The sequence below is a fragment of the Halichoerus grypus genome, chromosome 1, assembly GCF_964656455.1.
Source record: "Halichoerus grypus chromosome 1, mHalGry1.hap1.1, whole genome shotgun sequence".
NCBI lineage: Eukaryota > Metazoa > Chordata > Mammalia > Carnivora > Phocidae > Halichoerus > Halichoerus grypus.
Window position 1 is genome coordinate 144,766,250 of NC_135712.1, and position 72,089 is coordinate 144,838,338.

The window sequence follows — 72,089 nt, forward strand, 5'->3', positions numbered from 1 at the left end:
TCTGGGATCCTTGAGCCAGGAAGACAATTTAAAAACAGATCTGAGAAGCCTTGTATGTGAATGTTTTTAGCATCTTTGTTTATAAGCCCCAAACTGGAAACAATCCAAATATTCATAAGAGGAAAATGGATAGAAAATTCATAGTATATATGCCCATTGTATGAATTGGGTCCTACCCAGTGATAAAAAAAAAGGACAAATTGGGGCACTTGGGTAGCTCAATCAGTTAAGCATCTGCCTCAGCTCACGTCATGATCCAGGGTCCTGGGATTGAGCCCCACGTTGGGCTCCTTGCTCAACAGGGAATCTACTTCTCCTTCTCCCTCTCCCTGCTGCTCCCCCAGCTTATGCTCGCTCTCTCTCTGTCAGATAAATAAAATCTTTTAAAAAATGGGACTTATATAAAAACACATGGATGAATCCCCCAAATATTATTTTTTTCCAAAAATATGTTAAATGAAAGATTCCAAACATTAAAAATATATACTATATTAAAAAGTACATACTATATATGATTTCATTTATGGGAATTTCTAGAATAGACAGACCTAGTCTCTAGTGATATAAATCAAAGCAGTGACTTCCTGCCTGTTGGTGGGGGTGTGGGATTGACTGGAAAGTTGCACAAAAGCATTCTTTGGGGTGATATAAATGTTCCATATCTTCATTGGGGTGGTGGCTACATGGGTGTACAGATGGGCCCAAACTTACTGAATTCTATATTTTAAATGGATATATCACATTGATATAAATGATATATTTCTAAAAAATTATGACAATATAAAAAGTTGATTTAACAAGACAGAAATAAAATGGATTCTAAGCTGGTACAGCTCAGTGGGGAAGAGACAACTGAAAAACTTGTTGGAGTTGGCACTACTGGTTGTGAACCCACCTGCTTTGTTCAGACCCAGCCCCCTGCATTTGAATTCATCACCAACTCTAGGCTTGGCCCCGACGGTCTAAGTGTGAGTTCATTCCTTTGGTGATTGGTTCACAAAAGGACATGTTATACAATTTGGGCCAAAGGGAAATAAGAAGTCTGATGGGAGTTCTTCCTGGAACAATTTCCATACTTCTGTAAAAGGAAATATAATGGGACTTTTTTTTCCTGTCTCAGTTTCATCTGAGGACCTAAGGCATTCAAATTTTCACACTCTCATCCATAGCTAGGTGCCTCAGCCTTCTCATCTTTGAAGTGGGGATGACAACAGCGGCTTTGCCTGGCATTGTGGAGATTTATTCATTTAATTACAAAAAAGTTTTTGAGCACTTGCTACATGCCAGGGACGGTTCTAGGAGCTGAGGTATATTTTAAGTGAACAAAACTCATGACGTCTCCACTATAAATGAAACACTGAAAGTATAACCCATAGTGTGTAGTTCATGGTAGCCATTATTACGAGAATTATAAACAAGAGACCCTGATGTTCTGTTAAAGGGTAATTTTCCAAAACTGGTAGAATCATCACTCTTATACATATATAAACATGAACACGTTAAAGATTTTATTTAGCTTACTAATGAGAAAACAGGTAAAAATTTCACAACCAGATCAAAGGAGAATCCAAAGAACAGATCCATTTATAGAAGGATTGGGAATATTGAAATGAATGTACAAGTGGATGCAAGACTGGCTTTTCCACAGAAGGGAAGGTCACCCCTCCCTTGCACAGAATTTATTTATATGTCTCTAAGCAAGAATGATTTTGCATTGCCATCCATTGTCTATGATTTACAGAGTTGCAGTGCCCTGGAATGACCAGGAAGCCAGGACTTGGGTGCTAGCAATGCTTGTCCCCATTTCCCACCCCTACTCCACATTGGATAGTTGCTTCATTTCTCTTGTCAAAGATAAAGCTGGATACTGGTTAATGGGGTAAGGATAGACTTAATTAAGGCATAAGCATTGTGATGGGGAGGAGGGTCCAGTGTGAATTGAACTCAACTTCGGTTTGTACAGAGATGACTGGGGGTTTTGAAAGAAGAGTTGGGGGGAGCTAAAGCAGAGACTGGGTTTGTTCATTGGTGCTCATCTGATGGAGAAGCGAACTTCTCACTTCTTTCTGACAGGAGGGAGTGCAAATTAAAGCAAGGAGCCCAAGGACTGAGAGGGAGAATTGGCTAAGAGAGAGGCAGGAATTATCCCCTAAGTGTTTGCATTTCAAAGAGATAGCACTCGGGTCCTTGAGAAGACAGTTCTGGTGGTGGAAGATCTCCATCTCAAGGGGGAGAGAAAGGATTCACAACTGCAAGCTTTCTAAAGTAACTGCACTAAGGGTGGGGGGGCTAGGTTTCGGGGACCTGTTTGTCTATTACCAGGTTTTGGCTGAAACAAGCAGTGATTCTCCTGGCAGCCTTGAGATTCCTCAGGCAGGTGCTTTAAGGGGGGCATCCAAGGGATGCAGCCTTGAGCTGTTGGAAACTACATTAGTGTTTGTTCTTTCAGTGTGGGGATGGACAAAATCATTTGTGCTGAGAGTCTGCAGTTTTTACAGGCCTAGTCAAAAAGCCATACAAAGTTTGGTCAAGAAGAGAATCTTTGCACTCTCTCCCCACACACTGGCTCCCTTGGCTTCTAGTCCATGTGGTAGAACATGGTCGCCTTTGGTGGGTTCCCTAGAAGAAGAGCCTTAGATGGATTTGGGTGATCTGTTGGGGGTAGTGTTCTCAAGTGAAGCCTATAACACAGGGAAGACGCAGGAGTGGGAAGCAGAGGGCCAAGCAGGGTTGGTGGAGGGGCCTCTGGGATGCAAATCCACTGCAGAGTTCTTGTGCTTTGAGGCTGGCCTTTTGTATTTCTGTGGCTATTGGCTGGGGGACAGGTGAGCTCTATGCTGATTTTCCAGAGAAAAAGTAGCCGTGAAATATTGGCAGCTCACACAGCACCAAGCAGATGGGTGCACCCACCCTGGCAAAGGAGATCTGGTTAGGGCACCATAACATGCTGTTTAGGGCTACTACACACACTTTCTTTATTTGACATCCCTGCCAATCTGATTTTGAAATCTCATATCAGTTTCATATTTGGGGGTTGGGAGCTGTCTGACTAGCTCCATTAGATTTTGGAGCCCACACCAGACCAATCAACTATGGCCTGGAGGTCAGGTCATATTTGTGAAGATACTGCCCACTACAATTGCATGGATGATAATGGCAATGGTAGGCACTCTGCAAGGTGCACGAGCTCCCGGGGGCACCCCTCATCTTGTAATCTATGGAGTTGTGCCCCAGGGATGCTACCCACATAGAATACAGTGTGGAAGTTACTCTTGGAGTATGTAGCATTGGGACTTTAGTGCTAGGGGTTGAGGGCTTCCAGAAGATGCCACCCCAAAATGTGCCTTTTGGGCATATGGATTATTTTGAGGCCATTGAGAACCAACAGGTGCAGGAAAAGCTCTAGAAACAGGGAACACATTTTCATTTATTATTAAGGAAATTTCTATTTGTAGAGAAGTCTCCCTCTCCTGTACCAGGAAGAAGAGGACTCTTAACTACACTTATCAGTGGAGAAGGCACAACTTAAGTCTGCATAACAAACTTACTAAAGAACCCTCCTTTATCATACTTCTGATCACCTTCCCATAACTTGCCTCCCCCACCCAGAAACCCCAAACCCCTTTTCCTTTAGCCTAAGATGGCACATAAGCTCTAAACATCCCTTTGATTTACTCATCTCTGGATGCTCCCATGTGTTACATGCATGAGGGATGTGTTAATAAACTTCAGCTCCTTTTTTTCTCTTGTTAAGCTCTCTTTTGTTACAGAGCCCCAGCCAAGAACCTAGAAGAGTAAAAATAAAAAGGCATCTTTATCTCTTCTACAGGGATGAAAGGCATTTCCCAGCAAGTGGGTTTGCAGGGAGCAGCCCAAGCAGCCACCCACCAAGTGTGGAAATGTCCAAGGGTGTGAAGTGGGTCAAGGGACAGGAGGCTGGACAGAGCACACGATACGGAGCTCAGAGGGCTTTGTATTCCTCATTAAGAATTTTTATCCACCTTCTTCTGCTTAACTGGGGGAGTTGACAAAGAAAAGCCAAATGGGGACAAGAATTATAAAAAGGGCTCTGAGTTCAGTCCACCCCGCCCCCCGCCCCAAATCCAACCTCTCTGGGTGAGGCCCATGCTTGAAGCCCTACTTCTGGATTGCATCTTCCCCATCAAAACTTATGTGAGTCCTGTGTCCCATCCCTTGATCCTTCTGTCTCCTTCGTAAGTCCTAGCTGACTGAGTTAACACCTAAGACATTACACATACAAACTTTGGCAAACATTTATCTCAAAATGCCTTTTCTAGAAGGAGAGATTCTAATGGTGAGAATCCTGAGCCCTCTGGGGACAAAGCTTCCAGAGAGGCTTTGGGAACCTGTTGTATTCCATTGGTTAGGCTGCCCTGGGGTGGTCCTTTATTCTGTAGACTTCATCTCTCCCCTTGACTTCAGTGGGAGCCCCAGCCACTGGTCATGTGGTCACATTACCACCAGGTGGCAGTGGCACCACGTTCCTAAGTCCTCAGGCCACCACTCAGCCCAGTGGGTTTACAGGATATAAAGAAGAGGAGTAGAGGTGTAAAGCATGGAGCCCCAGCTTTGGAACCACCCAGATAAATGGCGAACTAGTGCTTTGCTACTTAGAGACTCCAGGCCTTGGGGGAGGGGCTGGATTTGCGCCTCAGTTTCCTTACTCAGAGTCAGAGCTAATGTTCTGTGTTGAGAAGGTAGTAAAATCAGAAGAAATACAGAGAGAGAGAGAGGGAGAGAGAGATGTTTCTTGATCAAGTCACCCAGAATCCTTGTTGATTTTCCAGAGTTCCTGAACTGTGGACCTAAGACCATTGGGAGAGTCTTCCACAAGACAATAGTGTCTTTTGCGTCTGGGAGCAAAAGCTTCCACCACCTACACATTCCTTGTACTTCAGGTCAGAGGGGTCCTTGCATCCGGGCTTCTTAGAGTATGTGGGGGGTTTGTGGTAGAGACATCACAGGCTCTTTTCTGGGGCCATTACTCCTTTCAGTGTCCACCCTGAGTGTCTAAAGCTCATCACCTACCCCCTTCATCTATCCTGCTGTATCCCTGCATTCCTGACAGGCCAGTGCTGATATGAAGGATGGCAGGAGCGCCTCTGTGAGGGGCTCACTGCAAGGTCCCAGGATTGTCTTCGCCCAAATCGCCCTCACATCACAGGGCCTGTGGCAGTGGCCTTCTGCTCTGGACTTCCTCAGCCCAAGCCTCCCTGGGGCCATCGGGTAGAAGAACCCCTACCATGGCTTCCCAGGCTGGAGCTTCACCTGGGGATCTTGCCAGGCCCTTGAGGTCCAGTGAGGACAATGTGTCACCCCTGGGTCTCCTCCCTGGAACTCGCTATGTGGAGCAATTGGAACACTCATGCATTGTCTGGGGGTAGGGAGGTGTAAAATGCTTCAACCACTTTGGAAAATTGCTCGGCAATTATGTAAAAAGTTAAATGCCCATCTGTCCTATAACTCAGGCCTATCTATCCTAGAGTTCTAATCCTAGGTATTTAACTGAGAGCAATGAAGAGCAATGTTCCACAAAAAGCCTTGTGCAAGAATGCTCACACAAGCTTTATTTATAGTATCTCAAAACTGGAGACAGACCAGATGTCCCTCAGTAGGTGCATGGCTAAACACATTGGGACATCATTCACATAGGAAGCACTACACAGCACTGATGCACACCACGGGAATGAATCTCAGACACAAGCCTGGGTGAAAGAGCCCAGACACCAAAGGTTCACGCTCTGTGATTCTGGTTTATATGAAGTTCTAGAAAATGCAAAACTAACCTGTGGTGATAGGCATCAGAATGGTGGTTGCTTCAAAGTGGGGGTGCAGGGGATAGAGACAATCCCTGGGAACGTTTCTGTACCTTGGCTTCCAGCCTCGTGAGCTCTTCACGGACTCCTGGAGAAGCCACTCACACCGCTTTGTGGAATCTAATCCACGGCAGAGCTGAGGAGAGGGACTGGGGGAAATCTAGTAGAGGTCAATAGTTCTGGGGACTTTAACACTTCAGAGATAGTGTAACAGGGACTGCTTAGTAGTCATTTTCTTCTTTTATTCCCAATATTCCCATCCCAGTGGGCATGTTGCCAACCAGCCAAAAGTCTAGCCTCTCTTACAGCAAGATGAGGCCACATTAAGTAGGAGGTGGTATGTGTGACTTCTTGAAAGAGTTTAGATGGCGGGGGCCGGGAAGGGACCCCACCCTTTCCCCTCTTTCCTTCTGTTTGGAACACAGATGTGATGACTGGGGCTCCCACAGCCATCTTGGACCACAAGTTTGAAAGCCACCTAGTAAGGGCAGAGGGAAGTCTGGGAGGAGCTTTGCGGAGCTGTCACCAGTCTTGGCCTGTCTACTTCTGGATTTGTGTCTCAGACACTGCTAATCGGGTTTCTCCATAACTTGCTGTCACACCCAAGCCCAAGTGATACGGGCTATAGAGACCATTGAAGGGAGGTTAAGAGTGTGGGCTCTAGGGGCGCCTGGGTGGCTCAGTTGGTTCAGCGACTGCCTTCGGCTCAGGTCATGATCCTGGAGTCCCTGGATCGAGTCCCGCATCGGGCTCCCTGCTCGGCAGGGAGCCTGCTTCTCCCTCTGACCCTCCCCCCTCTCATGTGCTCTCTCTCTCTCTCTCATTCTGTCTCAAATAAATAAATAAAATCTTTAAAAAAAAAAAAAGAGTGTGGGCTCTGGACCCAAACAGCTGGCCTCACACCTGGGTTGTCCCTTGCCAGCCAGATGACTCTGGAGTGTCCACCTAACTTCTTTGTCTCTGCTTCCTCATCAGGAAAATGGAGATAAAACTACCTACCTTGTAGGGTTGTTGCAAGGATTAGAGGAGTAGACAAAGTATAGTGTATTTAGAAAGTATTAAGCGTAAGTTATGCAAATAGTCCCTAGTACATAGCAAGTGCTCTGTAAAGTGTGGGCTTTTATTGTTTTGGCACAGAGGAACACACACAGCGTGTGTGTGTGTGTGTGTGTGAGAGAGAGAGAGAGAGAGAGAGAGAGAGAGAGAGAAATCTGGTCTGGGTGATGCTATCAAGCCATACTGGCGCTGTCTGAGGAGAGGGCTTCCAGCAGGTGGTGGCTGTGTCCTCCTCATTTGACTTTTGGAACCTTACCCAGCAGCTGGCTCTGGGCCTTCCTCAGAATCAGAGCCAACGTTTTCCTTCTGGGACTGGTCATGGGGCGGCGACGTTCCCAAGGCTGTCCCTGACCATGTGTCCTGCAGCTTTTCCTTGCCTTGGTCTTTCTCATCATACTTACGGTGAGGGGGCTTTTTAGGTTCTCCCCTGGTGGGGGGGTGAGGAGCAAGTAGGGCTGCCAGATCTAGTAAATAAAAATACAGGCCACCTGGTTACATTTGAATTTCAGGTAAATAATGAGTGGTTTTTAGTATAAATATGTCCCAATATTGCATTTTATCTGGCAACCCTAAGTGTGGGACCCTCTCCCCTAGGCCCCCCACCCCTGCCTGAGGTCTCTGTCCTAGTCTTCATTCCCCTGAAGGTTCTGGTGGTGGATGGAGGAGCAGGGCCATTTCCAGGGAAACCCGCAGTGTCCACGTCCCTTGCAGCCTGCACCACTTCCCAGACTCTCTTTCTTCTACCATCCTGGCAACGTCCTCTCCTCTGGAGCTTGGAAAACTGGCTCTGACCCGTCACAGGTCTTCCAAGCTTCTAGATGATCTGTGAACTATGCTCTGAGTCCTTCAGTTCCTTACAACACAAAGGTGACTTTTGACATTTAAAAGCCGAGCCATGGTTTTGAGTCTTGTTCTCCCATCCTGTCCCTGTGGGAGGTGGTAGCTGCTGGGGCTGAGAAAGAAGCCAGTCACGTGAGGAAATGCAGCTAATATTTCCAGGTATTCTCCAGCAACCCACAGAGGGTTTCAAGTAAACGTCCCCGCGGTCTTGTCATTACTCCTGTCCCAACCCTGTTCTTTGTTCACATGGCCGCTGGGGTCGTCATCGTTACAGTTGTCAGGATATTAAAGGACAGGTGTACCTGTCCCGTTCACATCCTCCTCCCCCTGGCATCTGTCAGAAAATACAGCAATCAGCTCCTGGTGCTGCTTCCCAGAGGGGACTGTCATTGTGTCTGTCCTGTCAGTTGATGCCAGGTGCAACATGTGAGAGATAAGAGCTCATCTCAGGACCGAGGAGAGAAGACAGAGGAGGCTGCTGGGACTTTGGAGAACTGAGAAGTGTTTAATGGCAGCCAAGCATACCTTCTGGCAGACACCGTGCAATGTCCTCGTGTCCTCCTACCTGAGCATTGTTGATGAACCAGCCTGGTCCCTGTAGACACGTCCAGGAGACTGAGGAGCCCCGCACACAATGTTACTTACCTTCACGGCACAACAAACCTGGGAGGGAAGTGGGAATTTAATTCTGGCCAGTGCTCTTCCTCAGCCATCAGGCTAAAAATGTACCCATTTGTGTTAAGACATAGGCCTTAGTCACCGAGGAGAGTGAACGTGTGACGGAGAGAAGCGTCCTACACTTGGCAAACGTGCTGAGAATTCACACTTCCTGAATCAAAGCCCCTGACATTTTCAGAAGAGCCAAATTTAATCAAGGCGTTTTTGAAAGATCCAAACTGAATCAGAGAGACAGGAGGCCCTATTAGCAGCATGAATCTTGATGACTGCTTGGAATTACATTTGCTCGGAAGTCTAGCTTTCACGAGACGTGATGAGAAATTCAATTCTGTATGGCTTGGGAAGAGGGCCTATTTCAAGCCATGGCATTGGGATAAAATTTGGAAAGAACATCTATGCCTGAGACACCATGCTTGCCCCAAGGTGCTCTGAGGGTCTTGGGAAAAAAGTGGGCAGAAGTTTTGCCCATGTGAGGATTGTAGGTTCTTTAGCCTTGAGGATTGTACATTCAAATAAAACCTCATTTAAAGGCCAATAATCAAAACCTAATAGTGATGGGGCGCCTGGGTGGTTCAGTCTGTTGAGCATTGGACTCTTGATTTTGGCTCAAGTCATGATCTCAGGGTCCTGGGATCCAGCCCTGCAATGGGCATGGAGCCTGCTTGGGATGCTCTCTCTCCTCCCTACACCCCCTTCTGCTCACATACTCTCTCTCCCTCTAAAAACAAACAAACAAAAAAACCTAATAGTGAACTGCTCTGAGGAGGAGGCCCGGAGGCCCATCTGTCCCTACCTGGTATTTGCCATGTCTGTCTGTCTGTCTGTCTTATCTCTCCCCCAACTGGAATGTGAGCTTCACACGTGCAGGATTTTTTCTTCTGATCTGCTCACTGCTGTATCCCCAGTGCTTTGAACATTATCAGACCCAGGGCAGCCCTGGATATGTATTCACTGAATGAACAAATGAGCGCAAAGACCTCTGAGGGTTTGCGAGGCACATCATTTATTACTATTCTTAGAACTATTAGCATCCCACTTAGTGTGCATTATCCTGTGTTCCAACAGCGTATTGAGGAGTTTGCACACATGATCTTATTCAATCCTCACAATAAGCCTGTGAGTATGTATTTATGTCCCTGTTTTATAGAGAAGGAAACAGAGGCTTTAAGATGTGAAATAACTTACCCAAAGCCACATGGCCAAGAAGTGGTAGATATTCAACATGGGCCTGCTTGGCTCAAAGACTGAAGTACCCCACTGGTCTTCTCTCTCTTTTTCTCTCTATTAAAAAAAAATCACAGCTTTATTGAGCTATTATTCATGGGCCGTATAATTCACTTATTTAAAATACACAACTCAATGGCTTTTATAGAGTCACAGAGTTGGGCAGCTATCACCACAATCCATTGTAGGACATTTTCTTCACTCCAAAAAGAAACCCTGTACCCATCATTAATCACCCCCAGTTTCACCCCAAGTTCTCCCAGCCCTAGGCCACCACTAATCTGCTTTCTGTCTCTATAGATTTGCCTATCCCGTACATTCCATATAAATGGAATCGTACAATATGAGATCTTTTGTATCTGGCTTCTTTCACTTAGTATGTGTTCAAGGATCGTCCATGTGGTAGCCTGAATCACCATTCATTCCTTTGTATTACTGAATGATGTTCCATTGCATTCCATCCAGTGTGTATGGATAGGTCACATGTGGTTTATCCCTTCATCAGTTGATGGGCATTTGGGTTGTTTTCACCTCTTGGCTAATATAATGATGCTGCTATGAACCCTCATGTACAAGATTTTGCATGGATCTGTGTTTTCTTTCTCTTGGGTACATACTTAGAGGTGGAATTACTGGGTCATATGATAGCTCTATGTTTAGCTTTTTGAGGAACTGCTAGACTGTTTTTCAAAGTAGTTGTACCATTCTTTCCAATAGCAATGTATGACGGTTCCAAATTCTCCAAAGCTTTGTCAACACTAGTTCTTATCTGACTTTGAATCTAGTCATCCTAGTGTGTATGGCATGGTGTCTCCTTGTGCCTTTGACATGCATTTTCCCATGGTCCACTGGCATCCCTATGCACTCATACCTATGCACTCACCGTGACTTTGGGTCTCCTGGCATTGGCTGTCAGTTCTGTCTGGCTGCTTCTCCACTGGTGTCCTTATCAGAGGTGAGCCCCATCCTCGCTGTGGCTACTGGGAAAAAGCTTCCTTCTAAAGGGTGGGATGCGGATCCTAGTAGCTGGAGGACATTTTGTTTGCAAAGTATGAGTACTCGAAGTTGGCAGAGTGTGTGGAGTTAAATTTGGCAGAGTTGGAGCACGTGAGGGAGAGCCAGGGGAATGTAGAGCAGTTGGGGAAACATCAGGAGGGAGAGATTGAGCATGGCTGGTGCCCAAGAAGAGAGACCGGGCAGGTGATGTCCAAAGGGGAAGTCTGTAATGAAATGGTGAGTGTCCTACAGCATCACCTCCCTCTGAACCTTCTTGTGACATCCTAAGTAAATATTCACTGCTCAGGGTGGTCTTGTGGAGTTTTCTTTCTGGGGTGTGTGTGTGTGTCTATGTAGTGACAGAAGGGAGGATATGAGACAGTGTTGAATCAGGCATGAGGGTTGGTGTGGAGTAAAATCAGGGGTTTTGTGGGGATGGTCTACATGTGAATGAAAGGTCTGTCACCCTAATTGAAAGTGTTCCTTATGTGCTTGATAAATGCTCGATCCTGGGCCTCCTCTCAGACCTGCTGAATCAGCATCACTTGGTGCAGAACATGGGAAGCAGCATTTTAATTAATTAATTAATTAATTAATTAATTTTTTATTATTTATGTAGGCTCCATGCCCAGCATGGAGCCCAACGTGGGACATAAACTCACAACCCTGAGGATCAAGACCTGAGCTGAGATCAAGAGATAGACGCTTAACCAACTGAGCCACCCAGGCGCCCCTGAGAAGCAGCATTTTAAAGAGCTACCCAGTTCATTCTTGTACTTCTAACATTTGAGAACCATCAAAGGGACTCTAGGAGCCTCCATCAGCTCATAGTCTGTTGGGCTTCTAGCCATTCTATTTACAGTGGTGGAGGATGGGGGGCTCATGCAGCCCCAGGTCTTTCAGATGTTCTTCTCATGAGACCAGTAGTTTTTGAGCAGTAAGTTCCACCTGGTGGCCTTGTTCAGTTTGGCTTCCTCTGCATGTTTGTTGCAGACACTGCTCCTCATTTCTGACCTCTGGTGGGCACCTGACCAAGTTTCCCTTAGTTTCACACTTGGGTGATTTCAGGGAGTAGACAGGAGATGCTCACAGTCCTCATCAGGATGCCTCTCCATCCATCAGGGCTCCCATCTCCCTGGGGTCCTTCCTCACAGCCCTAGTGACAATACCAGGCACAAGTTAACATCTGCCCTTGGATTTGACTGCTATTATTTTTCTCAAAATATTCAGGTTGAATAGGCTGACCCCTTTCCTCATACCCAACCCTCATATTCCTTTTCTACCAACCCTCATATTCCTTTTCTACCAACACCTGCACATTCAAGTGAGCACAGAACAGCAAGAGTGTGATGGGTATGATGAAGGTTGCAGGGTCCCTTTTCCGAAGCCCATGGAGGGCTCTAATCTGTAGAATACCTTTTCTCCCCCATGGTACAGTAATATTCCAATCTGTGAACAATGATAATGATTTAAATATAGCTGAAAGTGGTCTACTGAGTAAATACAACTCATGTCATAATCAAAATGTAAATTTATTTTTTGTCTCAGACGGTCCTTTTACAATTTTTCAGGGGAATGACTTTCCCCAGCCTCTGAACATGAGTACAACTTGTTTCCCATTCAGCCCTATGTCATAGACAGTCTTTCAGTCACTTTTCATTAATAATGAGGATGCATCCAGTCGAGGCTATTAATCAAAGTCTCAGTCTTCACTTGTTCTAAACTGTAGGTTTTGTTATCATTCAGATGTGGTGAGGCCAACAAAGCAGGAGACTGCCATTGAAAAGACAGTTGTGACACTCACAGATCCCAAGAGAAGGGGACACATCATGCCACAGGGAACCACATGTGGAAGCACAGGGGTCAGGCAGAGGGAGTGAGGAAAAGTGTGAGCAAGAGCCTTTACGGTAGTTTCTGTGAGGCTGGGTAAGCAAGTTTAGGATTGGTTTGGATAATTTCAGCAGGCTCTGGGGCATAGGAGCTGTCCCTAGTTGCCTGGTACCGGCCCTATGGTGATCAGGCTGGTGGATAGTGGCCCAGTGTGAGAGTCTGACCGAGGAGGTGGGTGTGGGGTATGGGCTCTGGATTGGTTGGTTTGCATAGGAAAGGTGCTCTTTCGAAGTCAAGTCTTTTTTTTTTTTTTTTTTTTTTAACTATCTCTAAGAATTGGCTAGCCCTGGCATTCCCTCCAGGGTCAGCAAGGTCCCAAGATGTCCAAGCACAAAAAAACACAGAATAGAAAGACACGACTAACACATCACTCAAACGTAAGACTTCTCTTCATGCTGAGACCTGTGGTTGGCAGCTTTCTCCCACTGGGAAGGAGAAGTGACTTCTGCTCTTCTCTTACCCACCTCTCTCCCACATGCAAGCTGCTGTTTGAGACCCCACCAAGGTGTAGTGCATGGAGGTAGGATAGCAAAGTTGATTCCAAGTGCCACTGTCAGCGTGCCCCCTTTTCACAGCTCTCATCCTGGGAGGCCCTTGTCCTCCCCGCTGAACCCTTGAGTGAGACTTAACATGGCTCACATCTGGTACACATCTGGTACACACAGCCTTGATTGCCTGGGCGGGAGTACAATTCTAGGCCATGTTGCCCCCATTGCAGAGAACCCAGAAGAAGCCCTCTGGATGTTCCCATTGAAGCCCACTCTTTACAGACCGGAAGCAATGGAAATAGCATTCCATCCAACCCCTCAAGGCCCCAGCACAGTTTTCTGCAAAGAATTTCTCCTCAAATCCTGTCTCCTCCCACGCTCTGATCTTGTTTTCACATCCCTCATCTAGCTGAGGGTTCCCACTTCCTTGGCACCTCTCCATATGGGGAGACTGTGGCTCAGATTTCCCTGCCTATCTGGTTGGCATAGTGGAGCATCCTCTAAAGCTGAGGCCAGAGGAGCCCTGCCTTCACATCCCACTGAAGAGGCATCAAGATCATGCAACTGCTCAGGTTTCCTTTCCTTCCTTTCCTCCTGTGTGGATACTGGAGCTTCAAGATTCATAGAACCAAATTCCACTTCTTTAGAGAGGAATAGAATCACAAGTAGCAAGATGCCGTTTCCCATGAATGTATGGAGAGATGTTACTTCAGGTCCTGTGAACACTTTTGTCTGCCCAGAGCTTTCTGGAGAGGGCCAAAGCTGCTCAGAGGACAATTAGCTCCATCCAACCTTCTTTATCCTCCTCCTTCAACTTTTTTTACTAAAAATACTTCCTACATTGAAGGAAAGCCCCAGAAGGTTGGGGGCAGTGGCAAGAGGACAGACGCATTGGAGAGATTTCTGGGGTCACAAATCTTGGGTAGAACTGAGGTTTTTACTCAGATATTTTATCTGTTTAAATCCAGGAATCACTCATGTCCACTGATTGCTAGGTTGGAAGCCTGTATTTAAATTTACAAAAGCAGGAGACCTGGGTGGCTCAGTCAGTTAAGCGACTGACTCTTGATTTTAGCTCAGGTCATGATCTCAGGGTTATGGGATTGAGCCCTCAGGTCATGATCTCAGGGTTATGGGATTGAGCCCTACGTCAGGCTCCACACTCACTGTGGAGTCTGCTTGGGATTCTCTCTCCCTCTCCCTCTGCACCACCCAATAAATAAATAAATCTTAAAAAATAAATAAATAAATTCACAAAAGCAGTTCTTCCTGTGTCTTCCTACCCAGGAGTTATAGGGAGGAAAGCAAGTGGGGGTTTGGAACAGAGGTGTCAAAGGCCTGCCATCCCTGATAAGATGTATGTCCAGATAGTTTTCTAGTCTTTCAAAGCTTCTGTGACTTCTGTCTACACACACACACACACACACACACACACACACTCTGGCATTTGTTGTTTCTGAAACCCATCCCGAGGCAGAACCTTAAACACATCTCAAGTTGTGATTACAGAAGCATTGGGCTCCCCTTGGGGTTGAAGTTCTGTAGGGCATTTCATGATAAATTTATCAAGGCCACAGGAGCCAAAGCTTTATATATAATTGTGGCATCCTTCATTACTCATTATTTGCCGTTAGCCTGTTGGGGGCAATTAGTCTCCATAGAAAGGAGAGACTTCCCGTTTACACAGTTGCATTCACAGCACTTCTATTTTTATGAACATTTCATTTCCCCAATCTCCAGATGAATTTTTGCAATGTTGGAACCTTGTTTATTTATGAAAACTGAAACAGCTGTGTTGCAATGGAACCTGAGGATTTATGCATCCATTTCGGAGTCACCTCCAAACAAATTGCACCCCCAGTGTTTGCTGGGCACTGTGCCAGGAAGGGGGTGCAAAGCCCATGCAGACGTGTCCCCGGACAAGAGCTGGGGAAATTCACAGAGGTGAAATAGACAGAGTCCAGTGGGAAGAGAGCTGACACCTAGGCCAAGAAAAGCAGATAAAGTTAAGGGGAGGATATCAAGGATGGTTGGGTTTTGAAGCCTGTATATAAGTCAGACAGATACAGAAGGAAAGGTTTTCCAGGCATAGGGAACAGCATGTGTGAAGGCATGTAGGTCTGAGAGCCGAGAGGACCTTTCTGGCTTCTGGTGGATCCTGGGGAGGCAGTAAGATCTCTGAAAGAGGAAGGTCGTGTAGTGTGTTCAGACAGAAGGGGCTTGTTCCCTGGTGTTTTTGAGAGTAGAACTATAGGACCCCTGATGGGCCAGCCATTTAGAAAATATTAAAAGCTTAAAATGTATTTTTGTCAATAATATAGTCATAGCAATAAAAAATTTAAAGTGAAGAAAAGGAGACTGATGTTGAGGAAAATGAAAATCAAAACCATGCCAGGAGGTAAAAGAACAGTAGCCAGAAGAATAAGTTCTTGAATTAGATTTGGAAATGGTAATATGTATGCGCTCTATAATAGATAGTTAAAAATACATACGGACGTGCATATATATTATATATATATAAGATGCATACATATATGGTATGTATGTGTATTTATAGTGATTGGGTATGTGTGTGTGTGTATATATATATGCCATATACATATATATTAGTGTTTTTTAAAGTTGAGGTATAAGTTACACACAGTAAAATTTAAAAATCTTAAGTTTGATGAACTCTTACATAGGCTTACGCCAAGACAGAGAACATTTCCTTTTTTTTTTTTTTGAGAACATTTCCATCACAAGAGAATGTTCCCTCATGCCTCTTTCTAGCCAATCTTCCCAGTCCAGAGAGCCCTTACCCCATAGATTACTTTTGCCGGTCCTTCAGCTTCATATAAATAGAATTATACAGTATGTGATCTTTTGTGTCTTGTTTGTTTTGCTCAACACAACGCTCGTGAGGTTCCATGATCTTGCTGCATTCTTGGTGGTTTGTTCTTTTTTTATTGTTGGGTAGTATTCCATTGTATGAGTATACCACAGTCTGTTTATCCCTTCTCCTGCTGATGGACATTTGGGTTGTTTCCAGTTTTGGGTTGTTGTGAATAAACATGCTACGAACATTTCTGTATACGTTTTTGGAAATGCGCTCATTTCTTTTAGGTGTGTGCCTAGTTGTGGAGTGGTAGTCTGAAGTCATTACACCAGTTTATATTTCCACCAGCATTGAACGGGAGTGAACTATATTTTTAAGATGGATAATTCAACTTCAAATAAGTATGCTTGGACACTCGTATTTTGGAAGACTTGCTAAAGGACCATAGGGCTGGAAGTCAGTGTCCCTAGGTCTGAAGTTCTCACCCTGCCACCCAGCCTTGTATATTGTGCTGATCACTTCATTTTCCTGTGTCTTCATTTCTTTGTTTGTAACAGAAGTGGTTTGGACCTTGATCTCCAAAGTCACTAGAATTCTGTGGGTGGCAGTATAATATTTAAATGTTTTCTCAGGTTTCTCTCTGTATTTCCTCCCCTGATCTCCCACCACTATGCCAGTTTGGCCAGCAAGGCCCTTCACTGTTCCTTGCCTTCAAAGAAAGGAAGGCACAGCAGAAAGTAGGTAAGAAAGTAGCTAAGAGACTCCTGACTTTTGAGATCCAAAAGCCAAATCTTTGGCAGGGAGATGGATGAGCTCAGACCTGAGTAATTTGAGAGACTACATGACACATAGAAGTAGAGATTCTAGGTCCCTGCTCTGTACAGTCTCGCCCCTCAACCAGCAAAGATTCACAGATTCATAGAGATAGATGGAGAGGCATAAAGAAGTCAGTGATGTTGCCGAGAAAGGGTAGCATCAGCTTAAAACAACAACCATTTTATTATATCTTAATTTCATAGGCTAGGAATCCAGGCAGGGCTCAGCTGGGCAATTCTTTTGTTCCATGTGAGGTTAACTGGGGTCACTCAGTAGTATTCAGCCAGTGGCTGGCTGGTCCAGAGGGTTCCAGATGACTTCACTCACATGATGGTGTGTCTGGCAGGCTGGGCTCAACTGGGACTGATGACTGGTGCACTTCCATATGGGGTACTTGGGGTGGTTGCACTTCTTACATGATGGCCTAGAGCTTCCAGAAAGAGTGTTTCAAGAGGCAGGAAACTGCTAGATTCATAAGGCCTGGGCCCAACAATGGATAAAGTCACAATGTTACTTTTGCTGTGATGGATTGTTGAAAAAAATCACAAAAGCCCACCCACATTCAAGAATAGGGGACATAAATCTTACTTTTAAGGAGAGGAACATCAAAGAATTGGTAGCCATCTGAAATCTGCCATTGAGGGGCTCTGAGTCCTGTTCCCTTCCCCAGGCTAAGCCCAGGGAGGAGGAAGGACCCAGAAATTTCTAAATAGGTTTGTAGGATCTGAAAGCAAATTGGTACCACTTCTGAGGTTGAGCCTGGGGAAATAGCAAGACCTGGAAAAGAGATGGCTGTGTGGTGTGCACATAAGGATGGGGTTTTAGATAGAGTTCCCCGAGTCCCAGCATGGTGTGGGAGCAGAGGAGTGGACTCCTTTATGTCCAGGAGCATGGAAGGACACACATAAAAAGAGTTGATTCCCAAAGGCTGGCAGAGACCCTTGGGGCTTGACTCTGCAGGGACTAGAGTGAAAAGACATCTGAGGACCAGATGGAATGTTGGGCATCTTAGTGATGCAGTGTAGGTAGATGATAATGAAAAACTGTATCATCATTTCCCCTACCCTCACCTGATGCCTTGGGTTTATGATGATCCCTGGAAATCAGGTATTGCCTGAAGATAGCACAACGGGGCCTTTCACAGGTTGGGTCTCCTGGGCAGAGGATCCTAGGATGGAGCTTAGCCTGCAGGATGTTTATTAGGGTGTGCCCTCGAGATCAACTCCTGTGGACAGGAGGGGCTGGAAGCAGGGCTGGGCAAAGGGAGAAGCTGGGTTGCAGTGCAGTCCCCTTGGAGATCTCAGCCTACTCCATGGGCAGCTCTGGAGTTGGGATGGGCTTTTAGAGTTATTCTGAGTTGGGGTAAAGGGGCTGGACCTGTACACCCCTGCACTGATCAGGCATTGGATGCAGCCACAGGGGAAGGGAGCATAACCTTGGGCGAGGCGGCTGCCTTCGGCTGGGCCAATCCCCAAAGGGGTTGACTGCTGAGGCCGTCAGCCAACAGCACTGCCAACAGCTGGAAGAAAGCTTTCTTCATTCCTGCAGGGAGATCTGGAAGGCACATAGCATCCATCACAGGACTTACCATAGAAATGATCATGATGTATACAGTGATCAAGAAAATTACATTGCTTACCATCTGAATTTGTGTGATTATGCCCCAACACGTGAATTCCATGATTTTAAGAACAAGGGCCATATGATGTGTTACTCTGATATAAGACTAGGTGGTCTCCTATGTGCTTTTAGAAAGAGGGAAAGCCCCTCATCTTCTTTCCCTACAGACAAGAACATAAAACTAGGACCCAAGGAGCTGTTTGCCTGAACATTGCCACATGTCACGTGCAAACCAGAGGTTGTTCTTATTTTGTGTTCCCCACTGAAAGGCTAGAGAGGCCCTTAAAACAAGAACTCCAGGGCGCCTGGGTGGCTCAGTCATTAAGCGTCTGCCTTCGGCTTGGGTCATGATCCCAGGGTCCTGGGATGGAGCCCCGCATCGGGCTCTCTGCTCTGTGGGGGGCCTGCTTCCCCCTCTCCCACTCCTCCTGCTTGTGTTCCCTCTCTCGCTGTGTCTCTCTCTGTCAAATAAATAAAATCTTTAAAAAAATAAAAATAAAAATAAAATAAAAAAAACAAGAACTCCTTATTTATTTCCAAGAGCCATGAATCAGACGGGGCAAGGGTGGAGCCTTTGACAACGGCATTCCGTAGTAAATGGGCCCTTTGCCACGTTGTCCTGAGTTGTGAGATGTTGATCTGTTGCCGGTGGCTATTTAGAACTAAATAATATGCTGTGTCTTGGACCCCTTTACATCTTCAAAGTGGGGAGACTGGCAGCCACTTCAAAGCGGCAGCCAAGACAGAAAATAAGCTGGGTGTGAGGATCAGATCAGCTGAATCCAGCCAGCAACATATTGTGGGAATGAGAACTCTCAGATCGCATAGGCAGAAATACTGGGGATCTGTGTCCAGCAAGGAAGAAAAAGGGTTTCTTCCTGAGGAGGTCATTGGTCTATTGGTGCTGCTTTCTGTGATGGTGACAACATTTTGTTCTGCTCTGTGCAATATGGTGGCTATGGAAATATGGCTGGTTCGACCAAGAAAGTGAATTTTGAATTGCATTTGATTTGGCTGGTGGCTACTGCACTGGACAGTGAGGCCCAAAGTCTTGCTCTCCAAATATGGTCTGGGAAGCAGTAGCACCAACATCACTTCGGAGATTGAGGCAAAAATGTAGATTTTCAGGTCCCACTCGAGACATGTGACCCAGAATCTGCATTTTGGCAACATTCCCCAGGGAGTTTGTCCACTAAAGATGGCTTTTAAAGGACACCCCTCCTCTCCAGCCTCCCATTCGATCATCCTATGATTCAATAGAGAGGAGAGTGAATAGAGCATTGGAGAATATGGCAAGGTCCTGGGCTTCAGAATGAAGGACTGGGTGTAACACGGGCCAAGTTTCCCTATAGGGTGGGCAGGAGTGTTCTGTGAAGGGGCCAGCATGAGACTAGCCCCTGTGGATATTTTGCTGACAGCATCCGGGAGGGCAGCCTGAATCTATCAGCAGACCCACCCTGCGTACTCTACAGGGACAGCGGGGCTGTGATCAGAATCCTCCAGGATGATCTCCCTCCACTCTTGGGCATTCTAGATGGTGGGGGACAGCCTGAAAATCCTCCCCCCACCCATCTTACCAAATTTAGAATCTTCCCAACTGATTGAAAAATATCTTTTGTGCTCTTCTTTTGGATCAAACACATTTTATTTTATCTTTTGGGTCTCAGATGGTTTCTTTTCTGTTTCCCACCCCACCCCCAATTTCTACTTTAGTTCTAGCTGTCAAGACTGTTATTCCAACTCATTCCTGCTTGTTTTAATTGCTGCCTCAAACTTTTCTTGAGGAAGCCAAAACTTACTGTGATTTGCCCTTCCTCCCCCACTTCCCCACTAGGTTTGGTGTCTTTTTTTTTTTTTTAAGATTTTATTTATTTATTAGAGAGATGGAGAACATGAGCGGGGTGGGGAGGGGCAAAGGGAGGGGGAGAAGCAGACTCCCTGCTCAGCAGGGAGCCCGACGTGGGGGGCTCAAGCCCAGGACCCTGAGATCATGAACTGAGCCAAAGGCGGAGGCTTAACCGACAGAACCACCCAGGCACCCTGACGTCTGTCTTTTTCAACAAGCTCCTCTCAATTTTGTTCTTTCCTTTGGGGCTTTGTGGTTGTTTCTTTCTCCAGTTTTACTTTCCCTGTGTTCCTGTTACTTATCTGTAAGAGCTGTTAAATCTGAGGTAATAACCCTTGCCCACAATGCTCAGCAGCACTGCACTCTTGTGTTCTTCTTCTTTTTTTTTTTTTTAAGATTTTATTTATTCATTTGAGACAGAGAGAGAGAGAGCATGAGTAGGGAGAGAGCGAGAGGGAGAAGCAGGCTCCCTGCTGAGCCAGGAGCCCGATGTGGGGCTCGATCCCGGGACTCTGGGATCATGACCTGAGCCGAAGGCAGACGCTTAACCATCTGAGCCACCCAGGCGCCCCTCTTGTGTTCTTCTTGAGGCTGCCATATATCTTTGAGGAGAAGCTCATGACCATGTCTCATTTCTCTAGGATCTCTCCATTAGCAAAATGGCAAGGCTTTTTGCAACCCAAGCTGGGAATTGGGAACCGGAAAAATTGCTGATGGCGCCAGCTGAGCACCCCAAAGTGTACAGTGCAGAGCCACTCAGTGTGGGCTTTGGATAAGACATTAAATACCACCCCACCTGTTCAGCAAGTGTCCATTCATTTATTAAACATGCAATCCTGAGCTCCTACTAGGGGCTGCAAAGAGGGTTGAATCACAGTCTGGATCCCAGAAGCTCACAGTTACAGTGTCTCCTGGGCAGGAATGGGGTGGGTGATTGTCAAACAGAGGTGTCAGCCAGGCTGTGGGAGCCCAATGGAGGGGAGTTGATCACTACTGTTCTCACAGGAAGAGAAGAGCAGTGGAGTGAGTCCTGCCCCTTCCCCCAGTCTGAAGATTGAGGAGAAGCCATTGGCTGGAGCACTCTCCATTCTGGGGTTGATGTTTGTGGTTTTGGGCTCAGTGCTGGAGGATGGGATCCTGGGAACCAAATAGTTCTGTAGGGAGGACTGGTAGAGGGAAAGGGAAGGGAATAAAGGAATCAGGTATTAGGAACAGGCAAATTACTCAACATAGGACTCAAGTCCTTGGGAGTAACTCAATGAGAAACTTTAGGAGGCCTAAACTCCTGCGTAGTATGAGTGGCCAGTGTCTGGGGATACAGTGCCCGATTGGCTATGGAATTAACACACAAGCCCCTTTAATGGAGAACTGTTCAAATCTTCAGTAAGGATCAGGGGGTGTTCATTTCAGGGAAAAATAGGGAGGGGGGATTGAAAACAAAGTCCCTGGAAATTGGTGTATGGAATGACCAGTCTCTGAAAGCTAATTGTTCAAAATAATAGTAATAACAACAAATCTTTACTGAATGCTTCTCTGGTGCCAGGCACTTTTCTAAGTATCCTGTTAACTCATTTTATCCTCCCAACGACTCAAGTTGGCAAGCATTCAATGCCTCAACAATTACAAGTTTCTACCATGTACTAAGCACTGTACCAAGTATTGGGGATACAAGAGTGAGCAGCACAGAGAGAAAACACTGCCCTCTGGAGACTGCATTCTAGTGGGGGCTCTGAGGGAGATCAGAAGCAAATATAAGAAAAGTACGTAATAGGTGGTTGTAAGTATTATGGAGAGAAGTAAGGGGGAATAAAGATAGGGATTGAGGAAGGAGGAGTGAGGGAGGACTGTCCATTAAACCCTTTAAGTATAGGGCAATTCTGGGGAACTGTCTTACCTCAGAGTCTGAGATAGAGTCTGTACTTTATTTTTAGTGGATTAGGAATGTTTTGGAAAAGAGAAACATTCCTTGTTACTTATGCTGATCATTGACAATGGGACACGTGCAATGTCCCGCCCTCTTGCTCTCCAGAGCAGTGGGTTTCACCACTCCCCACTCTGGGTTCCAGCCATTGGTGTGGATGTGCATGTTCCAGATGGAGGATGAAGGGTGGGAGGAAGAAAGAAAGAGAGAGAGATATTGAGAGAGAGACAGCATGTGCAGTGGGGCTTTATTTTAAAAAGCTCCCAGATGGGAGTGCCTGGGTGGCTTGGTCAGTTAATCGTCCAACTCTTGATTTTGGCTCAGGTCACGATCTCAGGGTTGTGCGATCGAGCCCCATGTCAGGCTCTGTGCTGGGCGTGGAGTCTGCATAAGATTCTCTCTCTCCTTCTGCACCACCTCTCAAAAAAAAAAAAAAAAAAAAAGCTTCCAGATGATTCTGCAGCTGCAGGACTAAACCCAGGAAGAACAGCCACCATGTGCTGTGAGCCAGCCCTTTGAGATGGTGGCAGGATGAATGGAGGCCCCCAGGGCAGGTGGGAGAAACACTGGGGGTCACTGCTGGGCTGCATGAACATCTCTGGTTTTGCTGAGTGGGTGGAGAAGCTGGGATGAAGAGTGGAGTATCCTGGGCCACAGAGGGAGGTGAGGAGGTGGGTTTGGGGAGGCCATAAAGGGAGGACAGATGTGGCCAAAGCAATAGGGAGGAGAAGACTTGAGTGAAGCAGGGGTGTCTAGTGGGAACATCTGAATAAGTTTTGCTCTCACAACCCAACTCTCTACCTTGCTCTTAAATCTTCAGTAAAATCTGTATTACTCACCAATGCTTGGGAGATTTTTCAACTTTTAATTATAGGATATTTCAAACATAACAGATTTGGGAGAATACATATTATGAATCCACACGTACCACACGTTGACTATATTCAACAATGGTCAATATCAATATTCCCCATCGCCACTCCAGATATTTTTGGGGAACAAATCCCAGAAATGTAAATTTTTTACCCATAAACATTTCACAGTTTATCTAAAGGTAGTAAAGATTTCTTTTTAAAAACATAACCCCAGTACCATTGTTTTATCTTGAAGATAACAATTCCTTATTACCTACACTCAGAATTCAGATTTCTTGGATTGCCTGCAATTTATTTTAGAGTTGGTTCACTTCTTTCAAGATCCAAATGAGGTCAATGTGTTCCAATTAGTTGGTATATGTCTTTTAATCGGTAAGTTCCTCTTCAACCACTCTACTCTTTCTTGCAACTCATTTGTTGAAGAGACTAGATTGTTCACTTGTAGACCTTCTCATGGTCTAGATTTTGTTGATTGCTTCCCCAATGTGACATATAACAGGTTCCTCTGTCCCCTGTATTTCTTGAAATTTGGTGGTGTAACAGGCTTGACTGGATTCTGGTGCCATATTTTTGGCAAGACCACTTCATGGGTGGTGCTTTTTTCTTTCATGAGACCCATACTATATGGCGCTCTCTGTTTTTGAGGTGTGAGCAGTCACTGATGCCCAATGCCCACATCCGTTAGTTTGTTAGGGGTTGCAAACTGCTAGTGTTCCAATTCCATCATCCCTTCTTCATTTATTAGCTAAAATTCTTTCGTAAAGAGAAATTCCTGCTCAACTTTTCTGTTTCTCTGAGTTACAGTGTGTGCAGGAGAAGCATGATGCATGCTTGATTCTTTCTCTTTATTAATTTTCAAAACAGTAAGTAGGGGCTCTAGTACTTGGGAATTTATCTTTGTGGATGACAAATAGTTGAACCTGACCTCTGCAGCGGGAGGGTGAAGCCTTTACATTCTCTTAGTAGCTTTGAAGGAGAGATGTTAACACGCCCATTTTTACAGATGGGGAAATGGAGACTCAGATGTGGTCCAAGTTAGTGAGTGGAGGATCTGGGATTTTATCTCAGGTCTGCCCGGTTGCAGAGACCAAACTCCTTACTGCGTGGCACAATCCTTTTTGTAGGACTGTAGGGAATTCACCTAAACCCGGGATCAGGCTGGCAGAAGCCTGTTTGTTCTGGCTTGCTAGAAATCAACATTCTGTAGTCTGAAAAATGACACGTGTATCCTTAAGACCTAAGAATAATCTTCCTTCAGGTTGCATTTAACCACAATTATAGCAATGATTTGTTTGATTTCAGAATACTTACGTTGTTAAGTAGTTTCCCAAGGTTGGACCCTAAGCTAGGCTGCTTTAATCAGATCTATGTATTTATTGTGATATGATATGATATCGTGATTTGCAATTCTGTGGTACATGATAAACATCACTGTACATGGAAGTGAAGGAGGAACCTTATGTCGGAAGGGGTTTATTTATAAAGGAGTATTGGAAAAGCTGAGGATCAACTGTAGGAATAAAGAGATTTACTGAAACTGAAGGCCAACATTAGGTCATAAAAAGCATTTGTATGGTAACATTGTTTGTTTAACTGGTAGTTATGTGAAGAACCATCAAAATAACCAATGAATTAATGAAGATTATCCATCAGAGCGCATTCTGTTGCATGGGGCTCAAACTGGTTTAAGCATGGGCTTACAGGATTTATTTGCTAAACCATGCAGGGATAGATCTGACAGGACTTCAGGGCTTAGATGCTGTGTTCAGAACCAGGTTTCTCTTCATTTCTGGGCTCGGCTTCCTTTGTGTCAAGTCCATTCTCACAGAGACTCTTCCCTGTGGTCCCAAGATGGTAACTGCCAGCCTCTTGCCCATGTGGCTACAGCCTTCCTGTTGTACATCAATAGGAGAGAGGAAAGGGCCTTCTTTTAATTTTCATTGAGTCTTATTGGTTCTAAGTGGGTCCATGTGCCTATCCCTGAGTCAATCACTGTAGCCAGGGAAATGGGATAGGTTGTAGGTACAATTGTGGGTACAAGTTCATGTCTATGCCCATTTTTCAGGGAGATGGTCCACAGCTTTGATTAGATTATCAAAGGCCAATCCAAAGAGGTGGCTATTCTGTGATACTGTTAGATATTGAACCAGACTGAACTGCTTTTTTAAAACCGAGGCTTCATATTTGTACTGTCTTCTTGAATGCTTTCAATATAAGCTGTAGAATCTGCTTTTTAGCTGCCTTCTTTTATCAAGTGATGGTGGACCTATTAGGATTATCAGAGATAGTAAATACTGATCAGAATTTAGTTTATATCATTTCTTTGGGTTCTAGATGTTACGACCCCTTTTCCCTCCCAAGAAAGCCCTATGTCTGGGGCCATAGCAGAAGTTGCTCTCAACTGTGTCACAGGAGGTAAGCTCATGGCCTTGCTGGAGTCCCAGACACCACCTGCGCTCCTCAGGTTTGCCCAGGGACGAAGAGCTGCTCATTCTGGGTGAGGAAAAGCTCTTTGGGAATTATTTCCCGGTAATGATTCCAAGGCCTCACGCAGGATGATATTTTTCTGCTAATCCCAGCCCAGGGCCCAGCGTGTGTGTTGTTGACACCAGATAATGTTAGTCCTCTGGCTGATACTGTGGCGGATGAGCAAACATCGGGCGGCTGGCAGAATCCCCGACTTCCTGAGAGTCCACAATCACAAATTCATTGAAGTTTAAACACACAGAGACCTATCACCCTTGCCCTTTGCGTTTGCCAGGAGATGAGGTTATCCGTGGGTGATTGTTGTAAATAGCCACTCCTCATTTCCCCCTCCAACTTGCACTTTGGATTTTAATCAGGTTCAAAGCCTGCCTGGCATTTGGCTTATTTTCCTCATCTGTATGACCCACAGGCTAGTGTAGGGATGCTTAGACTTTAATGTGCCTTTGAATCACCCAGGGATCTTGTTCCAGTGCAGAGTCCCATTAGTAGATCTGGGGTGGGGCCTGAGATTCTGCATTCCTAACAGGCTCCCGGTCATGCCTGCACTCCTTCAAGGTCCACACATCTAAGGGCAAAGGACTAGGCCAATGGCTTTCAACTTTGGCTGCACATTGGAGTCACCTGGGGAGTCATGGAAATTCTAATGCCCGGTCCTACTCTCAGGTGTTCGGATCTACTTGGTTTGCGCGTGACTATCCAGGTGATTCTGATGTGTGGCCAGGGTTGAGAACTGCTGGTGGACCCCTCAGCCTTCAGCCTCTGCCTGCTAGCTCCTCACCGCCGGTCTGGCCTGCTCATACCACCTCTGCACCGTGCTCCTGGATACCCCTCTCCCTTGTCCTTGACATTCATGAAGAGCTTATTGTGGACTAGAACTTTCCACACAACCCGATGAGGTCAGCACTGCTTCTCTCTCCATTTTACAGGCAGAGAAACTGAGGTTTAGAGAGTGAAATATCTTGTCCCAAGTCACACAGTTAATAAGGAGCAACGTCAGGACCCGCCCACGTCTTCTGTCTCTGGAACATAAAAGTAGCAGAGTGTAGGTTAAGAGGATGGCCTCTGGAGCCAGACAGATGTGGGACCCACCACTTACTGTCAGTGTGACCTTGGGCAGGTTGCTTAGATCCTGCAGGCATTAGGTCCCCTCTTTGTAAAAGGGGGTGATAAGAACACCCACTTCTCAGGGCTATGGGGAACATGTAAGTCATTGCCCTAGAGCCTGGGCCACAGGAAAAGTCACCACCATTTCAATGCCACATGCTGTCTCCACAGCACTTCAGTGAGCCCATCTTTGGTCCAGGACCCAGGCTTCCAGATTATAACTCTTCTGTGTTCACATCAACTCTTCAAATAGAAAGCAAGTTCCTTCAAGGCAGAAAATGTAGAAGTATAAAATGTGTGTGAATGTGATTTTTTTTGATTCTTGGCCTTCACCCCGTGGGTCATAGCAGTGGGAGGCAGTGGATTTACCAGTGTTTGTCAGTTGATAGAATTTATATGTCAGTCAATGGAAAATAATCATATTGGAAACAGAGCCATCATATACATATAAATAATCATATTCTGTTGGAGCCATTCATTCATTCATTCATCCATCCATCCATTCATTCATTACCTTCTGTTCACTCAGACCCTATGGAGTGACTGAAGACAGCTCAGCCTGAATCCCCCAAACCTGGCCGGTTCTGCTGCTATGTCCCCTGTGGTGCAGGTGGGAGGGTGGAGGAGGTGGAGGGCTCTTTCTCATGCGTATCTCCTGCATTCAAGGAACTACTTTTTAGAGGATCCACACCTAGGACTTTTCCCAGTTTTAACACTGAAAGCCCCACATTCCTGGAAACCCTGCAGTCCCAGACAAACGGGCATGGCTGGTCACCCCACCACCACCACACAGGTCCGGGGCCATGTCCTTGCCTTTCACGAACCTGACAGCTTGTGTCTTTCAGCCTTCCTTCTTCAGGGAGGGCTCTTTGGTGAGAGGTGGTTCCTGCTGGCTTTTCTCTTTGTGATGTGTGATCACAAGCCCCAGAGTCTGGACCAGCGTTGCTCCCTTCCACCATGCCCGGACTTGTGGTCGTGATGGGTCCTCTGCCTGCTCCCTGCTCAGCATGTCTCTCTGCACAGCCTGACGTCTTTCTCCTTCCATTTCAGCGCATTGTGGGTAGCCAGGGAGTCTTTGTCCTGACACCGTCACGAGAAGAGTGTTTATAAAAGAAAACACCTCCACTTCCCTCCCCCTTTCTCAAGGCTGTGCGCACACTTTGCTCAGACAAGCGCTCAATGAGTACACAAAATTGGGGCTGTTTTCTTTCTGATGCCATTTCAGATAAAGCTGAATATTTTTAAACTAGGCAAGCAACACCACAGCTAAAAATGCTTGGATTTGAAAATAAATGTGTGGCAGATTTACACCAATCCCTTGAATCAGAGACACTTTCAGCAGCAAGCTCACTAGGTGATTATAGGGGGTTCATGCAACAGAGCTTTATTTTCCTATGGAAGAAGTCCAGAGGGGGGATGTTGCTGATAATGATTTAGGGATCAGTGATGTTGGGTTCTGATTTGGTATCAATGCCATTGTCTTGGTCTCCTCATGTCAAAAAATGGCAGCAGCAACTCCAAACATCATGCCTTGGCAGCTGAGTTCAAAGAGGAAGTGGGGTAGCCTAGAAACAGAGACTCCCTCCTTTCTTGCCTCTCTCTCTTGGTAGGAAATCATTCCCAGTAGCCCCTCTCCCCACCCCCTCTCCCCAGTACACTTCCCCTCACATCTCACTGTCCACAGGGGCAGGTCCCATCTTCTTTGTGGTTCAGGGGTCTCTGCCCAATGCATGAAACACTATTGCAGTTCTTTTAGGGAGAGGTGGCTTTGGCTGGATGACCAAAACTGTATTCCTAGCTCTCTTTCTTGGGGACTCTGAAGCCTTGGACTCTGGCCCTCATTTGGTTTCTGTCTTGCTCAGATGTGAATAACCTGGTGAACTGGATATACCTTCTTCAAGCCCCAATATGGCCCCTCTGCACCACTTGCAAAGGAGGCAGGGAAGGCAAGCTAACAGTGGGGGTTTCTGCATAAGATTGCTTTTCACCAGTGGCTCCATGGCAAGAAACAATCTTAAAAACAGGTGAACTAGATCATTTCAAAAGGAACTTCTTCCTCGGACGTTTCTGAGCATCTGCAGGATTGGCTGGTCAACATCTTTTCTTGTCTCCAGGCATTTTTTTTTTTTTGCAGATGCTATAGATATAGATGCAGATATTGACAGATACAAATACAATTATAGATTGTGTTATCTGGTGGTGTCTGCAGAGCAGATGGAGACCCATCTGTCGGGAAAGGCTCAGAAGTCCAGCCAGGGCCAAGGCTTGGGGCAAACTGAGGGGCCTTAGCCCCAAGAGAGCAAGTGAGACTCAGGGATTCAGGGCTGGCCTCCCATCTCCCAGTGAGAAGTAGCTGAGCCAGGCCCTAATTCAGGGCTCCTGGTTCCTATAAAAGACTTGGGACTTGAACAAACCAAACTGATCTCACTATTGGATTATAGTTGACCAATGATCCTTTTAAAAACTAAAGCTGTAGTGGAACACCTGGCAGATGCACACACGTCTCTGCATTTAGAGCTAAAGGCAGTCTGCCTGTATGTGCAGGTGCTCCCCACTTGTGGAAGGAGGGATCTCAGCAGCTCTGCTGGAAGACTTGAGAACAAGAACAGGGAGGTTAATGACTGATGTCTTTCCCTGGGTCACCAGGCCTGGGGGAAGATGAGCAGCCAGTGGATCTGCAGCTGATACTAGTCTGTCTCTGATATTTTTCAGAAAAGTTTGGAGTTGGGGGGCGCCTGGGTGGCTCAGTCGGTTGAGTGTCCGACTCTTGATTTCAGCTCAGATCATGATCTCAGGGTCATGGGATCGAGCCCTGTGTCGGTCTCTGCACTCAGTGGGGAGTCTGCTTGAGATTCTCCCTCTCCCTCTGCTTCTCCCCACTGCCCTGCTGGCGCACACACTCACACGCTGTCTCTCTCAAATAAGTAAATACACCTAAAAAAAAAAAAAAGAAAGAAAAGCTTGGAGTTGGGAAGTTAATGTGGTGGTAATTAAGCAGCATTCATTTATGGCTTTGTTAAATGCTTTGCTTTTACAACTTAGGATATCAGCCAACTTACCCTGAAAGCTTTGAGGCAAAACCTTTCCCCAAATCTAGATTGTCCTGCCTAGGAGAAACTCTGCCCACCTCTCTGGGTGGTGAGCATGCTCCTCTCCTTTTGTTTCTCCCATGTATTGCTGTGTTGGAATACCTCTGCTCGGAGAAAGGCAAGGGAAGCGATTTGTTTCCCTCCCCTTTTCCTCCTTCTCCTTCTCTTCCTTCATTTCCTCCTCCTCCACTCTCTCTCTTTTTTTACCTCCTCCTCTAACCTTCCCCTTCTCATCCTGCTTCTCATTTTAATATTAAAAGGACTACTTATTGGTCACCTACTATGTGCCAGGCACTGTGTTAGGCATTTCACATATATTTATCTCATTTAATCCTCCAACAAGCTTATGAGGTGGTTTTATATTATACCCATTTTACAGGTGAAGAATCGAAATGAAAGAAAATCCATTACACGCCCAAGGTCACATAGCTAAGAAGCCACAGAGCCAGGACTGTCTGACCTTAGAGCTCCGGTTCTTTTTTTAGCCTCTTAAAAAGTTGGCTTATTTTTCTAGTTAGAAGGGAGGTATAATGAACAGTAGTATGCCCCTTGCCAGGTTTTCTGGCTATGAATGCCCTGCTGCTCCCACTTCATGTCTCTCTCAAAATACACACACACACACACACACACACACCACCACCACCACCACCACCACACACACTCTCTTTTTTTGTGCCAAATCATCTGGAAGTTGACTACAGACATAATGACATTTTACCCCTAAATATTTTAGTTTGAGTCTCCCAAGAATGAGGACAGCTGTCTTCCTAAACTCAACAGCATTACCACCTCTAAGGAAATCAACTTTATTTCAATTACACCATCCAACACAGTCTGCACTCAAATGGCCCCTGTGGTCCCATGGACGACCTCTATAGATACTGTTTTTCAATCCAGAATGCAGTCAAGGTTTATAAACTGCCTTTGGTGATAATGAAATTTTAGTGTCCCCCAGTGAAGTGCAAAAGCCTCCTTCCTTCTGTTCTTCATAAGACTGGATCGTTTGGAGATGTTAAGACCATTTGTCTTCAGAACATTCATGTTCGGGAATTTGTCTGTTTCTTCATGATCCTTCATGTTGAATTGTTTCTGGTAAGAACTCCCCAGGGTGACATTGTGTGTCTTGCTGTGAGGTATCAGGGGCACAAACTGTCAGGCCATCCCGCTACTGTCAGTGCCAAGCCCCACACCTTGGTTAGAGTGGCGTCCTCTGGATTTCTCCACATAAACCCATTTCCCCCTTTGTAACTAATACAGGCCAGGGAGGGAAGGAAACCGTCAGTCAGGAATTTTTGGTTGTAAGTGTCAGAAAAGCAATTCACACTGGCTTAAACACATAACAGGAATTTATTGTCTCCAGTAAGAAGTAAGTCCAGGGCTTTCTTGCTTTAGGTTTGCTGGGGTCATGTCATCATCGGTCAACCTCCTTCTTCCATCTCTTGCTCTTCCTTGCTTGGCTTCATCCACAGGCAGGCCCTTCCGCCATGATGGGAAAAGTGGTCACAGCGGCAGGCTCATAAACCTTTATTGTTAGCCATGCCAGGAAGAGAGAGCCCCCTTCACAAGCGGTTCCAGCTAAGGCCCTGAGCTGGTCCTCACTGGCCTGGCCTCAGTCATTGATTGGCTAAGCCTGCAACTTCTCCCACCCTTGGAGCCAGACTTAGCATCTGTAGCCTCATTCCTCTATCTTCTTTGTGCTTCATCCTGAAGAAGGTCCTGAAGAAGGTAGGAGTATAAATAGAGTTGCCTATGTGCCTTGACATCTTGACATGAGAAGCCTCAGGGAGGGCCCCTGCCCCTGAGTCATCCTTGCCACGGGTAGTGCTGGCACAGAGAGCCGCTGACCTGGAGCTTAGGGCACCAGGCCCTGTGGGGTGTAGGTGTATGTAGTGGCAGCAGGTGGAATGCAAAGGTGGTGGGCTCCACAACAGAGGAGATGGACCCCACAACTATGGAAGGCAAGGCTTGGGACTGGGAGGTTCTAGGCCTGACTCCCCAGTTACCTGGCCCTATAACCAGAGGCTTCTGCTTGTGCCATGTTTCCTCATCTGTAAAAGGGGATGAGGCACCTGTTGTGCTTTACTTCAGGTCCTCTGTTGTAAGCACCCAAAGAGATTGTGGACATGTAACACCTGGTAAGCATAAAAGCTGTAAAGGTGTTTCAGGCCTGTGAGATCCTCATTCCACACAGACAGCCCGGGCACAGTGTTGTCATCAGTGTGTTCCCAGAACTCCCTCACTCCAATTATTTTCAAACACTTCCAATGGTCTAAGAGAGGTAACTTTTCTGCAAAGCAATATATGCAAAGCATTACCCAAGCAAGGCAGCAGGGGGGTTGGACACACAACCTCTGGTTTCTTGTAGCTATGTGACCTCAGGCAAGCCATGCCATCTCCCTGAGCCTCAATTTCCTTACCTGAAGACTGGGCATCTAATAACCTGTACATCTCAGCTCTCTCCTGAAAAGATTACTATGAGTACTAAATAAGATGAAGCATATAAAAGGCTCAGCCCAGAGTCTAGTGTACAGTAAGTGTTCAATAAGTTGTGGCTATCATTTTTGTATGCTGTGTATTTTGTACAGGGTAGTGAGATGCTACCTCTTGGGTAGTATGGTCAGCTGGGTAAGCAGACCGAAACTTCTGCTGAACAAAACTAAAAATACTGAATAAAAAAATAATTAAATACACCCATGAGAAACCAAACCAAAACAAAACACAAAAACAAAAATACTCCTGCCTAAAATTCAGTGAGGGTGGAATCCAGCTTTTGCCTTGAGGGCATAGACTTGGGGGGTTTTGGTGGGGAGGAAGGGTGGAGTCTCACAGAAGAGACCCTATAAGGCTGGGGCTCCAAAGATCTCCACACCCAGTGCAGTGAACTAGTCATCCGGTCCTGCAGACTGCAAGGAAAATTGCTTATCTTAAAGCTGGACATGGGGTGAAGTGGGGAAGAAAGGGCTTTTATTTTCTCTGAGAACTCTTCACCACTAGCCAGAGGGAGAGCAAAGATAATAGGATCATACCTGCCCAAATCTCTTTGGAATAATAAGTCTCAGGATTTTACAGGATGTAAAATAAGTGTACTTAATAAAGTTTCAAGAAAGCAAAGGTGAGATTAAAAACATGAGTAAAGAAAAAACATATTTGAAAAAAAATAAAATAGAACTTCTAAACACAGAAAATTGAATTAGTGAAATGAAAAACTCAATTCTTAGATTCAACAGTAGATTCAACATACCTGAAGAGAGAATTAGAAGAAGAGAAGAAGATAGACCTGAAGAAGTTATCCAAAGTTATCCAAAATGCAGCCCAGAGATACAGACATGGAAAAAAGGAGAGATTAAAGAATATAAGGATGGGATGAAGTGATAGTACCTGAAAACTTTTTGGAAATAATTCATTATCAACAGATTTAGGGAGCTTAGCAGATTTTAAGTGGGATAAATAAGTTAAAAGAAATCTACATTGAACACAGTGGAGTGAAACTGAAGAACCTGAAGGACAAAGAGAGAGAAGCAGCATGCTCAGAGTACTGCACGGAGTGGTAGAACAACAGCGTGCTGAGGGCATGGCTCTAAAATGGAGCCCTTATACAGTCACTTACCTGCAGGTGACCTTGGACAAGTCATTCCTAAGCTTTGGCATAACATGGGCATAATAATCACAATAATATTTAACTGTTGGGGGAGGTTGTAATGATTAAATGACCTAAATGACCTAATTCATATTATCGCCTTAGCCTAGTGCTCAACATATTATCAGGACTCAAGAAAGGCCAGCTACTGTTTTAGGGGAGATGGAGGTTTCAATCTTTCCAAAAGCACTTGAGCATGATGGTGCTGGTGGGTAGGGGATGGAGACAACAAAAGAGGGGGCAGAGGCAGAACTCACACACACTCCACCTTCTTCATCTTGCTAGTGACCTTCTTGCCCATTGTCTGAGACTCAGTTTCCATATCTCTTCTTCCGTACAGGCTTCCTTGCCTCCATCCTGCCCTACTCCAGGAATGTTAGGGCTCTCTTCTCTTTGCCCCCACCGAACCATGAATGGACTCCTATCACGGCATTTATTAAAATGCTGCTGTAATTTTTTAAATCTGCTTAAGTACTCCACTATGCTATGAGCTCATCTTGGCATCCGTGGCACTTGGCACAGTTTCTATCACATATTAGGGTCTAATAAATATCTTAGGTGAATAAACATTGCACAGAACCATAGCTGTTGATCTAAGGAAGAGAAGATTTCCTCCAGTTTACCCAGTGTATTAAATCCCATTGGTAACACCAAATCCATTCCATCCAGTTATGCCCATGATTCAATAAGAGCAAATGATGGGGCAGCAAACTCTGGTGTCTTTGCCTGAGGTGGCCCCTCATCAGGAGGGCTTCTTGGTCAATTTTTCTGGCAAAGGTAAATGTGGTCATATAAGGACAAAAAGCAAATCCTCTTCCCTGTGGAAATTATACCTTTGCTCGAGGTTGTGTGATTGCAGTATCAGCTTGATCAGCCAATTCTGCTCAGTCAGTGGGGTGGTTTGTCAATAGGGAGCCAGAGCAGATGGCCAATGTGGTAAGGGCTCAGACAGATGGTTGCCTAGAGACTTGAGCCAGGGCAAGAGCAGAGTGGAGGGGATGTGTCAGTTACCTATTGCTGTGTAACAGCTCCCCCCGCCCCCCAAACTTAGTGGCTTAAAACTAGAGGCATTCATTATTGCTCACTAGTCTATGGGTCAACAGGACATTTCTGCGTATCTTGACAGGATTTGGTTGATTTTGGCCATCATCGTTCAAGCATCTTTGGTCAGCTAGAGGCTGGCTAGTCTAGGTGACCTTACTCACATTCCTAGTAGTTAACTGGGTGTCCACTGAGGTACAGGGGTGATGGGTGCCACTCATCTCTCAGAAGATGAGGCCAGGCTTGTTTACATGGTGGGTAGGGTTCAGAATGAGCAGAAGCTGCTAAGCTTCTTCAGACCTGGGATCAACACTGGCACTGCATCACTTCGACTGCCTTCTGTTGGTCAAAGCAAGGCACAAGACCAACTGAGATTGGAGGGGTGGGGAAAGAGATCCCTCCTTGATGGGAGGAGCTAAAACTGACATAACAAAGAGGCATGAAAACAGAGAAAACTAGAATTGTGACCTTTTTCTTTTGGCAAATAATCTACCACAGTGGATGAGGGGGAAGTTTCTTTTCTGATAATATGCCTTTTCAGAGATGGTAATTTTTGCAGATGGGATATTTATTGATTAGCCTATAGTTGTGAAAAGCACTTTGGTTCTTGTTTAACCAGTCTCCAGGCCCTGGAGCCATCCTTGAGCTGCCCCTTCTCTTGTATTTCACTTACATGGTCTCCAAGGCCATGGGTGCAGATTCTTGTCAGAAATGAGCCCAGCCCAGGCTCTCACTGGCTCCTGAAAAAGGGAAAGAAGAAGAAGAAAAAAAGGACTCTTTCACAATAAGCCAAGGAGATGTCCCTCACCGTGTCAGCATTGACCGACAGTTGCATAGGTGGGAGATGTAAGCTGGAGCCACATAATCTTTCTCTGGCTGCCCAGAAAGCTGAAAAGACAAAACGTGGTGTGTAGTATAGTCTCTCAAGGACCAGTTTGAGGAAGAGGAGCCTGGGAGGCTGGAGAGTCTGGGAACGGGACATGGCCAAGATTCTAGGACTGCAGGGGAGAATGTCTCTCAACGTACACATTCTTCAGAACCAGCACATTCCCTTCTAACCCCAGAACACATAGAAGGTCCAGATAACAAGAAGTACATATAAGGCCAGTTCCCAAGGCCACCACTTTCTCTCCTCATGAAAATTCGGTTTAGGTCATGCCAATGAGGAATGCATGCTAATGCATCATTCCTGGGAGGGGCATATTACATTAGAGCTTCCCACAATCACAGGAACCTACCAGAGCCACATCCCTGGAAAACCTAGCAGCAGGAATGTGGGTGTCCCATAAAAAAATGAATATACCCTTACTTCACCAATTGGTGCACTGGGAGAAGCTTGTTTGGGGATAAATCTGAAGGACATAAATGTCAATCTGGCCTTGGGTTGAATTCTGTGTGTGAGGAGCATCAGGTAAATCAATAGTGATCCAATTACTTTCTATTTTTAGAGTAAGTTAAAAAGCCAAACAATGTGAAATAAGCCAAACACAAAGGGTAAATATTGTATGCTTCCTCTTATATGAAATACCTACAATAAGCAACTTCTCAGAGACAGGAAGATGAAGGGTTTCCAGAGGCAGGAGGGAGGCAGGAATGGAGAGTTATTGTTTCATGGGTACAGAGTTTCTGTTTCGGTGATGAAAAAGTTTCAGAAATAGTGGTGATGGTTACACAACATTGTGGATGTAATTGATACTACTGAATTGTACACTGAAAAATGGTTAAAATCACAAAAGTTATTTTTTTTTAAAGATTTTATTTATTTATTTGACAGAGAGAGACACAGTGAGAGAGGGAACACAAGGAGGGGGAGTGGGAGAGAGAGAAGCAGGCTTCCCTCCGAGCAGGGAGCCCGATGCGGGGCTCAATCCCAGGACTCTGGGATCATGACCTGAGCTGAAGGCAGACACTTAACGACTGAGCCACCCAGGTGCCCCACAAAAGTTATGTTACATATATTTTACCGCAACTTAAAAAAATGTAATATTCCCAAACCATCCAATTGTATATTCTAAATGGGTTAATTGTATAGAATGGATTATATTTCAATGAAGCTGTTTTATTTTTTTGTTTTCTTATTTTTATTTTATTTATTTTTAAATTATTTATTTAAACTCAATTTAGTTAACATATACTGTATTATTAGTTTCAGGGGTAGAATTCAGTGATTCATCTGTTGCCTACAACACCCAGTGCTTATTACATCAAGTGCCCTCTTTAATGCCCATCACCCAATTATCTCTCCCCTCCAGCGACCCTCTGTTTGTTCTCTATAGTTAAGAGTCTCTTATGGTTTGCCTCCCTCTCTCTTTTCATCTTATTTTATTTTTCCTTCTCTTCCCCTATGTTCATCTGTTTTGTTTCTTAAATTCCACACAGGAGTGAAATCAGATGGCATTTGTCTTTCTCTGGCTGACTTATTTTGCTTAGCATAGTACCCTCTAGTTCCATCCAGGTCGTTGCAAATGGCAAGATTTCATTCTGTTTGATGACTGAGTAATATTCCATTGTGTATATATACACCACATCTTCTCTATCCATTCATCTGTCAATAGACATCTGGGTTCTTTCCATAGTTTGGCTATTGTGGACATTGCTGCTATAAACATTGGGGTGTATATGTCTCTTTGAATCACTATATTTGTATCCTTTGAATAAATACCAATAGTGCAATTGCTAGATCATAAGGCAGTTCTATTTTTAACTTTTTTTTTTAAAGATTTTATTTATTTATTTGACAGAGAGAGACACAGCGAGAGAGGGAATACAAGCAGGGGGAATGGGAGAGGGAGAAGCAGGCTTCCCGCGGAGCAGGGAGCCCGATGCGGGGCTCGATCCCAGGACCCTGGGATCATGACCTGAGCTGAAGGCAGACGCTTAATGACTGAGCCACCCAGGTGCCCCTATTTTTAACTTTTTGAGGAACCTTCATACCGTTTTCCAGAGTGACTATACCAGTTTGCATTACCACCAACTGTGTAAGAGGGTTCCCCTTTCTCTGCATCCTTGCCAACACCTGTTGTTTCTTGAGTTGTTAATTTTAGCCATTCTGACCAGCGTGAGGTGGTATGTCATTGTGGTTTTGATTTGTATTTCCCTGACGGCCAAATGATGTTGAGCATTTTTTCATGTGTCTGTATGTCTTTTTTTTTATTATTATTATTACGTTATGTTAGTCACCATACAGTACAGTACATCATTAGTTTTTGATGTGGTGTTCCATGATTCGTTATTTGTGTATAACACCCAGTGCTCATTACAACACGTGCCCTCCTTAATACCCATCACCGGGTTACCCTATCCCCCCACCCCTCTCCCCTCTAGAACCCTCAGTTTGTTTCTCAGAGTCCATAGTCTCTCATGGTTCGTCTCTCCCTCCGATTCCCCGCCTCATTTTTCCCTTCCTTCTCCTAATGTCCTCCATGCTATTCCTTAAGTTCCACATATGAGTGAAACCATATGATAATTGACTTTCTCTGCTTGACTTATTTCACTTAGCATAATCCCCTCCAGTTCCATCCATGTCGATGCAAGAGGTCGGTATTCATCCTTTCTGATGGCTGAGTAATATTCCATTGTATATATGAACCACATTTTCTTTATCCATTCATCTGTTGAAGGGCATCTGGGCTCCTTCCACAGTTTGGCTATTGCGGACATTGCTGCTATGAACATTGGGGTGCATGTGCCCCTTCTTTTCACTACATCTGCATCTTTGGGGTAAATACCCAGTAGTGCAATTGCTGGGTCATAGGGTAGCTCTATTTTTAACTTTTTGAGGAACCTCCACACTGTCTTCCAAAGTGGCTGTACCAACTTGCATTCCCACCAAGAGTGTAAGAGGGTTCCCCTTTCTCCACATCCTCGCCAACATTTGTTGTTTCTTGCCTTGTTAGTTTTTGCCATTCTAACTAGTGTAAGGTGGTATCTCAATGTGGTTTTGATTTGAATTTCCCTGATGACTCATGATGTTGAACACTTTTTCATGTGTCAGCCATTTGTGTATCTTCTTTGGAGAATTGTCTGTTCATGTCTTCTGCCCATTTTTTGACTTGATTATTTGTTTTTTTGGGTGTTGAGTTTGAGCAGTCCCTTATAGATCATGTGTCTGTATGTCTTCTTTGGAGAAATGTCTGTTCATCTCTTCTGCCCATTTCTTGACTCTTGATTTCTTGTTTTGGGGGTGTTGAGTTTGATAAGTTCTTTATAGATTTTGGATACTGGCCCTTTATCTGATAAGACATTTGCAAATATCTTCTCCCATTCTGTAGGTTGTCTTTTGGTTTTGACTCTTTCTTTTGCTGTGTAAAAGCTTTTTATCCGGATGAAGTCCCAGTAGTTCAGTTTGCTTTTGTTTCCCTTGCCTTTGGAGATGTGTCTAGCAAGAACTTGCTGTGGCCAAGGTCAAATAGGTTGCTGCCTGTGTTCTCCTCTAGGATTTTGATGGATTCCTGTCTCACATTTAAGTCTTTCATCCATTTTGAGTTTATTTTTGTGTATTGTATAAGAAGGTGGTCCAGTTTCATTCTTCTGCATGTGGCTGTCCAATTTTCCCGACACCATTTGTTGAAGAGACTGTCTTTTTTCCATTGGATATTCTTTTCTGCTTTGTCAAAGATTAGTTGACCATAGAGTTGTGGGTCCATTTCTGGGTTCTCTATTCTGTTCCATTGATCTATGTGTCTGTTTTTGTGCCAGTATCATACTGTCTTAATGATTACAGCTTTGTAGTACAGCTTGAAGTCGGGAATTGTTATGCCTCCAGCTTTGGTTTTCTTTTTCAACATTCCTTTGGCTGTTTGGAGTCTTTTGTGGTTCCATACAAATTTTAGGATGGTTTGTTTCAGCTCTTTGAAAAATGCTGATGGCATTTTCATAGGGTTTGCTTTGAATGTGTAGATTGCTTTGGGTAGCATAGATATTTTAACAATATATGTTCTTCTAATCCATGAGCATGGAATGTTTTTCCGTTTCTTTGTGTCTTCCTCAATTTCTTTCATGAGTGTTCTATAGTTTTCAGAACACAGATCCATTACTTCTTTGGTTAGGTTTATTCCTACATATCTTATGATTTTTGGTGTAATTGTAAATGAGATCAATTCCTTGATATCTCTTTCTTCTGCTTCACTGTTAATGTATAGAAATGCAACTGACTTCTGTGCATTGATTTTACATCCTGCAACTTTACTGAATTCCTGTATCAGTCCTTGCAAGTTTTTGGTGGAGTTTTTTGGGTTTTTTTACATAGAATATCATGTCATCTGTGAAGAGCGAAAGTTTGACTTCTTCTTTGCCGCTTTGGATGTCTTTTATTTCTTTTTGTTGTCTGATTGCTGAGGCTAGGACTTCTAGTACTATGTTGAACAACAGTGGTGAGAGTGGGCATCCCTGCTGTGTTCCTGACCTTAGGGAAAAAGCTCTCAGTTTTTCCCCTTTGAGGATGACATTCGTTGTGGGTCTTTTCTATACGGCTTTTATGATGTTGAGGTATGTTCACTCTATCCCTACGTGGAAAAGGGTTTTTATCAAGAAAGGGTGCTGTATTTTGTCAAATGCTTTGCAAAATCCAACAGTACATTAAAAAGATTATTCACCATGACCAAGTGAGATTTATTCCTGGGCTGCAGGAGTGGTTCAACATCAGCAAATCAATCATTGTGATACACCACATTAATAAGAGAAAGGACAAGAACCATATGATCCTCTCAATAGATGCAGAAAAAGCATTTGACGAAATACAGCACCCTTTCTTGAAAAAAAATTTTTTTTAAAGGCAACCAATGGTATTGTGGGTTCCCTAAACGTCAGCTGAAAGAGAAATGAAATCCAATTACTGACACACAGAACAATGAACTTTAAATAAACATAAACACAGAGAAGGTCCTTGTCACCCATGAGAGAATTCAGGATGGAAGGGATAGTCCTGCTCTTGGCCAAGCTGGAGAGCCCTGAGCTTTTCTCATAAGGTGAGTGCACCAGGGCTACTCAAGACACAACTCAAACTGCATGAAGCCAGGAGGAATGGGAAAGCCCTGAGGTGGGCTGGCTTCAGGTACAGCCGGTCCAGAATTCAAACGATGTCACCAGAGGACTTAGTTTATCTTGGTCTCTTGGCTCTGCCGGCTGTGGAGTTGGCTTCATTCTCTGGCTTCTCACAGTGGCCTTTTGCAGCTGCAGGATCAACCCTCATGGTCACGCAACGCTTTCAGAAGCTCGCCTCTTCTCCTGGAAGATTCATGCACACTGGGGTATACCTCTTCTCCAGAAGTTTTTATCAAAATCTTAATCTTCTCTCTGATTAGTGCAGCTTAGGTTACTTGATCATTCCTGAACCAATCACTGTGCTCAGAAGAATGTGATGTGCTGATTGGCTTAGGCTGGTCATGTGCTCACACCTGGAGCCACGCATGGAGCCCTCCGCAGATGGGCGAGTGACGGATAGGCATGTCCAGGTAGAAAATTTAAGGTGTTCACATTATGGAGGTAAAGTATGAATCCACCTTACAAAGGTTGTGAGCACTCTCAGTAATGACAGAGAAAGACTTGTCCCTAAGAGATGTAAGTTTAGCACAAAACAAGTGGCTGAGTCTTATCTCTTAACTTTACAGTTTGGGCTTGATGCCTTGAGGCTGGTTTCTTCTGTGCATACTAAACTTTCACTTCCTCTTTGCTCGGCTTACTAACATTTTATTTTTCAGGTATGTCCTCCCATTAGCCTGGCAGTTCCTTCAAGTTTAAGGGCAGAAGATGTGTCCGGCTCCTCATTGAGCCCACCCTAGACCCAGTGCATAGTCTGTGCTTAATAACTGCTCTTTTAATGATTGAATGAATAAGGAAAGACAGAGGAATAGAATGTCCTGGTCTGATTGGGTGGGAGAGCAATGTCTGGCTATAATCATTGTCTAACTTGGCAGGTCAACTAGTTAGTTGTGCAGGTCTAAGCACTTATTCCTAATTTTTATAACAAATTCATTCTAGAAAATTCTAATTCCATTCATGTAGCCAAGTTGCTCAAAACTTGTTTGGTAGAGCATATTTTGTGCATGTGTATAAGTGTGTAAAACTCCCATGGTGAGAGCAATTATTTGAAGTCTGCTTTCTGCTCTGCCACTAAAACCTTTTAAAATATTTTGTTTAATTTTTTGAATAGGCAGTTTATTTACTTGTTTTGAAATCATGGTCAAATGTAATAAATTTCTTGCCTATCTTTCCATATACATAACAAGTGAATATGCATGAATATTACTCTGGTAAAATGATAGCATACTGAGATACTGATTTGAGGCTCTTTCTCATTTAACAATATTTCAAAAATATCTTTCCATATTAGTATGTGGAGAGCTGCCTCCTTGATTCCAAGGCTGCAAAGAATTCCATAGAATGAGATCACTTCATAACTTATGTAATCAACCTCTATTGATGGAAATATAAGTTGTTTCTAATAGTTTCCTATTTTAACCTAATACATGAATGAATGGGGGTGGCTGTGTTCCAATAAAACATCTCTGCCCAGCCCCAATAATAATAATAATAATAATGATAATGGTACCATGCTTTGTGCTTTCCAGGGCACTCTAGTGAATGCACTGAAGTCTCGCATAGGAATGGAAATCTGGACAAACAGCAGTGGAGGTGTGGGGGAGACAGAGGAGGGCTAATAACTGACCTCCCATAAAAGACCTTTGATCCCTTTTCCCAACTCTAGAAGTGACGTAGTCCCTCTTGCCTAGAGGCTTTCTGGAAAGCATAAGAATTCAGGATTACCTTTGAAAAACTACTTAAAAATACATAAAGTTGCAAAATACTCCTCAGTGATGAGTAGTAGTGGTGACTTTTGTAAATTCAGTTGAAGAGTTAAAAGGAAGTAGATATGTGCCATTAGTACTGATCTGTCAATTATGCGAGTATAAGGCTTTGTCCAGCCAAACCAGGACAAGTTGGTCATTCCAGCTAAGTTAATAATCAAAACTTTAAGATGAGTTCTTTGAAAGACTTGAGAAAGGCAAATTATTAAAAAGCAATTTACTAAAGGGATAATTGTGGGTAATTTAACTAAGAAAGTTTAGAAAAATCTTGAAAGTCTAGAAGGGAAATCTAGGAGACATTGCTCTGCTTTATGTCTGTTAGTTCTTGCTTGGCTTTTATGTCTTTAAGTTCTTGCTTTGCTTTAAAGTTATAGAAACTAGAAATGGATATGGGAATATGGCACAGTATGATTCACACAAAAACCTTAAGCAGTGCTCCAGTCTGTAACTCGTATCTAAGAAGAGGCCATCACTAAAGATTGTTGAGCCAATGTGCATTTATGGGTTTAAGTTTCAGTGTTTATGGCCTGTTTGTTTTATGATTCTCTATTTTATCACTTTTAATTAATCAACTAATTACCAGTCATAATTGAGTCAGCCAGAAGGACTTCAGTGTTTCAAAAGGCTAGCGTTATCCTCAGTCATTTCAACATCTTTTAACTCTTCGGAGCTAGAAGGTATTTTAAAGATAATCCGTGTCACAAATGAGGTTGCCCAGGCTCCAGAGAAGATGTCCTCGACCATGGCCCCAACGTGAGTAAAGGAGGGAAATAATGGCTTCTCCCACTGCTCTCTACTAGAAGGCAGTTCTCTGGGGGCCAGAAGAATGCTATGATAGGCAGAATAATGGTCCCCCAAAGATGTCCATGCCCTTACACCTGAAGCCTCTGAACATGTTATTTACATGGCAAGAAGGACTTTACAGATGTAATTAAGGTAAAGGACCTTGAAATGGGTAGATTATCCTGGATTGTGTGGGTGAGCCAATCTAATCACATGAGTCCTTATAAGTGAGAGAGGAGGCAGAAGAGTGAGTCAGAGATACAACAATGTAAGAAGAGGCAGGAGGGAGTCAAAGCATGAGAGGGTTTTGATCTATCATTTCTGGTTCTGAAGATAAGGGAAGGGAGGTGGAGCCAAGAAATGCAGACAGCCCCTAGAAGCTGGGAATGGCCCTCAGCTGACAGCTAGCAAGGAAATGGGATCTCGGTCCTATAGCTACAAGGAACTTTATTCTGCTACAACCTGAATGAACAAGGGAATGGGTTCTCCTCTTGAGCTCCCAGAAAGGAGCGCGGCCCTGCCAACACCTTGATTTTAGCCTGGTGAGATTCGTGTCAGAATTCTGATCTATAGGGCACCTGGGTGGCTCAGTTGGTTAAGCGACTGCCTTCGGCTCAGGTCATGATCCTGGAGTCCCGGGATCGAGTCCCACATCGGGCTCCCTGCTCAGCAGGGAGTCTGCTTCTCCCTCTGACCCTCCCCCCTCTCATGCTTTCTCTATCTCATTCTCCCTCTCAAATAAATAAATAAAATCTTTAAAAAAAAAAAAGAATTCTGATCTATAGAACTTTAAGATAATAAATTTGTGTAGCTTAAGCTGCTAAGTTTGATGTAACTTGGTACAGCAGCAATAGAAAACTAATACAGTGCATTGGTGACAGACCCCCTCTCTGCTTCAGAATATTCTGGTGCATAGCAACTGATGTCATAGGAAAGATTCTAGAAGAGCAGGTCATGGAGAAGTACTTGTGGTTTAGAAGCTCTTGGGTGAAGGTAAGTGGGTTATCGAGGAAGTGGAATCTGCAGAGTCCAGGGAACTGAGTGCAGGTAGAGCAACTTTCCTGCAAAAGGTCAAAGCTGCTGCAGTGGCTGCCCCTCCCCTCCCCCGAGGAGGCCCCAAGGCCTGCAGAGGGCCTGGTGAACTGGTAAGCTGGTATAGGATGTGCAGGAACTGGGACAGATATGATGATATCCAGGTGCAGGAGACACTCAGCAAATCCATTTCCTGCTTATACGATGACCATTCTGTTGGGAAGAGTTGGCTTTTTCCCATTCATTCATTCATTCATTCAACAGAGATTCACAGAGTGCCTACTATACACCAGGCTCTGTTCTAAGTTCTGGGGATAAAGCAGAGAACAAAACAGACCAGGTTTCTGCATTCCTGGTGTTTACACTCTGGTATGAGAGATAGACAAATAAATGAACAAGGTAATTTCTGAAATTGACTTATTTTATGAAGAAAATAGAAATGATTTTCTGGGCTGGAGCAGTGATCAGAGAGTCCTATTAGTGATGCTGAGCTTATTTTTGAGCTGAGACCATGACCAGAAAGAGCAAGCTCTGTGGTGGTTGGGGGAGTCATGTTCCAGGCAGAAGAAAGAGCAGGTGCAAAGAACATGTGGTGGGAATGAGATTGGCATGTTCAAGGAAAAGAAATGTGCAAGGTGAGTGTGGTGGTGTGAATGTGAACAAGGGGGAGAGAGGCATGAAATCAAACTAGAGAGGTGCTCAGAGGCTAGAGCAGGAAGGGTTTTGTCAGCTAGGTTGAGGAGTTGGGATCTTATTTAAAGTGCCAGGGGAATCTACTGGAGATGGGTGATGTGACTGGATATATGTTTTTAAAGAGGATTTTCTAGTTACTGTATAGATAATAGGGATAGGGGGACAGGAGAGGATTGTGGAGTATCAGAGTATATCTAGGAACCTCTACAGAAGTCAGAGATGATGGTGATCTGGACTGGGATGATGACAGAGGAGATGGCAAGAGGTGGATTGGTTTTGGAAGAACAGGGGACAGGGCTCCCAGTGACTTCGCTGCAGGGGAAGAGGGAAGGAGGGAGGACTCAGCATGCCTCTTATGAGTATGTCTGGGAGACAGATATCATCTGAAAATATCGTTTGCTCTGCTGGAAAATGTAAACATGGACTTCTCTTCCAGTATGCTTTGGAATTCAGTTATTAAGCTAAGGGCAAGGATGTGTGACCATAGCTCAAAAGACAAGTATCTGCTGGGGATTGAATACTTTGCATATTTAACTCATTTACTTTTCAAATCAACACAATTAGGTGAGTATTATTTTAATCATCATTTAGATGAGGAAACTGAGGCACAGAGAGGCTGAGTAACTGTCTTAGATCACTCCTGGGATTCCTAAAATCCCAGCTATTATGGGGCAAAGTCAGAATTTGGACCCAGGCAATCTGACTCCCAAGTCTGAGCACTTAAATGCTAGGCTAGGCCCTCCTTGACAATGTATTTGGTATAACGGTGATGTCTGTAAGTAATCATGTGACTTAAGAGTTTAGACAAATGTTTAAAAGTGAAATTCTTCTAATTCAGGAATATACTTATTTATTTCTAATTTTTCCCAAGCTAGACATTTAGGTCATCGGTTCTCAACAGGGGACAGTTGTGTCTGCCAGGAGATGTTTGGCAATGTATGGAGACATTTTTGTCTGTCACAACTGAGGGGGAGAAGCTACTGGCATCTAGAAGCCAGGTGTGTTCCTAAATAAACTCCAGTGCACAGAAAAGCCCCCAGGACAAAGAATTTTCCAGCCTGAGTGCCAAGGTCAAGAGCCCCTTGTGCAGGTGAATGTAGGCTTGTGGACACGAATACACCTGTGAATGATGACAAACAGGAGGGTGCAATTAGTTGTCCAACTGATACATATTTTTGTAGTGTTGGGGGCTGTAGGGCATGCCAGGAAGAAGACATGTTATAATTTCCCATTGCACATTCTAGTCTGAGAGATAAGACATGGCATAGAACAGGACAATCACCTGCTAGGTGTTCTGGAAGTGATTCTGAGTGCAGTAGGGGCTCAGAGAAGGAACGTTAATGCAGGATTGCATCAGGTTTCAAGGAGGTGGCACCTGGATTGGATACCTGAAGATGGAGCAGTGTTTGGGTGGAGAAAGGCATGGTAGGGTCCTGTGGATTGGGAAGAGCCATGTGTGGAGATACTAAGGTAAGAATTAGCTGGAGCATGGGCAGTGGAGTGTGGGGTAGGGAGGTGTGGGGAGGAACAGAGAAGGAGCAACCTGAGAATTCAGAGTTGACTGAATTGATTCCTCCTGATGGAGGGAGGGCAGGGTAAGGCCAGATTATAGAGGGCTCAGAAAGCCAAGTGTGGGTTTGCTATCAGGAATAGGGAACTAACAGCTTTCCCAAAGTGACATTGTATACATACTTTGGGGACATTGAAAATACCACCTGGAGGAGTTGGCCTGGAGGAGTGGAGACGAAGAGGCTGGGCTAGGTTAGGAGATAGAGATGAGGGGTTTTAGAGGATGATGATGAGGAGGGTTTAGGGGATGGAAATGAGGGGGGTTAAGGGGATGATGATGAGAAGGGTTTAGGGGATGACAATGAGGTGGTTTTATTGGAGTGGCGATGAGCAGAGTTTAGGTGGTGACAACAGAAATGGAGAAAGAGAAACTCAGGAGTCAATTCTCTGAGCACCCCCAATATGCAACCCCCCTTCACAGATGAGAAAGCAGAGGCACTGTGAGGCTAAAGCCTTGTCTGCTGTTGCCAGTGATGACCCCCTACTACGTGGCAGGTCTGGGCTGGACTGGGGTTTGTCTTCTTGTGTGGACAGCCAGAGAAAACCTCAGTGGAGTTTGATTTGTAGACAATCTGGAGATAAGATTGTGGCCAGGGTGAGAGCACAGCTCTGAATATATTCTAGGATAAAAGGCAATGGTGGAAAGAATTCAACATGGGAGTAGTGCTTGTGCTTGAGTAGTGGGACCACAGTGAAATTTTCCCTTCTCTTTCTGTTTCCCAACACGTACCTAATGGACAAGTTGTACTTTCACAATAAAGGGGAAGAGAAGATTTGAGCTTCTGTATCTAACGTGAAAGAGAAATGAGTGAGAAGAAAATCAAGCAGAAGCCACTGGGTTTTGCTGGAGGGAAAGAATGTGTGTGTGTGGGGGGTGACCTTCAAAAGAGCAGTTTCCTTAGAAAATGGGGGGTCCAGAAGAGGAGGAGAGGCAGGGTTTCAGGTGTCCTGGGTTTGCAATGACACGAAGCTGAGGATTAGGGTGGGAAGAAGTATCACGGTTAAGCCAGGCAGAACTCCCTTTTTTCTGAACACACTGAATTGCACACCCCCACCCCACAGTGCCCTTCTTTTCCTTCAGAGAAACCAGTGTCCCTGGGATCCTGGCAGGACTTCTCTGTGACTCCACCGGCTCCCCTGGCCATTGTTGCCCTGAGCAGCCAGGAGCCTGAGAAGATGAAGGCATCCATGGTTCTCTCCCTCATTGGCTGCCTGGTGGTTCCAAGTGGTGCTGCTATCATGGGGCGCTGTAAGGTGGCTAAGAAGCTCTATGAAGGAGGCCTGGATTATTTTGAGGGCTACAGCCTTGCAAACTGTGAGTAGGTCCCTCTTAGCCCCCTCTCCCCTCCCCTCCTTTTCCTCTGGCCCCTGCCCAGGCATCCCCGACTCCACCGTCCTCCAAGCCACTCACCTCCTGTTCCATCTTAGGGGTGTGCCTGGCTTATTTTGAGAGCAAGTTCAACCCCACGGCCATCTACGAGAACTCACCCGGTGGCTACACTGGCTACGGCCTCTTTCAGATCCGCAGCCATGACTGGTGCGACAAGGGCAAGAACCGCTGCCACATGCCCTGCTCCGGTAGGTCCCACCCCCTCCGTCCCACACCGGGGCACAGGGGGCTGCAGCACAGAGCACAGAGGCCAGACTTCTGGGGGGCCAGAGTTTCCAGGTTTAGAGCAGGGAGGCAGAGGGCCTGGCAGGTGCGGGCCCAGGGAGGCTGAGTGCTTTCACACCGGAGTGTGCAGGCTGTGGGTGGCAGCCAAGGACAGAGTCATGGAAACCCCCATCCAGATGGGCAGGATGAGAGGAGGCAAGGGGGAGGCTGTCAGCATCAGAGCCCACCTAAGCCTGAAGGGTTAGAGCAGAGGGCTCTGTCTGCATGGGCCTCATCTCACCCACGCTCGGCCACACACTCTTCTTCAAGGGGAACAGTGACCACTTGGACAGGCACAAGGGGTCACTGGGAGGATACAGGAGCAGGCCATTCCTAGGGGAGCTTTCCCTGCTGCTCTCAGGGGTCCCAAGTACCTGTGGTCAAGAGGATGCACCGGCCCAGGGTTCCCTCATCCTAGCATTCACTGAGCACCCATGATGTGTCGGCCTCCTGGAGCTGACATTCTAGTGCTTGCTAAGCGCAGCGTGCTCCTCTAAGCTCTTCATTGGTCTGAATTCATCTAGTCTTCACAAAGACCCCCATGACATGGGCCATGAATGGGGAAATTGAGGCCCAGAGAGGGTAAGTACATGCCCAGAGCCACACAGCTGTAGATGGTGTTGTTGAGAGGCAAACCGACACAGTGTAACTCCTGAGTCAGGAGAGTCTGAGGGCCCGGCACTCATGCTCCCTCCCCCATGATGAGTGAGAAACATTCCAGAACCTGGCTCTGAGCTGGTTCTTTAGGAGACAGAGTGGAGAGGTCATGGTAAAGCTTGTAACCTTCTTACGTGGTCCAGGAGAAAGCCACTCAGTGTTGGGCTCCATGCTTGGCCTGGGGACTCCAGAGAGGAGTAAGATGGTTTCCAGATTCAAGGAGAAGCAGAATTGCAAAGTAGGAGGGAAAGGTGCAGAAAACACACAGGAACCCAGTGGGAATCCCAGCTGTTCCCATTACGAGTGAGCTACATGAGCTTGTGTAGGTCCCTTCCCAGAGCTTTCTCATCTGTGAAGGGGGGATGACATTAGCTACCTCTTAAGGTTGCTATGAGCATTAAATGGGTAATGTATGTAAAACACTGTGCAGGGCCCATAGAAACCATGTGATAAAAGTCTAGCAGAGACCAAACATTAAGAACATAATTTAATTACTGTGATAGAACATTCAGTGTTGCCCTGGGCTTCCTGGTAGCCAAGGCAAAAAGAGAAACCCAGTAGGCCCATAATTTATATCTCATAAGAAGATAGATTGATTGATGGACTGCCAGAATCTGACAGAAGAAACAAATAATTATCTGTAATAGAGGTGATACCAAGTGCTATGATGAAAATACGGTGGATTAGATATCCTAAAAAACCCTCCCACTAGATAAAATGTAAAAAAAAATAAATCTGGGGCACCTGGCTAGCTCAGTCAGTAGAGCGTGCGTCACAACTCAGGTTGTGAGTTGACGCCCATGTTGGGCACAGAGCCTACTTAAAAAAGAAAAATAAAGGGGGCGGAGCAAGATGGCGGAGGAGTAGGAGACCTGGATTTTGTCTCCTCTCGGGAATTCAGCTGGATAGGGATCAAACCATTCTGAACACCTACAAACTCAACAGGAGATCGAAGAAAAGAATAGCAACAACTCTCTGAACAGAAAAGCGACCACTTTCTGGAAGGTAGGACGTGCGGAGAAGTGAATCCGAGGCGATATTCGGGAGGATAGACGGCGGGGGAGGGGCCTCCGTCGGCCGCTTCTGGCAAGTGATAGAGCTCGGGAGCACAAAATCAGAACTTTTAGAAGTCGGCTCCACTGAGGGACGTCACTCTGGTGGCTAAGTGGCGGGTGGAACCCTCGTGGGACAGTGTGGTCTCAGGACCCTCGGGGTCACAGAAAGACCGGGGGTGCCTGAGTGCGGCAGAGCTCCCAGGTATCGGAGCAGGGAAGCCGGCTGCAGAGACGGAGCCCAGGCGCGGGCTCTCAGCTCGGGGTTGTCATAAACCGTGATCCGCGGCACAGTCAGGCCACTGCTCCTCCAGCAGGGACCCAACAAGCGGCAGATCCGGGGAGACTCACCTTCTTCCCCCGGGAGAAGAGGTGCGGGAGCGCACCGCGGGGATCTGCTGGGTTTGGAGACTCCACCCGGGGTCGGGTGCCAGATAGAAAGGCGCGGTCACAGGCCGGGTGAGCGCGGAGTGTGGCCGGAGACCGGGGAGACGGGAGTGACTGACTGCTTTTTTCTGGGGGCTCACTGAGGAGCGGGACCCCAAATTCTCGGCTCCGCTGGGGCGGAGACTAGGAGGCCGCCATTTTCACTCTCCGCCTCCAAAGCTGTACGGAAAGCTTGCAGGGAACAAAAGCTCCGGAGAGCAAACCCAAGCAGATTACTTAGCCCGGACCGGCAAGGGCGGGGCAATTTTGCCTGCGGCAAAGACATTTGGGAACCACGGCAACAGGCCCCTCCCCCAGAAGATCAGCGAGAACAGCCAGCCAAGACCAGGTTTACCGATCAATGAGAACGGCAGAACTCCAGCGCTAGGGGAATACTGCACATAGAATTCATGGCTTTTTTACCATGATTCTTTAGTCTTTCAAAGTTAATTATTTTTTTTAACTGTCTTTTTTTCTTTTTTCTTTTTTCTTTTTTTTTGAATTTTTCTTTTTCCTTTTTTCAACCAACATCTTATCAATCCCTTTTTTAAAAAAAATTTTTTTTATTTTTCATTTTTAAAGTCATATTCTATCCCTTCATAGTAGTTACCCGTATTTTTGGCATATATATATAAGTTGTTCTCTCTTTAAAATCTTGAGATAGTTTCTTCTAACAGATCAAAATATACTCTAAATCTCTAGTGTATGGTTTTTTTCTACTCCCCTGCCTGATCACATTCTCTCCCTTTTTTCTTTCTTTCTTTTTTTTTTAATCCTCTTCTTTCTTTTTTCAAACAACTTATCAAATCCTTTTATAAAATTTTTTATAATTTCCATCTTTACAGTCATATTCCATCCCTTCATCATATCAACCCTTATTTTTGTACATATATAAGTTTTTCTTTCTTTAAAATTTTGGGAGGGACTTTCTTTTAACAGACCAAAATACACCCAAAATCTAGTGTGTAGCACTGATTTATAAACCAGCCTGATCATATTTGATCACATTCTGTTTTTGTTTTATTTTGTTTTGTTCTGCTTTTGTTTGTTTTTATCTTTTTCTTTTTTCTTTTTTTCTTTCTTTTTCTTTTTTCTCTCTTTCCCTTTCTTTTCCCACTGCTTCAGGTCTTTTCTGATTTGTTTAGAGTATATTTTCTGGGGACGTTGTTACCCTGCTAGCATTTTGTTCTCTCATTAATCTATTCTCCTCTGCACAAAATGACAAGACGGAAAAAATCACCTCAACAAAAAGAACAAGAGGTAGTACCGACTGCCAGGGACCTACTCAATACGGACATTAGTACGATGTCAGATCTAGAGTTCAGAATCATCACTTTAAAGATACTAGCTGGGCTTGAAAAAAGCATGGAGGTTATTAGAGAAACCCTTTCTGGAGAAGTAAAAGAACTAAAATCTAACCAAGTAGAAATCAAAAACGCTATTAATGAGGTGCAATCAAATATGGGGGCGCTAACTGCTAGGATAAATGAGGCAGAAGAAAGAATCAGTGAGATAGAAGACCAAATGATGGAAAATAAAGAAGCTGAGAAAAAGAGAGATAAACAACTACTGGATCATGAGGGCAGAATTCGAGAGATAAACAATACCATAAGACAAAACAACATTAGAATAATTGGGATCCCAGAAGAAGAAGAAAGAGAGAGAGGGGCAGAAGGTATAATGGAGCAAATTATAGCAGAGAACTTCCCTAATTTGGGGAAAGAAACAGGCATCAAAATCCAGGAAGCACAGAGAACCCCTCTCAAAATCAATAAAAATAGGTCAACACCCCGACGTCTAATAGTAAAACTTACGAGTCTCAGAGACAAAGAGAAAATCCTGAAAGCAGCTCGGGAGAAGAGATATGTAACCTACAATGGTAGAAACATTAGATTGGCAACAGACTTATCCACAGAGACCTGGCAGGCCAGAAAGGACTGGCAGGACATATTCAGAGCACTAAATGAGAAAAATATGCAGCCAAGAATACTATATCCAGCTAGGCTGTCATTGAAAATTGAAGGAGAGATAAAAAGCTTCCAGGACAAACAAAAACTAAAGGAATTTGCAAACACGAAACCAGCCCTACAAGAAATCTTGAAAGGGGTCCTCTAAGCAAAGAGAGAGCCTAAAAGCAACATAGACCAGAAAGGAACACAAACAATATACAGTAACAGTCACTTTACAGGCAATACAATGGCACTAAATTCATATCTTTCAATAGTTACCCTGAATGTAAATGGGCTAAATGGCCCAATCAAAAGACACAGGCTATCAGATTGGATTAAAAAACAAGACCCATCGATATGCTGTCTGCAAGAGACTCATTTTAGACCCAAAGACACCCCCAGATTGAAAGTGAGGGGGTGGAAAACCATTTACCATGCTAATGGACACCAAAAGAAAGCTGGGGTGGCAATCCTTATATCAGACAAATTAGATTTTAAACCAAAGACTGTAATAAGAGATGAGGAAGGACACTATATCCTACTTAAAGGGTCTATCCAACAAGAAGATCTAACAATTGTAAATATCTATGCCCCTAACATGGGAGCAGCCAATTATATAAGGCAATTAATAACAAAAGCAAAGAAACACATCGACAACAATACAATAATAGTGGGGGACTTTAACACCCCCCTCACTGAAATGGACAGATCGTCTAAGCAAAAGATCAACAAGGAAATAAAGACTTTAAATGACACACTGGACCAAATGGACTTCACAGATATATTCAGAACATTCCATCCCAAAGCAACGGAATACACATTCTTCTCTAGTGCCCATGGAACATTCTCCAGAATAGATCACATCCTAGGTCATAAATCAGGTCTCAACCGGTACCAGAAGATTGGGATCATCCCCTGCCTATTTTCAGACCACAATGCTTTGAAACTAGAACTCAATCACAAGAGGAAAGTCGGAAAGAACTCAAATACATGGAGGCTAAAGAGCATCCCACTGAAGAATGAATGGGTCAACCAGGAAATTAAAGAAGAATTAAAAAAATTCATGGAAACCAATGAAAATGAAAACACAACTATTCAAAATCTTTGGGATACAGCAAAGGCAGTCCTAAGAGGAAAGTATATAGCAATACAAGCCTTTCTCAAGAAACAAGAAAGGTCTCAAGTACACAACCTAACCCTACGCCTAAAGGAGCTGGAGAAAGAACAGCAAATAAAGCCTAAACCCAGCAGGAGAAGAGAAATAATAAAGATCAGAGCAGAAATCAATGAAATAGAAACCAAAAGAACAGTAGAACAGATCAACGAAACTAGGAGCTGGTTCTTTGAAAGAATTCACAAGATTGATAAGCCCCTGGCCAGACTTATCAAAAAGAAAAGAGAAATGACCCAAATCAACAAAATCATGAATGAAAGAGGAGAAATCACAACCAACACCAAAGAAATACAAACAATTATAAGAACATATTATGAGCAACTCTATGCCAGCAAATTAGATAACCTGGAAGTAATGGATGCATTCCTAGAGATGTATCAACTACCAAAAGTGAACCAGGAAGAAATAGAAAACCTGAACAGACCTATACCCACTAAGGAAATAGAAGCAGTCATCAAAAATCTCCCAAAACACAAAAGCCCAGGGCCAGATGGCTTCCCAGGGGAATTCTACCAAACATTTCAAGAAGAATTAATACCTATCCTTCTGAAACTGTTCCAAAAAATAGAAATGGAAGGAAAACTTCCAAACTCATTTTATGAGGCCAGCATTACCTTGATCCCAAAACCAGACAAAGACCCCATCAAAAAGGAGAATTACAGACCAATATCCCTGATGAACATGGATGCAAAAATTCTCACCAAAATACTAGCCAATAGGATCCAACAGTACATTAAAAGGATTATTCACCACGACCAAGTGGGATTTATCCCTGGGCTGCAAGGTTGGTTCAACATCCGCAAATCAATCAACGTGATACAATACATTAACAAAAGAAAGAACAAGAATCATATGATCCTCTCAATAGATGCAGAAAAAGCATTTGACAAAGTACAGCATCCTTTCTTGATCAAAACTCTTCAGAGTATAGGGATAGAGGGTACATACCTCAATATCATAAAAGCCATCTGTGAAAAACCTACAGCGAATATCATTCTCAATGGGGAAAAACTGAGAGCTTTCCCCCTAAGGTCAGGAACGCAGCAGGGATGTCCACTATCACCACTGCTATTCAACATAGTATTGGAAGTCCTAGCCACAGCAATCAGACAACAAAAAGAAATCAAAGGCATCCAAATTGGCAAAGAAGAAGTCAAACTCTCACTCTTTGCAGATGATATGATACTTTATGTGGAAAATCCCAAAGACTCCACCCCAAAACTGCTAGAACTCATACAGGAATTCAGTAAAGTGGCAGGATATAAAATCAATGCACAGAAATCAGTGGCATTCCTATACACCAACAACAAGACAGAAGAAAGAGAAATTAAGGAGTCGATCCCATTTACAATTGCACCCAAAACCATAAGATACCTAGGAATAAATCTAACCAAAGAGGCAAAGGATCTGTACTCAGAAAACTATAAAATACTCATGAAAGAAATTGAGGAAGACACAAAGAAATGGAAAAACGTTCCATGCTCATGGATTGGAAGAACAAATATTGTGAAGATGTCAATCCTACCTAGAGCAATTACAGACCAATATCCCTGATGAACATGGATATGCAATCCCCATCAAAATACCATCCACTTTCTTCAAAGAAATGGAACAAATAATCCTAAAATTTGTATGGAACCAGAAAAGACCCCGCATAGCCAGAGGAATGTTGAAAAAGAAAAGCAAAGCTGGCGGCATCACAATTCTGGACTTCCAGCTCTACTACAAAGCTGTCATCATCAAGACAGTATGGTACTGGCACAAAAACAGACACATAGATCAATGGAACAGAATAGAGCCCAGAAATGGACCCTCAACTATATGGTCAACTAATCTTTGACAAAGCAGGAAAGAATGTCCAATGGAAAAAAGACAGTCTCTTCAACAAATGGTGTTGGGAAAATTGGACAGCTACATGCAGAAGAATGAAACTGGACCATTTCCTTACACCACACACAAAAATAGACTCCAAATGGTTGAAAGACCTCAATGTGAGACAGGAGTCCATCAAAATCCTAAAGGAGAACACAGGCAGCAACCTCTTCGACCTCAGCCGCAGCAATTTCTTCCTAGAAACGTCGCCAAAGGCAAGGGAAGCAAGGGCAAAAATGAACTATTGGGACTTCATCAAGATAAAAAGCTTTTGCAAAGCAAAGGAAACAGTCAACAAAACCAAAAGACAACTGACAGAATGGGAGAAGATATTTGCAAATGACATATCAGATAAAGGGCTAGTATCCAAAATCTATAAAGAACTCATCAAACTCAACACCAAAAGAACAAAGAATCCAATCAAGAAATGGGCAGAAGACATGAACAGACATTTTTCCAAAGAAGACATCCAAACGGCCAACAGACACATGAAAAAGTGTTCAATATCGCTCGGCATCAGGGAAATCCAAATCAAAACCTCAATGAGATACCACCTCACACCAGTCAGAACGGCTAAAATTAACAAGTCAGGAAATGACAGATGTTGGCGGGGATGTGGAGAAAGGGGAACCCTCCTACACTGTTGGTGGGAATGCAAGCTGGTGCAGCCACTCTGGAAAACAGTATGGAGGTTCCTCAAAAAGTTGAAAATAGAGCTACCATATGATCCAGCAATTGCACTACTGGGTATTTACCCCAAAGATACAAAAGTAGGGACCCGAAAGGGTACGTGCACCCCGATGTTTATAGCAGCAATGTCCACAATAGCCAAACTGTGGAAAGAGCCAAGATGTCCATCAACAGATGAATGGATAAAGAAGAAGTGGTATATATATACAATGGAATATTATGCAGCCATCAAAAGGAATGAGATCTTGCCATTTGCAACGACGTGGATGGAACTGGAGGGTATTATGCTGAGCAAAATAAGTCAAACAGAGAAAGACATGTATCATATGACCTCATTGATATGAGGAATTCTTAATCTCAGGAAACAAACTGAGGGTTGCTGGAGTGGGGGGTGGGGTGGGAGGGATGGGGTGACTGGGTGATGGACACTGGGGAGGGTATGTGTTCTGGTAAGCGCTGTGAATTGTGCAAGACTGTTGAATCTCAGATCTGTACCTCTGAAACAAATAATGCAATATATGTTAAGAAAGAAAAAAAGAAGAAGAAGAATGTGGCAGGAGGGGAAGAATGAAGGGGGGGAAATCGGAGGGGGAGAAGAACCATGAGAGACGATGGACTCTGAAAAACAAACTGGGGGTTCTAGAGGGGAGGGGGGTGGGAGGATGGGTTAGCCTGGTGATGGGTATTGAGGAGGGCACGTTCTGCATGGAGCACTGGGTGTTATGCACAAACAATGAATCATGGAACACTATATCTAAAACTAATGATGTAATGTATGGGGATTAACATAACAATAAAAAAAATTTAAAAAAAAAAAAAGAAAAATAAATAAACCCTCCATAGTACCTGGCTGAGCTGGCAAGAAAGTAAAATCCCTAAAGACTAAAATGAGAAGCGAGAATCCAGAGAGCTAAGTGAAGATTGAAGCTGATGAGGACCCAGGGGTCATCAGGCACAGGTTTGAGGCCATTGTGTAGACAGGGCCTGAGCAAGATAAGGAGGTGGATTGGAGACTCCACCGAAACCCAAGATTCCAGAGAACTGCATTATCAGCTGAAGGATGAGCTAGAAAGTCCTGAAAGCAAAGACATCCTAAATAGAGGGGGAAACACCTCAAGCCAGTAAGACTCACAAGGAAGCATGGCGCCATCGAGAGGTACTAACTAGGCCCTGTGCTAAGTCCTGGGGACAGTTCAGAGGAATTGTATACTGTCCTTGTCCAGCAGGGTGAGGGACAGAGAGAGCACAGGCTTTGAGGCCACACAGAATCTTGGCTTGACATCTTACTAGTTATGTGATCTGAGCCTTAGTTTTCTTATCTGTAAAGTGGAGGTAATAATAGTGCTTACCTCACAAGGTTTTTGTGAGTTGTTAATATACTGCAGTGTATGTAAAGTGCTGAGCCTGGTGCTGGGCATACTGTCTGGTGTGTGATGAATGCAAGTCCATTCAAAGAATTTACAGTGTTGCTGGGGATTAGGATGTGCGTGTGTGCATGTGAGCATATATGCACGTGTGTATCTATGTATACACATATGTATGTTTGTATATATGTATTTGAGTAGAGCTGAATTGAAGTGACATTTTATTCAGAAGAGGGGAGAGGGTGCAGTGAGCTAGATGGTCAGTGACAGAGTTTTAAGGACTGTCCTGCTTAGATGAGCAGATACAAGTTGGGAGATGAGCATGAACAAAATCCAGGAAGAGGAACTGCATATAATACCCAAGCTGTGGGTATCAGGAGTGGAGCACCCACCTTAAGGGCGGGTGCAAGCTTTGTCTCCTGCCCCTTGGTAGGCCTCTAACAGTGGGGTTGTGAAAGAAGGCAATGGAAGGTGAGGTTGTAGAAATGGAAAGGCATGTTGGGGAAAGGACAGACTAAGCCAAAGATTTGGGGTTCTGTTTTATAGGCAACTAGGGGGCACTGAAGTAATGTTTAAAGGAAAAGCAATCAGACTGGATTAGGGAAAGAGAGAGACTGAAGTGTAGTCAAGAAGGAAGTAACCCAGGTGGGAGGTCTTGGCTTCCACATTCAAAGGAGAGAATGGAATGTTGGTCTCTCAGAGGCACCTCTGGGCCATCTTCAATGCTGTTTCTTCTGCCTGGAACACTTTTCCTTCTGTGATCCCTTCACCTCTTTTCCTTACCTACTCTTCTAGATGTCATGTGGCCCAATAACCCTTCCCTGACCTTTCGAGTCTGAATTGGGTGCCCCCACTCACCACTCCCACATCGAACAGCATTTCCCCATCATTCCAGGTATCCTTTGTATTATAATTGTCTATGATCTTTATCTCCCCCTTTCAGACTGCAGGCTCTAGGAGGACAGGGACAGATTTACTGGGTTCACTATTCTACCTCCACTGCTTTTTATATTGCTTAGCACAGAATATTTGCTATACATATTTTTAATGAAAATATTATTATAAGAATTAAAAGAAAAAAATCGATAGATTTAGTAAAAGATGACCACAAGCTACTATCTCCCAGGGTTGTCTGAAAAAAAATCTAGGGATAGATTGATCCTTGGAATCACATGGAAGCCTCTCTAATGTGGACACCCTATACCTTCCGTAATGTCACTCTGATTTAGCTGCTAAGTTGTGGAGTGTATTGTTCCACTTCATTTTCTCCACAGCTTTACTGAATCCAAATTTGAAGAAGACAATTGAATGTGCCAAGAGAATTGTAAAAGGAAAAGACGGTATGGGAGCATGGTAAGTGGTACCTTTTTTGAAGTCTATGTTAATGACCTTCACCCATTATCCTTAATCCTAATCTTGGCCTAATCTTGGTCTCTGCACATCTATAGTCTCAAACTAGTGGGACCTTACCAAGCTAAGCAGTAGAACACCACTGAGTTCTACAACCCCAGGTCTCAGAAGGAAGGATGTAATTATCAGACAAATTGCCTTAAGTTGAATATACTCTTTCCTTCTCAAGTATTGTTTAGGGTTATTCAGGAGGCTAGGATGAGCAACCTTGAAATAAATCTCTCTCTATATTTCTGATTATTTCTTTCATCTAAATGCTTAGGTTCTTAATGCATGTTGTGAAATGACTCTCTAACAAGTTTGTACCAATTTATATTAATAATAAGAGTTTAATAAAATGCCTATTTACTGCACTCTCATCAATGATAAATCTTTGCCATTTGAAAGGTATCTAACAATTTTATCTTCTTTCGCATTTTGTGATATTCCATTAGGGCGTTTTCCCATTATGTTTGTTATATATTTAAATTTTTTCCCCTGCCCTTGTCCTTTGCTTATTTTTAAAATTCAGATGATCATATTCATTTGAAAGAACACTTTATATATTAGGTGTTAGATGTATTAACAAATTGTTATATATTTGTATTTTTTTCATTTCACTGAAGTTCATGTAAGTTGAAATAACAAACATACAACTAGATTATCCATCTTATTTACATATTCTTGGTCACTTATTTGGCACTATATTGAGACATCTTCTTGATTCTTTTTTTTTTAAGATTTTATTTATTTATCTGACAGAGATTGAGAGAGAGAGAGAGAGCACAAGTAGGGGGAGCAGCAGAGGGAGAGAGAGAAGCAGGCTCTCTGCTGAGCAGGGAGCCCAACGTGGGGCTCGATCTCAGTACCCTGGGATCATGACCTGAGCTGAAGGCAGACGCTTAACTGACTGAGCCACCCAGGTGCCCCGATAGTTACATATTTGTTACCAAAAATAACTGCAACTCTGATTTCTTCTTTAAGCAGATATTTGCTTCGGAAAGCCATCTGAAATTTACAAGTGTTTGGGCTTGTTTTGACTTCTTTCACTCAATATTTGTTCATATTGTTGTGTATAGTCCTAATTTGTTTGTTCCCATTGCTGCATAGTATTCCATTATATGGATATATCAGTTTATAGATCCATTGTTCTGTTGGTGGGCATTTGGGTAGTTTTCACTTTTTTAGTGCTGCCATGAACATTCTATACTTTTCTTTTAGTGAATATATAAATGGATTCACATTGATTATACCAAGGAATAAAATCACTAGTCATAGGATATGCATATTTTCAGATTTGGTATATTTTACCAAACCATTTTTTAAAGAGATTCAATTTACACTTCCATCAGCAGTTGTAGGATTCAGTGGCTCCAAATTATTGTCAGTGTTTGGTATTTTCTAGTTTATTCTTGTGACTGTGTAGTGGTATTGCATTGGGTTTTATTTTGTATTTCCCTGGCAGCTAATGAGATTGAGCACTTTTTCAAATGTTTATTGGCCATTTAGATATCCTTTTATGTGAAGTGCCTTTTCAAATCTTTTGTCAGTTTTTCTATTGTATTTATCTTTGTCTTATTAATTCATCAGGAATTATTTATATACTCTGGGTAAAAGTTTTTTGTTGGGTACAAGTATTACAACTTTCATTCTGTGGGTTCCTTTTTCACCCTCTTAATGGTGTCTTGATAAAATGAAATTCTTAGTCTTAATACAGTCTAATTTATTATTACTTTCCCTTTATAGTTAATTTTAGTTATTTTAGAGAAATATTTGCCTATTCCTAGGTCATGAGGGTATTCTTCTTAATTTTTTTTTCTAAAAGCTTTATTTAATCTTTCACATTTGGCTCTACAATACCTTTTTCTTTCTTCTTCGTGCTTTATTGCATTGGCTAGGATCGCCAGTAAATGTTGAATAGAAGTGATGATAGTGGCAATTAGGACATTATTCCCAATCTCACAGGTAAGAAGTTCAACATTTTATCATTAAGTGTTGTATTTTCTTTAAACTTTCTGAGATACTCTTAATCAGATTGAGCATTCTTTTCCATTTCTAGTTTGTTAAAGGTTTTTTTAATCATGGATGGCTATTGAATTTTGGTTATTACACATTTAGTATCTTTGCAATTCTGTGTTAGCCTATCCATCTTTTTTTTTTTTTTAATCCAAATTGTTGCCTTTTTAATCTCTCTTCTCTTCCATGGTTTTCTCCAGAGGTTATGCCTGGTTACATCTTTTTTTTTTTTTTTTTAATTTTATTATGTTATGTTAGTCACCATATAATACATCATTGGTTTTTGATGTGGTGATCCACGATCCATTGTTTTCGTATAACACCCAGTGCTCCATGCAGTACGTGCCCTCCTTAATACCCATCACCGGGCCAACCAATCCCCCCTCCCCCCTCCCCTCTAAAACCCTGTTCGTTTCTCAGAGTCCATAGTCTCTCATGATTCATCTCTCCCTCCAATTCCCCCCCCCATTTTTCCCTTCCTTCTCCTAACGTCCTCCATGTTATTCCTTATGTTCCACAAATAAGTGAAACCATATGATAATTGACTTTCTCTGCTTGGCTTATTTCACTTAGCATAATCTCCTCCAGTCCCATCCATGTTGATGTAAAAGTTGGGTATTCATCCTTTCTGATGGCTGAGTAATATTCCATTGTATATATGGACCACATCTTCTTTTTTTTTTTTTTTTTTGGACCACATCTTCTTTATCCATTCATCTGTTGAAGAGCATATCGGCTCTTTCCACAGTTTGGCTCTTGCGGACATTGCTGCTATGAACGTTGGGGTGCATATGGCCCTTCTTTTCACTACATCTGTGTCTTTGGGGTAAATACCCAGTAGTGCAATTCCTGGGTCATAGGGTAGCTCTATTTTTAACTTTTTGAGGAAACTCCACACTGTTTTCCAAAGTGGCTGTACCAACTTGCATTCCCACCAACAGTGTAAGAGGGTTCCCCTTTCTCCACAACCTCTCCAACATTTGTTGTTTCTTTCCCTGTCCATTTTTGCCATTCTAACTGGTGTAAGGTGGTATCTCAGTGTGGTTTTGATTTGGATTTCCCTGATGGCTAATGATGATGAACATTTTTTCATGTGTCTGTTAGCCATTTGTATGTCTTCTTCAGAGAAGTGTCTGTTCATCTCTTCTGCCCACTTTTTGACTTGATTATTTGTTTTTTGGGTGTTGAGTTTGAGAAGTTCTTTATAGATTTTGGATACCAGCCCTTTATCTGTAGTGTCATTTGCAAATATCTTCTCCCATTCCGTGGGTAGCCTCTTTGTTTTGTTGACTGTTTCCTTTGCTGTGCAGAAGCTTTTTATCTTGATGAAGTCCCAAAAGTTCATTTTTGCTTTTGTTTCACTAGCTTTTGGAGATGTATCTTGAAAGAAGTTGCTGTGGCTGATGTCAAAGAGGTTACTGCATATGTTCTCCTCTAGGATTTTGATGGATTCCTGTCTCACATTGAGGTCTTTCATCCACTTTGAGTTTATCTTTGTGAATGGTGTTAGAGAATGGTTGAGTTTCATTCTTCTGCATGTGGCTGTCCAATTTTCCCAGCACCATTTATTGAAGAGACTGTCTTTTTTCCATTGCATGTTTTTTCCTGCTTTGCCAAAGATTATTTGACCATAGAGTTGAGGGTCCATATCTGGGTTCTCTATTCTGTTCCATTGGTCTATATGTCTGTTTTTGTGCCAGTACCATGCTGTCTTGGTGATCACAGCTTTGTAATATAGCTTGAAATCGGGCAACGTGATGCCCCCAGCTTTGTTTTTCTTTTTCAACATCTCCTTGGCGATTCGGGGTCTTTTCTGATTCCATACAAATTTTAGGATTGTTTGTTCCAGCGCTTTGAAAAATGTCATTGGAATTTTGATCGGGATGGCATTGAAGGTATAGATTGCTCTGGGTAGTATAGACATTTTAACAATGTTTATTCTTCCGATCCATGAGCATGGAATATTTTTCCCTCTTTTTGTGTCTTCTTCAATTTCTTTCATGAGTGTTTTGTAGTTCCTAGAGTATAGATCCTTTACCTCTTTGGTTAGGTTTATTCTGAGGTATCTTATGGTTTTTGGTGCTATTGTAAATGGAATCGATTCTCTAATTTCTCTTTCTACAGTTGCGTTGTTAGTGTATAAGAAAGCAACTGATTTCTGTGCATTGATTTTGTATCCTGCCACATTACTAAATTGCTGGATGAGTTCTAGTAATTTGGGGGTGGAGTCTTTTGAGTTTTCCACATAAAGTATCATGTCGTCTGCGAAAAGAGAGAGTTTGACTTCTTTGCCAATTTGAATACCTTTTATTTCTTTTTGTTGTCTGATTGCTGTTGCTAGGACTTCTAGTACTATGATGAAAAATAGTGGCGAGAGTGGGCATCCTTGACGTGTTCCTGATCTTAAGGGAAAGGCTCTCAGCTTTTCCCCATTGAGGATGATATTCGCTGTGGGTTTTTCATAGATGGATTTTATGAACTTGAGGAATGTTCCCTCTATCCCTATGTTCTGGAGAGTTTTAATCAGGAAAGGATGTTGTATTTTGTCAAATGCTTTTTCTGCATCAATTGAGAGGACCATATGGTTCTTCTCCCTCCTCTTATTAATGTGTTCTATCACATTGATTGACTTGCGAATGTTGAACCACCCTTGCATCCCGGAGATAAATCCCACTTGGTCGTGGTGGATGATCCTTTTAATGTATTGTTGGATCCTATTAGCTAGGATTTTGTTGAGGATTTTGGAATCCATATTCATCAGGGATATCGGTCTGAAATTCTCCTTTTTGATGGGGTCTTTGCGTGCTTGGGGGATTAAGGTAATGCTGGCCTCATAGAATGAGTTTGGAAGTTTTCCTTCTGTTTCTATTTTTTGAAACAGCTTCAGTAGAATAGGTATTATTTCTTCTTTGAATGTTTGGTAGAATTCCCAGGGAATCTATCAGGCCCTGGACTCTTGTTTTTGGGGAGGTTTTTGATCACTGCTTCAATCTCATTACTGGTTATTGGCCTATTCAGGTTGTCAATTTCTTCCTGTTTCAGTCTTGGCAGCTTATAGGTTTCCAGGAAGGCCTCCATTTCATCCAGATTGTTCAGTTTATTGGCATATAGTTGTTCATAATAATTTCTGATAATTGTTTCTATTTCCTTGGTGTTAGTTGTGATCTCTCCCCTTTCATTCATAATTTTATTAATTTGGGTCCTTTCTCTTTTCTTTTGGATAAGTCTGGCCAGTGGTTTATCAATCTTATTAATTCTTTCAAAGAACCAACTTCTAGTTTCGTTGATCTGATCTACTGTGTTTCTGGTTTCTAATTCATTGATTTCTGCTCTAATTTTAATTATTTCTCTTCTAATGCGTGGCTTGGGCATCGTTTGTTGCTTTTTCTCTAGTTCTTTAAGGTGTAGAGTTAGTTGGTGAATTTGGGATTTTTCTGTTTTTTTGAGTGAGGCTTGGATGGCTATGTATTACCGCCTTAGAACTGCCTTTGCAGTATCCCATAGGTTTTGGACCGATGTGTTTTCGTTCTCATTGATTTCCATGAATTGTTTAAGTTCTTCTTTGATTTCTTGGTTGACCCAAACATTCTTGAGCAGAGTGGTCTTTAGCTTCGAAGTGTTTGAATTTCTGCCAAATTTTTTCTTGTGATCGAGTTCCAGTTTTAGAGCATTGTGGTCTGAGAATATGCAGGGAATAATCTCAATCTTTTGGTATCAGTTGAGACCTGATTTATGACCCAGTATATGGTCTATTCTGGAGAAAGTTCCATGTGCGCTTGAGAAGAATGAGTATTCTGTTGTTTTAGAGTGGAATGTTCTGTAAATATCTATGAGGTCCATCTGGTCCAATGTATCATTCAAAGCTCCTGTTTCCTTGTTGATTTTCTGCTTAGATGATCTGTCCATTGCTGAGAGTGGAGTATTGAGGTCTCCTACAATTAACGTATTGTTATCAATATGACTCTTTATTTTGGTTAACAGTTGGCTTATGTAGATGGCTGCTCCCATGTTGGGGGCATAGATATTTACAATTGTTAGATCTTCTTGTTGGATAGACCCTTTAAGAATGATATAGTGTCCTTCTGTGTCTCTTATTACAGACTTTAGTTTAAAATCTAATTTGTCTGATATAAGAATTGCTACCCCAGCTTTCTTTTGAGGTCCGCTGGCATGGAAGATGGATCTCCATCCCTTCACTTTCAGTCTGGATGTATCTTTAGGTTCAAAATGAGTCTCTTGTAGGCAGCATATGGATGGGTCCTGTCTTTTTATCCAATCTGCAACCCTGTGCCGTTTTATGGGAGCGTTTAGGCCATTCACGTTGAGAGTGATTATTGAAAGATATGAATTAATTGTCATCATGTTGCCTGTGAAGACGTTGTTTTTATAGATTGTCCCTGTAAATTTCTGTTGTAGATCACTCTTGGGGTCTTTCTCCTTTTATAGAACCCCCCTTAATATTTCTTGCAGGGCCGGCTTAGTGGTCACATATTCTTTCAGTTTCTGCCGGTCATGGAAGCTCTGCATCTCTCCATCCATTCTAAATGAAAGCCTTGCCGGATAAAGTATTCTTAGCTGCATGTTCTTCTCATTTAGTACCCTGAATATGTCTTGCCAGGCCTTTCTGGCTTGCCAGGTCTCTGTGGATAGGTCTGACGTTATTCTGATGTTCCTCCCTCTGTACGTAAGGAATCTCTTCCTCCTAACTGCCCTTAAGATGGTTTCCTTGGTTCTAAGATTTGCAAGTTTTACTATTACATGCCGGGGTGTTGGCCTGTTTTCCTTGATCTTAGGAGGGGTCCTCTCTGCCTCTAGGACTCGAATGTTTGTTTCATTCCCCAGATTAGGGAAGTTCTCAGCTACGATTTGCTCAAATACATCTTCTAGTCCTCTCTCTCTCTCCACTCCCTCCAGGATTCCAATTATTCTGACATTGGAATGCTTCATGGTGTCACTTATTTCTCTGATTCTATTTTCATGGATTCTGAGTTGTTTTTCCCTGGCCTCCTCTTTTCCCTTTTTATCTATTATATTGTCTTCCAGGTCGCTTATTCTCTCTTCTGCCTCAGTTACCCTAGCTGTTAGATTATCTAGATTAGACTGGATCTCATTGATAGCATTTTTAAGTTCTGCCAATTCACCTTTCATTTCTGCCCTTAGAGACTCTATGTTGCCATTAATTGATTTCTCCATTCTAGCCATTGTCTTCACAATTGCTAGCCTGAATTCCATCTCCGACATCTTGGTTATATCTGCATCCATTTGTAAATCTGCAGCATAAGTCATAATCTCTGAGTCTTTTCTGTTTTGGGGGCTCCTCCTCCTAGTCATTCTGTTGATGGGTGTTTGAGGGAATGTATAGAGTCCAAATTATTGACCAGAACCCAAGCAAGATGCACCTGTTTTCTTGGGACCTTAGGGTTGCTGGCCTCTTATTTTCCCAGCCTGTCTTCTGCTGGAGGGGCCTGCCGCGCTGTTACTCAGGCAACCTTGTTTGGGTGGAGTTGCCCTGCCCCCCCTGTGGTGGGGATGGGCTCAGCGGGAATCAGTCTTTGGGGCTTTTGTTCTCTGGTGCCTTTCCCTGGTGGCTTTCCGTGTCTCTTCCGCAAGTCAGAGCAGAAGAGACCGTTTCCAACCCTCTGCCTCAGAGCAGAGAGACCGCAGTCTGTTTTTCAGTGAGTTCTCCAGGCCACACCGTCTCCGTTTCTGTCCGTGCTGCTATAAAGTGCAGTGTCCTGGGTTGTGCGCCCCTCCGCAGCGCTTCCAGTCCTGCCTCCCGGTCGGGGCGCATCTCTGCCCTTTGTGTTTCTAAAACCGCCAGCTGCATCCAGTTCGCACATTCGCGCGACCCCGCCGCTCCCGGTTTCCATCCCGGGGGCTGCAGTTCACCCGCTGGACCCCGCCGCTCTGGGTTTCCGCCCCGGGGGCTGCAGTTCGCAGGCGCAACCCCCCCCCTCCGGGTTTCTGTCCGGGGAGCTGCCCTAAAGTCCTTTCCTGCCGCTACTGGTCTGCGAGTCTGTGCCCGTCTGCAGCGTGCGAGGCTGTCGCTCACTGGCGGTGTAGGATCCCCACGGCCAGGCACCCTCCCACTGCCGTTTATCCTCTGATATCTGCCCGTGGAATCACGGCTCCCCGCTTCATACCTCAAAACCAACCGCCTGCGATATTCTGTTTGTAGAGATCCAGATCTTCTTCCATCTCAGGCTGGTTTTGTGGGTGCTCAGAGTGGTCTGGTAGGTATCCAGCTCAGTTCCGGGTACCAGTTGAAATAGGGTCCCCTACTCCTCTGCCATCTTTCCCCCCTTCCCCGCCTGGTTACATCTTATTGACAATGTCAGTTTTATAAAATTTACTTCTGGATTCTGTAGCATGTTATTCTCCCAGGGATGTTCCTCTGAATTTAATGATGATGCCCCTTTTCTTCTACTAATATTTTCCCATAAGTACCATGTTAGTTTTATTTTTCCTTGAATAAGGACAGATTTACCCATATTTAGTATTTGCCAAATAGACAGGTTATGTGACTTTTTCTTGTTTCAGCTCACTGTTACTTTGGTAATGGTCAGACTTCCTTCACAAATGTCCATCTGGACATAGACTGGTATGCAAGTCTCCTGACTGAATTTCCACTTTGGAGATTTTCCTGATATGTGTGTCTAGTTCTCTCTCATAGGCTGAGCCAGCGGAGTACATGAAAACCCTTCATTCCCAGCATGCACTTCTACCACCTCCACTGATACCATTTATCATGGTGGGCCTCCGCTATCCAGTAGACACTGTCTCACCACCAATTTCCACCTTCTTTTGCCTTTTCCACCCCTTCTTATCCCACATTTCATAATTGACTGCTTGGTTGTTCCAGGATATTGCAGTCACCAGTTAGATCTAGAAAAAATGTCATATTTCCCCAGTTTCAGATTGTATATCTTAATATTTTTGCTATTAGGGTTTATCCTGTAATCGATGTGTCCTCCCACAAAAGTTGTTAATAAATCATTAAAGTATTTTAAATAGAAGGTATCTTACAATAGAGGAAATCCTTTAATGATAGCTATAATTTCTTTACTTCTTTGGTATGTAGGCTTTGTATGTTTACATAAACATCCTCATTTAATCCTCACAAATCCTTATGCCATGAGTATAAAATGAGGAAGCGGAGGCATAGAGAGGTGTACAACAAGTTATCCATGGCCACAGTGTTGGAATTAATTCTAGATCTGTGCTCTTCTGGGCCTCAGCTTTCATAAGTCACTCAAAGAGATGAGGATGGTTGGCCTGGGAAATCTGGGCTCTGGTCATGTGGAAGGCAACCAAAGGACCCTGTACAGTTCTTCTGTGGGGACAAATGCAAGGGTTCCAAACAGAGTCAGTGAGTGCAGGAGGGGCAGAACTGCAGGGGGATTCATTTTGCCAGTGGGAGTCTTGAGTGGTGTTTCTTACAGTGACCCCTGGGTCCTGTAGGCAGTGGAGAGCTCATTCAGAATCTGGCAACAAGAAGTGTGTCAGTCTCAGAGGTCAGCTTTTCGTTGTTGCTTTTTTGTCTTTTTCTGTGCCTTTTGGTGCTAAGTTCAGTCAGAGATTTTTTGTCTGTTTTTCTTGCCTCTACATCTCCAGCATCTTGCTCTGTGCCTGGCCATATAATAGGTACTCCCTAAATGTCGCAAGATCAAGGCTGCATTTGGGCTGTTACCTAGAAGCCATTAAAATTTTTAAAAAATTATTATTATTTCTCAAAATAAAAATAATACATATGTGTTTAAAAATGAAAATCAAAAAATAAACTTCTTGTCAGCAGCCTCCTGAAGGTCACCACTATTAATATGTCTTGTAAATCAGAGAAAAATATGTATATTGAGAATGAGAAAAATATTTTAAAATACATGTGAGGGGTGCCTGGTTGGCTCATTTGGTTAAGTGTCTGCCCTTGGCTCAGGTCATGGTCTCGGGGTCCTGGGATCAAGCCCCAAGTCAGGCTCTCTGCTCAGCGGGGAGTCTGCTTGTCCCTCTCCCTCTGCCCCACCCCCTGCTTGTGTGCGCTCTCTCTCTCAAATAAATAAATAAAATCTTTAAAATAAAATAAAATACACATGAAATCCCAACATACACACTGACCTGCACCTAACTTTTTTCACTTATTAATAGAGCTTGCAAATCTTGGCATATCATACCTAGAGGTCTCTGCCTTCTGGATGCTGCAGGTAATTATCTGCCAGTCCCATATTGATGAACATTTAGATTGTTTCCATTTGCTGGGACTATTGGGTGCATTTAAATGTTAGTAGAGAGATTGCTAAACTGGCATTCAGAGTGGGGGCACCTCCAGATACATTGCATGACGGGGCCTGTGTTCTAGATTGTTTATCTAGAGCAATCAAATTTGTGCAGTTTTTGGAAATCGAGACTTATAAAATGATGCCATTCTATTTTGCTTTGCATTTTTTTTACATTTCATTTAGTTGTTTGAGAGAGAGAGCGCGAGAGCACATGATGGGCGGGGGGGAGAGGCAGAGGGAGAAAGAGAAGCAGGTTCCCCACTGAGCATGGAGCCTGACACGGGGCTCGATCCCAAGACCCCGGGATCATGACCTGAGCCAAAGGCAGACGCTTAACGACTGAGCCACCCAGGCGCCCCTGCTTTGCATTTTTAAACTGCAGAGAAGTTGAGCATCTTTTCATGTGTTTGTTGGCCATTTTTCTCTGAACTGATTGTTTATATTCTTAGCCCATTTTCTATTGAGATGATAATGTTTTCTTTTGTTTTTATTGATTTTAGATGTGTCCTTTATAAATTAGGGTTATTAGACCTTTGTCCGTGATATCTATGTGAACTACTTTTTTTCAGGTTTGCTATTTGTATTTTGACTTTGTTTATAGTATTTTCATCATGTAGGAGTTTTACATTTTCACAGAATCAGATCCCTCAATATTTTGTTTCATGGCTCCTGAATTTATATGAAACTACATTCCAAGTTTGTAAAGAAATGAAGCCATGTTTTCTTCCGTATTAGAACAGTGCTCGGCACAAAATAAGCCCTATATTAAGTTTTTATTAATAAATTAGGAAATAGAATTTTCACAGTTTTATGTTTTTATACTTAAATTGTTGGCCTTCTTGGAGTTTATTTTAGTATAAAAAGTGAGGTAGGGATCCAGCTTTATATTTTTCAGAGGGTTAATCAGTGTTCTTATACCACTTATTCATTAATCCATTTTCCTCACTCATTTAGTAGATTCATTTTAAAGTGGGAGTCCCCTTACTAATATGTCTTCCCAGGGTTTAAAATATCTTTCATACAGTCTCTACTCTTCAATTAATTGGAAGCATGACTGGCTCTCTAGGGTGAGCACTAATGAGCTAAAATTGTACAGCACTAAGTAGAGATATGCTGGGCCAGGCTGATTAAAACCTTTTCACTTGCTCAGGACTCCCAGCAAAGTGAACTCTTATTAAACTAATAAGCACCCACGTCTTTTCAAAGCTCAGATCAAACAGCTCTGAAGAGTTGAGGCAGACAGGAAGGGAAAAGACCAAGGGCCTGCATGCCCACAGGATTCCCTTCTGCAGTGCCTGCTCTGGGCTATGGAAAGCCCTGCAATTTCTGGAAATATGTATGTGTGTGTTTTCCCTGCTGCTTTATAGCTGTGAGGGGCCAGGGGGTCATAGCCCCTTCTTTAACTGTGAGACCCCTTACCCTGGAAGACTCATGGAAGCCTGCCTGGCTGAGCGATGGCCTATCTAAACAGGATTTCTAATGGCCAGCAGCTGAGCTGGTAAACCCCACAGCTTCTAGGTTGGGAGAGGAGGACCAGGGGTCTGGGTACTGGCACGGGGGCTGGGAATAGAGGGATCAATTTTAGGGGCATGAGAAGAAAAGGTTTGAGAAACTCAGTCTAGCTGGCCTAGGCAGGGTTGAAGAGCTAGGGGTGGAGCATGTGCATGGGAAGGTGATAGAGGCCCTTGTTCAAGGTCAAGGATTCCTATTTCAGACAAGGGTCTGCCAAGGACTCACCATCTGAGCCTGAGCAAGTCACAGAACTTCTCTGACGCTCACTTCAGAGAAGTTAAGAGTACTTCTCTTGCTGGGCTGGGGGACAGCCTCCCAGTTCACGGTGTGGGATTTATGGAAAGAAGTGGGGGTGGGGTGGGGACATGAGGATTTGAGGGGCACCAGCATTCATGCTAGGATGTGCCGGAGTTAGCAAGAGAGTCATACTCGAGATGCACAAAATCCTTCAGAAACATGCCTGCAGCCATCGGGGTGGTGAGTTCAAATGCTTCAAGGGCCAGGCTGGGGTGTAAATGGGCCGGGACAGCGGGGGTCGGGGGAGAGATTGTGGAACCCTGCCCATCCGGAGCTCAGACACTGGGGAGCCCCTTCTTGTTCACTCTCCCTGCTTTCCTCTCTGCAGGCTCTCCTGGTCCCTGAACTGCCAGCTCGCGGACAATCTGGCACGGTGGTTGGATGGATGCAGGCTCTAGGTGCAGGGGCAGCCCTCACAACACTCTCCAGTGGTACCTTCCACGTGAAGATGCTTTCCTGTTTGCTGCCTTCACTCGACCCTGTTGATTATCTCACTGCTTGACAGCTCCAGATGGAAAAGCACAAAAGTTTGCTTCATCCGGGGATGCGGAATGCAGAATAAACCAGCTACTTACCAACCTGGACCCCGGGTCTCCACTTGTCTTATTATGCTATGATCGTTACTAGCATAACCATGGAGGATCTGAAGGAAGGAAACTATCTGGAAAACAAGATGAGTCCATGATTGTCAATATTAAACAGGGAAGGGAAGAAAAGATACAGTGGAAGAAAAGAGGGGTCAAAGGCAAGCAGGGCCACCAGTCCCAGGCTGTGCCCCTGCTGGGACACGCAGGTGGAAATAAGACCACAAAATCCTCCTTGTGCTTCTATGGAGAGAGTCACGTGACAGTTGCTCTTTTTTTGTTGTTTTTAATAAAAAGTTAAGTTTTAAAAAATTACCAATAGCACGTACTTGCATTAGAGAAACTGAAAAATACAGAAATGTTAAAAAGGAAAAAAAAAAAGTCCTCCCATGATCTTAGCTCCCAAAAGCAATTGCTATCATGCTTTGGTTGCATTCCCTTTGGGTTTTTCTTCCTGAAGAGGTTTTTTTTTCTTTTTAAAAAGATTTTATTATTTATTTGAGAGAGAGAGAGACAGTGCAAGTATAAGCAGAGGGAGCACCAGAGGGACAGGGAGAAGCAGACTCCCTGCTGTGCAGGGAGCCTGACCCGGGGACTCGATCCCAGGACCCTGAGATCACAACCTGAGCCGAAGGCTCAACTGACTGAGCTGCCCAGGCACCCCTCTTCTTTATCAATAATGCTCTGATAATGTTATAGATAGAGTTTGGTACCTTGTGTTTTAGAAAGAAAAAAACATGGTAATAAATCTTTGGGCTACGTGGATTGTGATTTTAAACAGGAAAGGGGCTTATTTCTGAACCTTAGAGGCTTACAGAATCCTTGCATGGGATGGAGCAGCAGGGGCCAGCCTGGGCTTCCAGAGCACCCCTGCCCGAGCCCTGGGAGCAGAAGCAGCAGCAGAGGTACCTGCTCATCGGAAGCCAGGTCACCTGCCAGAACCCAAGCGTGGAGAGCACAGTCCCTAACCATTCAGCCTTGCATGGGAGGGAAAGAACTGGAGTGGCATTGAGAGAGGCTGTCCGCAGCACGGGC

General features: G+C 44.0%; 1 protein-coding gene across 1 annotated transcript; it reads left to right on the plus strand.

Annotated features, from left to right (window-relative positions):
- The first annotated feature begins 47,321 nt into the window (after positions 1 to 47,321).
- On the plus strand, positions 47,322 to 58,340 carry LYZL4 (lysozyme like 4). Its single transcript, XM_036080303.2, has 3 exons — positions 47,322 to 47,460; positions 47,574 to 47,723; positions 58,258 to 58,340. The coding sequence occupies exons 1-3, from the start codon at positions 47,322 to 47,324 to the stop codon at positions 58,338 to 58,340; spliced, it is 372 nt and encodes a 123-aa protein (XP_035936196.2).
- Positions 58,341 to 72,089: the final 13,749 nt, after the last annotated feature.

Bases quoted from the DNA above. Each gene is read 5' to 3' on its own strand.
- LYZL4 (XM_036080303.2), top strand. From the start codon at position 47,322: ATGAAGGCATCCATGGTTCTCTCCCTCATTGGCTGCCTGGTGGTTCCA. The intron at 47,461-47,573 runs GTGAGTAGGTCC...GTTCCATCTTAG, and splicing joins GGGCTACAGCCTTGCAAACT to GGGTGTGCCTGGCTTATTTT. The intron at 47,724-58,257 runs GTAGGTCCCACC...TTTTCTCCACAG, and splicing joins CTGCCACATGCCCTGCTCCG to CTTTACTGAATCCAAATTTG.